This window comes from Gossypium hirsutum, chromosome D02 (genome assembly GCF_007990345.1).
Source record: "Gossypium hirsutum isolate 1008001.06 chromosome D02, Gossypium_hirsutum_v2.1, whole genome shotgun sequence".
NCBI classification, from domain to species: Eukaryota; Viridiplantae; Streptophyta; class Magnoliopsida; order Malvales; family Malvaceae; genus Gossypium; species Gossypium hirsutum.
The window spans coordinates 6,332,292-6,404,380 of record NC_053438.1 but is presented as its reverse complement, the minus strand read 5'-3'; the positions used below and the strand labels follow the sequence as shown (position 1 = coordinate 6,404,380).

General features: G+C 31.3%; 5 protein-coding genes and 1 pseudogene across 7 annotated transcripts; 1 reads left to right on the top strand and 5 right to left on the bottom strand.

Annotated features, from left to right (window-relative positions):
* Nucleotides 1-8,068: 8,068 nt before the first annotated feature.
* LOC107932114 (probable folate-biopterin transporter 9, chloroplastic) lies at nt 8,069-11,158 on the top strand. 2 transcript variants are annotated; one of them, XM_016864064.2, is made up of 2 exons: nt 8,069-8,928; nt 9,461-11,158. In XM_016864064.2, exons 1-2 carry the CDS (start codon nt 8,448-8,450, stop codon nt 10,609-10,611), a joined length of 1,632 nt encoding a protein of 543 aa, XP_016719553.1. In that variant the 5' UTR covers nt 8,069-8,447; the 3' UTR covers nt 10,612-11,158. The 2 variants fall into 2 exon arrangements, with proteins under 2 accessions (XP_016719553.1, XP_040944119.1); XM_041088185.1 differs by having other exon boundaries at nt 8,075-8,928; nt 9,472-11,158.
* LOC107932113 (pentatricopeptide repeat-containing protein At3g12770) lies at nt 9,213-13,523 on the bottom strand. Its single transcript, XM_016864063.2, has 2 exons — nt 10,579-13,523; nt 9,213-10,486 (listed from the first exon to the last, which is right to left on the bottom strand). Exon 1 carries the CDS (start codon nt 13,270-13,272, stop codon nt 11,359-11,361), a length of 1,914 nt encoding a protein of 637 aa, XP_016719552.1. The 5' UTR covers nt 13,273-13,523; the 3' UTR covers nt 9,213-10,486; nt 10,579-11,358.
* A 7,445-nt stretch (nt 13,524-20,968) lies between these two features.
* On the bottom strand, nt 20,969-22,266 carry LOC107932140 (transcription factor MYB24). Its single transcript, XM_041088184.1, has 3 exons — nt 22,034-22,266; nt 21,814-21,943; nt 20,969-21,727 (listed from the first exon to the last, which is right to left on the bottom strand). Exons 1-3 carry the CDS (start codon nt 22,185-22,187, stop codon nt 21,172-21,174), a joined length of 840 nt encoding a protein of 279 aa, XP_040944118.1. The 5' UTR covers nt 22,188-22,266; the 3' UTR covers nt 20,969-21,171.
* Nucleotides 22,267-46,942: 24,676 nt separating this feature from the next.
* LOC107932104 (uncharacterized protein At2g29880-like) lies at nt 46,943-52,845 on the bottom strand. Of its 2 annotated transcripts, none has more exons than XM_016864051.2 (3): nt 52,523-52,845; nt 47,776-48,147; nt 46,943-47,700 (listed from the first exon to the last, which is right to left on the bottom strand). In XM_016864051.2, exons 2-3 carry the CDS (start codon nt 48,139-48,141, stop codon nt 47,260-47,262), a joined length of 807 nt encoding a protein of 268 aa, XP_016719540.1. In that variant the 5' UTR covers nt 48,142-48,147; nt 52,523-52,845; the 3' UTR covers nt 46,943-47,259. The 2 variants fall into 2 exon arrangements, with proteins under 2 accessions (XP_016719540.1, XP_040944117.1); XM_041088183.1 differs by having other exon boundaries at nt 47,776-48,125; nt 52,523-52,842.
* LOC107932129 (geranylgeranyl pyrophosphate synthase, chloroplastic-like) lies at nt 50,913-52,139 on the bottom strand (annotated as a pseudogene).
* Nucleotides 52,846-54,251: 1,406 nt separating the features above from the next.
* On the bottom strand, nt 54,252-57,239 carry LOC107932106 (MDIS1-interacting receptor like kinase 2). The gene is made up of 2 exons (XM_016864054.2): nt 54,758-57,239; nt 54,252-54,641 (listed from the first exon to the last, which is right to left on the bottom strand). The coding sequence occupies exons 1-2, from the start codon at nt 57,012-57,014 to the stop codon at nt 54,274-54,276; spliced, it is 2,625 nt and encodes an 874-aa protein (XP_016719543.1). The 5' UTR covers nt 57,015-57,239; the 3' UTR covers nt 54,252-54,273.
* Between the last annotated feature and the right edge of the window lie 14,850 nt (nt 57,240-72,089).

The following is a 72,089-nucleotide window of genomic DNA, read 5'->3' as shown; positions in this document are numbered from 1 at the left end:
CTAGACACGTGTCCTAAGGTCACTAACATGGAAGTTTGATTTAGCACTCTTGGTAGTGATGGTGATGTAATGTCCTAGGATAAGACATCTTAGAGCGACTAGTAATCAATTACTCTAGCTCTCCACGTGGTTCCTACATGGTCTTAGCGGAGACATCTTGTTTTGAAGTTTGCCAAGTTGAGGTTCACAAACTAGCTCTGGATTTCACAAATTAATTATGGGTCCACAGTGTCGTTGGATCCATTGGGAGACACGTGTCAAGCTCCTCTATGGGTATGCTGTGAGGTCCGTAAGGTTTGCTATTCAGGGTATAACAATTGCACCCTAGGCGAGGGAATGTTATAAAGTGATTTTTGCGATCTTGCTGGACATATTCATAGTAATATGTTGGAGATTTACATATTGGATAAAAATTATTTTGTGAAGGGATATTCTTGAACTTTTGAAATTTGAAATTTGAAACTTGAATTTTGAATTTTGAGTGATTGAAATTTGCAAGTGTGATGAACTTATGGCAGGAAAAATTTTGTATGTATATTTAATGATGACATTTATAGAAATGCGCGATATGTGGCGGTGTATTTATTGGGTTCCTAATGAAACTGTCGTCACTATTACTGTTTACATACACCTGTTGGGATCTGATTGAGGCGTCTTTTTGTGTATAAGTAACAATGTGCGCGTGATAACATACTTAATAAGTTTTGAAATAGTTGAAAGGTCTCGTTTTAACTTATAAGTAGGCATAAGAGTTTGGGATTTTATCATAATATATTTATACTTTTCTAATTTCTATAGTTTGCCTCTTCTATCATTGTTCCTATAGCTGATATAACTTCCTTTCTCGTCTATTTATCTAGTACAATTGTTATTTATAGGTCTGTATCGTCTCTATTTTCTCTATACTATTCTTAATTTTATTTTACCCTAATTCAAACATGGCTCCAAGATCGATTAGTGTTTCAATTGAGAGTGAAGAGTTTGTATATTCTACATCATTAGAGGAGATACGAAAATTGTTATCATGTAGGGGGATTACTTGTTTTAATAATTTCAAGTACAAATTTGAGATTAAGGAGGGGAAACACCGACTGAGTGAGATGGAAAACCATAAGAAGGAGAATAGTTGGTTTCTACTACCTCTATATGTATTTGAAATAGGTTTTCACTTATCTCTACATCCATTTTTTGTCGAAATGTTGAATTCCTATAGATTGGCCCTTGGGCAGTTGATAGGTTCTTCTTAGTGGATCTTGATAGTGTATTTTTGTATTGTCACTTACATGGAGATGAAGCCTTTGTAAACATTTTCAATGGATATATAGAGTAACCTCTGTTAGTGAGACAAATCAAAAGGGATTCATGATGTTTACTACTCAAAGGGAAAAGAAAGCCATCATTGATGATACTGCTAGTAATTTGTGTTTGATGAGGGACAAATACATCAAGATTGAACAAATTTGTGGCGGAACTTTCCTTTCCCTTTAGCTTGGGTGAGACCTTCAACTAAAAGGAGTACTTGGGATCCTCGTTCATTGAGCGAAGTAGAGGAAGCTCAGTTGAAATGGTTGCAAACAAGTTTGCCTATAAGATACGAGCAAGTTCATAACTTGAGAAATGTGAGACAATTTTGTTTGATGGAAAATAGCATTAAAATGTTTGATGATGCAGACTTCAATACTCTTAACGAAAATCAACTTGCTGGGGTGAAGCCATGCATTGAAGCTTGGCCATATGGGGATGAAAATGTAATGACAAAGATTCTTTTGGGGTTATTCGAAGAGCCTAAGGATTGAATGTCTTCATATGCTCTTTGTCTCGAGCGAAAATGGGACAATAGAAGTAATAAAGGAGAAAGTAGTGGTACTTCTACGAAAGTTTATAAGGCTCCAATGGCTGCAAAAGTTACAGAATAAGTCAAAAGTTGTGAAGGTTTCTGAGAACGTTGAAGTAGTTAGAATTATTGACATTACTAAAGATCTTTTTGAAGAAAGTGAGGGACCTAGTTTCCTTGGAAAAAATTCTAAAATGTATCATCTTGTATTAGCACCATTTTCAACTCAAGGGGTTTAAAGGATATTACATTTCTCCCTCCCTTAAAAGAAATATTGTCCTCGAAATTTATATAACTCGAATAACTGTAGATATTTATCTCTCCCACATTATGATATCTCCAGAACACTTTTACTAAAGAAATTTCCTTATTTCTCAATTCATTTACTTTTTAAGTTAGGATTCGAACTAGTTCTTCCTCAATAGCCAATCTGATAAAATTTCAATAACTTCCAGTGAAATCACATGTAATGAATCATATCAGTATATTCTCAACATTGACACATGAAAGTTATTACAGGTATTATAAAGCTTAATCTCGTTTTCCTTTCTTTCCAAATGGACGATTCTCTTTTTCCTCAGGGTGTTTTCAAAAGTATTTTCTCTTTCAAAGTTACTTATCCTTCTATTCCTGATCATTTAAATATTTTCAAATTTTCATTTAATAGTTCTCACTTGCTTTATCAAAATTTTCCAATGCTTGTACGACTTTAAACTTCATTAATCGCAATATTTTTCTTTTTTACTCTTTTTTATGTAGCCATCTTAGAACTAATTCAATTTTTTTAATTATAAGCTCTCTTTCTCTTATTTATTCTTTTTCCTCGACAACATATTATCATTATTTCACTTTCAAATTCTTTATCTTCACTTGTAACTAAATTACTTACATTATTTTTAGTTATTCCTTTGAACAATTTTTTTTTGTCTTTTCTTTTATAAAAGAAAACATCGATCGACCAAAGATACCTAAGCTCATAATATATTAAAGAACCTTTGGGTTGCTACAGTTATCCTCTAGAATCCATTGGCCCAGTAGCTGCCAATAAACTCGTTTAGGTAACTTATCGTAGTTTGCCTCTTTCACATTATAGTTTTTTTTAGCTTCCAACTTTCACTTCAATTGTTTCCTTTACCACTTAAGAATTCACTAACTTCAAACATTTCCAATCTTCTAGATTTATTATGTTCTCGATTTCTTCATTTAAGAACTTTTCTTTTCTCTTATTTTCTTATTAATGTTGAATATTAACTTGACTAATATATTTATTTCTTTTTATACCTCTCTCTTCAAAACTCATTCTCTAATTTTTATAATTGAATCAACATACTATTCTATTATGTTTCTTATACTTCTACTATTGTAAAATATTCGAATGATGTGCAAGTGTATACAATCGTCAACAAGTAATAAAGTAGTAAGTAAAAAATATTGTATCCACAAGGACTGCATAGGCGAAAATTGTGAAATTTATTACTTGACAAGTTGGTGATTAAAAATAATTAAAAGTGATTTTAGTTGACTAATTAACCTAAATAAATTACCGAGTATGATAAAAATAAATGAAAATGTAAACACAAAATAATAAGCAACAATTTACAAGTTTTAATTACTATGATATGAATAAGTTAGATTAATTGCGTTCTTTAACTTAGAACTATTAAAACAATGTTAATGAAGTTACGGAAGAAAACCATGGCAATTAAGCTATTTATTAACCCAATATGAATAAGTTATGAAGCCATCCCATTTAATTATTAAATTTCTCTAGCATTTTTCTATATTCAATCAACTTTACAATTTCATAAGCAAACATCATAAAAAAGTTATGCAAGGTAACAATATTATTTAATATTATTACTAATTCAATCATTAAATGATCAAACATGCACCATTCAAATATTGTGTCAATTAATTGCAATCTTGTTTGGATTAAATAAATAATTCAATTGCTTCCCTACATTTACAATGCATGAGTAGCATGTCCATGTTTTTATTTGAATGAATAAGCAACCAATGCACATAACATCATTAACAGAATAATAACAATCTAAGATAAGAGAATGAAATCAATCTAACATCAACAAATTTAAGCCAGTTTAATTAAATTGAAAGCATGAAAATATTTAGCAATCATGTTCACCAATTTAGAACAAAATAAAAAGATTAAAGGGAAAGAAACTAGAAGACAAATCCGGTGTTTCTCCGTAGCACAATTTGTGTTTCCTTTCTTCCTTCCTTTTATTTTGCTCGTTTCCATAATTGCTCCTTAAGGTGCCGAAATTTTCTACTCAAAAGTACTTCTGAAATGCTCCTCTCAAACTCTTGTGTTACTCTCTCAAATGGGAAGTGAAAGAATGGGAAATGGGAGAAGAGATGATGAGTGATGGATAAGTGAAATGAGTGAATAGCTAAACCCTATTTTTACTTGTTGAGGCAATATATTTTTAGCAAATGGAAGTCTTGAATTTCTCTGACCATGTGGCCAACCCTTGCTTTAAGGAAAATGAGTGGACTGCTTTGAAATAAGTTGAATGAGTTGTTTACTTCATGCTTAATTTAAGGGATAGAAAGCTTGAATTGTGGAGGGAAGGTGGATGGTTACTTGAGGGATTTTATTTGCTTATTTTTCATGTTTACCAAGTCTTTTGATGATGGTTTGGGCACCTTTATAGATGGTTGGGCCTTTTCCACCCTAGTGGACGATTTGAGCTTCTTCCTCCTTAGCAGACTATCCATTTTTGCTAACCCAATTCTTGAGTTGGGTAAAAAATGTTGTCAAAGTCCAATAAGCCTATTTGGGGAGTCCAAAGGTGACAATACATCAGCCTATTTCTGTATGGCTTATGCCATAAAAATGCTATAGCATTGAACATCAATAAGTGAGCTTCAAGACTGCCTTTCCTTCCAGTGTACCAACCATCTTCGAAACTGCAAAAGTTATGTGTTTCAACATATAAAATGATCAAAATAACAAATTTATCTTAGTATCATCCAAAAAGACAAGACTATAACAAAAACTCCAAAATTTTTTATCAACCACTTAAAATTTGCATGAATTATTAGTCTAGAAGAGTTGAAGATAACTCTATATTCTAGAGTTATCATCTACCATCTCTTCTATTTTCAAAATACTAACATTACAATATGTCAAAATTTTCATTCGTAGGCTCAAATTTTCTAAATTTTCATTCATATATGTATGGCTCTATGTACTTATTCTCTTTTACATTCTCTGGTCTCTAACTTGTACCTTGTCTTAACTTTTACTCACTTGAATCTATTTCTGCATTTTCTTCTATTTCAAATTCTATATCTTCATCAGGAAAATTCTCTATATTCAATTTCAAATTCTTTTCAAATTCATATCCTGCAATTCAATTCAAAAATTCTTCAGGGTCTTCTTCATCTTCCACCTTTATAATGGGTATAGAATCTATAAATTTCCTCAATAATTTCCTAATAAGTAATTTATCCATCAATGGTGTGTCAAAAGTATTTTGCTTCCTAAATAGTTTTCGCGAACCTACACTTAGTCTTGCCATTTTCTTTGCTCCATAAAAGATCATGTACTTCACATAACGTATAACTAAATTCCAATAGGTTTGCGGTATCAATGTGTTCCAAAGTTGATCCAAAATCATTTGTTGTTCATGTTCTACTAATGTCCCTTTGAAGGTCAAGTATTGTACTGTATTCTTTCTAATAAGTTCTGTAACATCCCAAAAATCGGGTTAGAAGAAATTGAGTTTTGAAACCAAGAGTGACCATCCCTTGATTTGAGTTTAGACTTTGGAAATTTTTTATAAGTAAATTGGTTTGGTTTAGTGGTTAAGTGTTCTAGTTATGTGTGTGAGGTTCTAGGTTCAAATCTTATTTCTTGAAATTTTGCTAATCTTTGGACATGTGGATTATAAGTTAAATTTAGTCAATTGATGACAAGAATGAGCCTGCTAGTTAATGGTTAAGCTTTTATGTACCTTGTGTTCAAGTCCTTATGAAAGCAATAGGGAATGTTTTATTTTTGAATTCCTTAACCTCCTGAGGGGGATGACATTTGTTTTGTTTTTCTTTTTTACTTTCCATTTTTGTTGCTACCATTCATCTGTTCTTTCTTTATTTTCTTCGTTTTGATTATTCTCTTCAAACTACCTTCCTTTTTGCTATGTTATGCCAAATTGATCCTGTACGGGGTCGAACTTCTCCTTTCTAGTTCAATTCGTTTTCGGTAAGTTCGATTTAAAGTTTGTGTCGAAAGTTCTTCAACATAACTTCAGCCTCGGACGCTAATCTTAATATTTTGAGTGCGAATACGTTGTCTGGTTTGTCTTTGTAATGTCGTTATAGAGACACGAATTCATCCTTATTGCTTCTGCGTCGAATCTGTATCAAGCTCATTTCTTAAATTTATTTTTAAAAATTTGATTTAATCCATGTTATTTTTAAAGTAAGTGGCCTCAAAAGAGTAGCTTTCAAAAGTAATTGACTACAAGTCCAATTTAATAGATAATAGGAGAACTAAACCTAATAAAGTTGGCATTTAATTGAGGTGTTATGCCGAATGCAGAGAGAGAGAGTATAAATTAAAAAAATAGATGCTTTTGTCTTTGCCTTATTACTCGTTTTAACAAAATACAAAGAAGGACAATTATAGTAACTATTATTTATCTGATATTTAATTTTGCATTAACCATTTCAAAAACCCACTTTAAAAAAGTTGAAGTTTTATCTTAATTTTGGGCTTTGCTTAAACCATCGGGAGCCATACACTTTTATTATTCTAAGATCCGACTTCCCCTTGCTTTTTTCTATTTTATTATAGACTTTTACCTTATTTTCATAAATAATGTTAGGTATATTCGCGAAGGAACCTAATCATATATATGGCGTGAGATATATGACCCCAACAGAAATGAAGAGAAAATCCAAAAGCAAAACAGTAGTCACAAGAATGTTTTTATTTATGGTGTTCGTCGTAATCGATCCGTTATTCGGTTGAGACTAATCCAATCCATTTTATTTTAGTAAATCATATAGTTCGTCTGTATGGGTACACGCCTAATGGGTTGCACCACCATGCAGGCGAACTCATATTGAGGAAACACGTATTGACCCTAAAATAAGATACGTGTTAGTATGCATGAGAACTTATTTAATTCTAGTACATCAAAACAAGAGACTGTGCTTTATAAATAGGGAAATTGACCTTTTGAGACACTCAACATTTCAAAATAATTTATAACTGCAAATATAATCATAAATATAGTACAAGTAATAAATAATTCATGTATGATCAATTAAAATTAGAATAAATTTAATACTATACACAATAAATTAAAAATTACAATATATTCGAATTTAAATTAAAGTAGATTTGAAATTAAACTCAAAATAATTTAAGATAGAACCCACATATTACATTTATATATAATAAGACTCGAATTTAAATACTCAAAATAATCAAAACTTCAGCCTATGCGAAGATTGCCGAAACTTGATTAACATAGTATCTAATAAATTTATATCTATTTTGTATTGGTTCACTATAAATATAAATTAATAAAACATATATTTTAGTTAACATCAATTTTGAGTTTGATTTTTATAATATATATTTTTTTTTACATTCGCTTATGTACCATGTGCATTTTTTGTACGATCAAAGTATTTTTTATGTTCGTTTTACGATTTATGAAAATTAATCTTTTTGAAGTTTATAGTTATCCCTTTCAACAATTTCATATTGCATAATATAAAACTAAAACGGGTTAATTGCACCAACTTCACAAACTATGATTTATATTTTAAATTTATTTTCAAATTTTAAAATATTTGAATTGAGTCTTCAAAATATTAATATCATTTCATTCAATTTATTTTATCATGAAACTATTATGCTAGCTTGAATCTGGCGTGAAAACTAATAAAAAACGTGAATCACATTTTAAACATATGTATACTTATTTGACATGTAATACATAAACTTTAATGACATTATCATTTTTCTAATTCCGCAAACTTAACTATCCATGGAACATATGCACACTTATAAAGATTGATTAACATATTCTAAATATGCTTTATGCCATACTTTAAGGATCTAATAAAAATATTTTAAAATTTGAGAACAATTGAAACCAACGGTTCATAGGAATCTCCAAACAAAAATGGTAGATGTGTTGACATACCATTGATTGATTAGGTCAGCATTTTCATAAGGATTTTGATTTGACCCCATGAATCCAAGATTGATGATCCTATAAAAGGCAAAATCCCATTGGGACCCCTCCAAAAATCCCTCCTGGAAACCAACAAACAAGAAATCAAGTTAAACAAAATGCTGGAAACGTCTCCATTTCTCTCCTTGATTCTCTCAAGTATTCCACCAAGTAATGTTTAATGTTTAATGTATATATAATATTATATATTATAAACCCTTGTCTAGAACTTTCTTTCTCTTCAAACACTCTAGGATTTATATCCTTTTCTTCTTCTCAGAGCAACATATCTTCAACTTGTTGGAATGTGGGATTTATAGTATACTTTTTTTTTCCTGTTGAGGTTCCATTTGTTTGCAATCTTTGGGCAAAGCCGTACCAAAAACCCAAAAACTATGATTTACCCAGTGATTTCCACTAAAAACCCAATATTTTTAACCGGTTCAAAGATCCCAAGAAACCAGGAGAGATGCTCAAAGTTATCAAGCTTTCAGTCAAGATCAATATTCAGGTCTTTCCACCATCAAAATCCTGGTATAAAACCCAAGACCCAATTTTTAAACCCTGTTATAGGAACCAACCTTGGTGAGGTTTCTGTCAGGAAGGGCAAAAAAAAGAAGGAAAGTTTATGGCAACAAGGCGTTCAAGAAATGTTGGGTTTGTGTGGGTTGGGATATTGGGTTCAGGGTTTTAGGTGTTTCCCATGGTTGGCTTTGAATTTCCACATGGCTTATAACCTTAACTTAAACCCTTCAACATTGCAGCTTGTGCAGAACTCTGGCAACCTACCCATGGTAGCGAAGCCTCTGTTTGGAATTCTCTCAGATGCTCTCTATATTGGGGGTGCTCATAGGATACCTTATATTTGCATTGGAGGTCAGTTAATATGCTCTTCTCTTTCTTTTTGACTCAATTTGAAATGTTTATGCTTGTTGTGATATTGTGTTTCCATTAATGCAAACTTTGGTGCTTGTCATGGTCTTGAATGGATTTGCAGATTAACTGTTGGTATTTTGTTCTTTTATTCCTTCCTTTGTCTTGTTTCAAGTTCTTACCACTTTTTCTTTATATTTTTCCATTACTATGCATTTGATTCTGTTTTTTTGTTCTATTTCCTTATATTCCAAACATTCATTTCCATATTCCATTGCAGTAGGCAATAAAACTCAAAAAAGTAGTATTACCATTTCATATACCTAGGTCAGATTCTATCCATTACATTTCAATGCACTCTTCATCATCGTTTACATATTCGGGATTCATCCATGAAATGCAGAAGTCATACTTGAAAGCAATGATTATACATTAGATAACTAACTGCTTGAGCATTCTAACATCTTAAATTCGAGAAGTTTTCAGTTAGTTGATTGAAAAACCGATCAAACCTTACTAAGAATCCAACTTTCAGTACTTCTGCAGGTCCTGTCTTGGGGTCAATTGGCTTTGTTTCCAGTTGCAGGGCAAGCGCTTCCTGCTCTCATGGCATGTGTTCTTCTCAGTAATACAGGAGCAGCTGTTACAGAAGTCGCAAAGGATGCTCTTATTACAGAGTATGGCCAGAAACACCGAATTACTGGACTCCAGTCTTATGCCTTCATGGCTTTAGCTGCTGGCGGGATCCTGGGGAACTTACTAGGTGGATATTTCTTAGTCAGATTACCACCCAGGATGATGTTCCTCATTTTTTCGGTTCTATTATCTATTCAGCTTCTAGTTTCTTTATCTGCCAGTGAAGAATGTCTTGGCTTAGCTCGATCTTTGGGTCCCGTTCCAACTGGACAGTCAGTTTCAGAAAATATCAGAAAGCAGCTATCTGATCTTATGATTGCCATCAGTGAAGACAGCATATTCCGACCTTTAACTTGGATTGTAGCTTCCATTGCTATGGTTCCTATTCTGTCAGGCTCAATCTTTTGTTATCAAACTCAATGTCTGCATCTTAATCCTTCAGTTATTGGAATGTCGAGAGTGATTGGCCAGTTGATACTTCTTTCTTTGACTGTGCTTTATAACCATTATTGGAAACAAATTCCCATGAGGAAGTTGATCGGTGTTGTACAGATTTTGTACGCATCTTCCCTTCTTCTTGACCTTGCTTTGGTAAGAGAGATCAATCTTAGTATTGGAATTCCTAATGAAGTGTTTGCCCTTTGTTTTTCGGGTTTAGCAGAAACTCTTGCACAATTTAAGATCCTTCCTTTCTCGGTGCTACTTGCAACTTTGTGTCCTCGGGGTTGCGAAGGATCCCTTACTTCTTTCTTGGCATCAGCATTGTGCCTATCATCGATTTTTAGTGGATTTTGGGGAGTTGGGTTGGCTGCTATGCTTGGAATAAGATCCAATGATTACTCCAACTTGCCTGTAGGAATTTTGATACAGTTCCTTGCAGCACTATTGCCTTTAGGATGGATTCATCATGTTCCTATGTCTCAACCTGTTGAGAAGAAAAGAAAGAAAGGTATGAGTAAAAGAAACCGAAAAACCAGAAGGATTGGAAGAGTTGTGGTTGGTTCAGTTTTTGCTTACCGCCGAGAAAGAGAATCTGATGCACAGAAGTAGAGAAGCTATTCAACTTGGCTGTGACTTGTGAGAACTTCTTATGAACATATGAGCTGAAAAATGAAAAATGCCAGATAGTTGAAGTCCCATATTTTATTGAATTGATGCCACCTTCTGTGAATCAGTTCTATCTCAAGTTCCCTTTCGGTGTCAGGCTGCCATCATTGAGCGGGGGTCATCAGCACTATGAACCCAGTAGTTTTTTGACATACAATTAGCTCTTTTGCTTTTGACCATTGCATTTACTTATTCTCTCCAAGATTTACTATTCCATAATCAGTTATGCATTACCAAGTTCAGATATCTGGAAACCCCGTATCAAAGAGAGGTGATGAAAGTGGTGTGAGTGCAATCAGATTATATGTATTGTCTTGGAGGTTAAGGTGTACACATCGGATTAGGTTCACCACAGATTTGGCATGAACTTGTAAAAGCAACTGCATCCTGTGCAGATGAAATGAATTTGTAACAGAGTTTTGAATGGTTTATGTTGTTTGCACTGTAAGAAAGAGCCTAGTTTGAGAAAAATGAGTATAAGCTTCTCTTACTTTTGATTGTTTTAAGGACATCGTCTACCATCCTATAAGATTACCCTCCAGTGGGAACGAAACTTATGCAGAGTAGCAATAGAAAATGGATGATAAATATCAACACTGTAGAACAATATGCCATATAACCAACCTGAAACAGTTAGTTTTCTTATAACTCATTTGTGATGGCTCCACCGGCCAGTGTTCTCTTCGATTATTAACTAGTGATCGGTATCAACTCTTCAGAATCAATAGGGTAACCAGCTCCCTTCATTATAAGGATGAGGCCATCAAGTATCTCATAAATCAAAGTGGAATGAGGATGTGCCTTATCAGCCACATAAAAGCAATGAGTCTTGCCATTGATGTTAATCCAGCTACACCCAGGTGCCTTCTTCAAACCCTTTTCCTTCATCATTTTCCTCAATCCTGCCACAGCATCCCATCTTTTAGAAGAAGCATGTAAATTCGAAAGTGAGACATAATTCGAAGGGTTTTTGGGTTCTAAATGAATGAGAAACCTATGAGCAAGTTCTTGCATCTCAATATTCCCATGCATTACAGAAGCATTAACAAGAGCACCCCAAACACTAGGCCCAGGTTCAACAGGCATGGTTCGGATAAAATCTAATGCTTGATCAAGCTGTCCGGATCGACCGAGCATGTCGACAACACAAGCACATATCTCAACCGTTGGTTTAATCCCATATTCATTTTTTATTGTGTTATAAAGACTAAGACCTTCATTTACCAACCCCGACCTACAGCAAGCAGAAAGCACCCCTACCACCGTTATCATATCTGGTTTATTCCCAAGCAAAAGCATCTGGTTATAAAGACTTATGGCTTCTTCACCCTTTCCATGTAATCCATATCCAAAGATCATTGAACTCCAAGATATAGCATCTTTACCGAACGAACCTCCATCGAAAACTTGTCTAGCACTATTCAAGCTCCCACATTTAGAATACATATCAATCAATGCATTACGCAAAGCTACATCACAGGTCAGTTCTTTTCTAGTTGCATAACCATGAATCTGTTTCCCAGCCCTTAAACCAGCATAAGAGCCACAAGCAGGGAGAACACTCACTAGAGACACTTTATTGGGTTCTATTCCATCTTTCAACTGCATTTCCTGAAAAAGAACCAATGCTTCCTCAAAATCTCCATTTTCAATGTAACCATTGATCATTGCAGTCCAAGCATAAACATTTCTAGACCCCATTCTATCAAAAACATTTCTACCCGTTGAAACTTTACCGCTTTTTGAATACATATCGATCAGACAACAACCTAAATGAACATCTGAACCAAAACACGAATCCAATTCATTCTTCAGAGTATAACAATGGAGTTCCCTCCCATAATTACATCCCCACGTACACCCACCACTACTCAAAGGCAAAAGACTCGAAACTGTGAATCCATCGAGTTGCATGCCATGAAATTGCATGCTTTTAACAACTTCCCACAAATCCTTCACCGATCTCCAATCCCCTGAATTTGAATACCCCGAAATCAACGCATTCCAAGACCCCACATTCCTTTCACGCATTTCGTCGAACACTTTCTTCATCGCCTCAAACTCTCCACATTTCCCGTACATTGAAATCAAAGAATTGGAAACAACGATATCCACCACAAATCCAGTTTTTACACTTTGACAATGAACCAATTTCCCCACTACCAAGTCCCTGATTTCGCCAGCAACTTTCGAAATCGTTGCCAACGTAAAATCATCAGGCTTTACATTAAGACAATCCATTTTACAGAACAAATCAAAAGCTTCAGCATACGAGTAACTTTTTAGATACCCATTGATCATTGAGTTCCAAAGATAAACATTCTTGTCTTGAACCGAATCAAAAACGGCTTTTGACTGAGTTAGGTGCCCAAAAAGGGCGTATAAAGAGAGGAGCTTTGAGGCTAAAAACGGGTTCTGAGTGAACCCAAGTAAGAAGACTCGAGCGTGGGCTTGCTTGGTGAATTGGAGACATTGATGGGTAGAGGAGAGATCAAGGAAATGGAGGAGATTGAAAGGCGAGTCGAAGACAGAGGCAGATGTGTGATAACGGCTGGCTTTCAAAGCGAATAGTAGGTAGCGGGTAAGGGGGAAGCAGAAGGTCATTCGGATTTGAAATTTGGCGGTGATAATAATGATGAACGATGTTTCATCGGATTGAAAACCAGCTATTCAAATCTGAAGATATTTAATATGTTCATGAGGGGTATACATACATTCATGGTAAACTCGTGTTGCCTGCAGAAATTATAAAATTCATAAACTTGGTTAAACTAGTTAAATGTTACTAAATCACCAGTAAATTTTACGTTTTAGTAATTTAATTTGAAAAAAAAAATAAAAAAATAGTTACTAAATTATTTGAAAGTTTTTATTTAAGTTATCCGGCTATTAAAAATTATGTTGTATAGTTTTTTTGTTTGCATCGCCTGCACCAATCAAAAAATTTTTTTTCTCTTTTCTTTTATGGTTTAGTTTTCTTTTTCATGAAACAACTTTAAATGTCATGAATCTATTAACTAAAATCTAAATAGCTTTCCTCTTTGATCTCCGAAATTGACCGTCAGATCAACTTTGAATATTAATATTTTTTGTCAATTGTACATATTATTTTATTGGTATAATAACAAATTTAGCTTTCAATGCTTACACATTTTATCAATTCGGTCTTGATTAAACTTGATCATGAATCGAGCCACCCACCTAGGCCCGAAGGCCCGTCTGAAAAGTGGGAGGGCTTGGGCAAAAAATAAGGCCCATTTTTTAAACAAGTAGGCCTCGAGTAGAATTTTTTGGCTTAGGCCCGACCCAAATCACATAGCTTAGACAAAAAATATTTTCAATTTTTAGAAAATATTTATTTTAATATTTTTAATATATTTGATGCATTATATTTTTTAAAATTTGTTTTTATATAAAGTAAATTTTAAAAATTTATTATGGTCAAGCCGGGTCAAACTCGGGTTTAACATTTTTAATACGAATCGAGCTTGAGTAAAATTTTAGACCTATTTTTAGGTCGGACTCGAGCCTAGAAAGCAGATCTAAAATTCTATATCAGTCCTACCCATGATCAGGTCTAATATTAGTTTAACAAATTTAACTTGTAACATTTACATATATATATATATAAAATTTAGCCTACATTATTTATATATTCTATCAATATATGATTGAATTTATTAGTATATCTCTAAAAATATGTATTATTTACAGAAAACATAAGCATTACCACTATAATTAAATTTGACATGAGTTGGAGTCTTTTGGTTTGATCTTACTCAAAAGTGCATTGAAGCCAATGCGTCTCCCCAAAAGCGTAATGATCACTGTCTTCATGCTCTTATCCATTAGTTCATGAATCCCATCTATATTCTCAATGATAACATCACCCTCCTTAAGAACTAAGTCATCATCCTCAACAACTCTTCCAGCCTGCTCACCCGTCAACATATCCTTAAACAGAAACCCTTTGCTCCTCAGTATCCTCCATCATTGGATCATCCTCCCGCCTTCTCACCTTCTTAGAGGCCACCGGCAAAAGGAAATCAATGTTGGACGCCGTGTGTTTTATAATCCCGTGTATTCAAATAATCAAAATTTATTAAAATTATATTTATGTCAAACTATGATTTTATTAATAATAATTAAATCATTTTTTAATTAATTAATATTAATTTTATAATGATACTATACAAATATTACTTTAAAACATTTTCACAATCTTTGGTCTTGTGTATATATTTAATAATTTTATAATGATAAAAGGGCAACACAACCTCCCTACTTTTTGTCTCATAACCAGGGTTAAAATTTGGAGCTGCAATGAGTTTGGAGTCTCCAAATGAGCTTTAATGTTGGTGTTCTAAACACTAAAATATATAACGAAAGTATTATTCCTCAATATTCCATCATACTGAAATAATTGGTGATTTAGGGAGCCTAAATTGAAGTTCATAGATTGTGTTTGTTGATGGGGTGTTGCTGGTTCTGTGCACTCAAAATTGGATTTGGAAATCATCATCAAAAGAAGATATCCAATTCCTTTACCACATCACTTCTACATTAATTTATTCAATCATTTTAATGTTTAACTTTTCTTAAAATGCATCAGACCATACCTTATTTTATTCTTGTTAACTTACAATCGATTCTTTTGTTTATATTATTTGATTTTTTAAATGCATATATAATTATTATATGCTATTTTTTACACATATTTAGTAGGTATAATGCAATGGAGAATATTAAAGACTATTACATTTAATTATGTTTTACTTTCAAAACTTATGGAGTGTTTCAAGACTTCAAATTTCGGTTTTATTCCGTTAATTTGGTTAACTTTCAAGACAAATGAACATTATCAATGTATTTTTTTGATATATTTTATACTTGTTTTAACAAAAAAAACATATAAATTTCGATTAACTGTTAAAGAATTATACAATTTAATTAATTTAGTTAATACTAATTCGATTCGATTAACCGTTCGAACACTCCGAACTGGTGGTATCGATGGAGTTACATTCATGATAGTCAATTCTACTCTAATATTGGCCGAAATGCTCCGTTCCGGTGATCAAATTATCAATAGGTGACGGAGTTGATTTAGACTTAATCTTCAAACTTTATAAACTTAACTTTACATTAGACCTTAACCCTAAAAAGAATATTGTAACATGACAAACATTATGATGTTTGCAATGCAAGTTAAAGAGAGAGAGAGAGAGAGAATCAAACTTCAAATCTTGGCATGGGATTATTGATTGAAATAAAATGATAAAATAAGAAAGGGGCACGTTGTTAATATACTTTATACTTCCAACTTTAAGATAGAAAAAGAAAGGAGGGGGAAATGGAGGGGAGACAATGCTAACCACTAAAGCAAAGCACGGATTGTACTGCTTGCTAAAGGTTTCCGTATTCATATGCTTTTGCTTTCCATTTTCTTTTTCTTTTGGTTTTGAGATTGACAACTTTGGTTGTTCCATAATAGTACTAGCTTTGATTACATTTAAAATTGAGTTAAAAGGTAAGATTTCTAAATAGGATAAGCTTGTTTTAACATTATTTTTTATATCTATAAAATTTGAATTCGGGATATTATTTAAGAAATATTGAATTTCTTATCGCTTAATTTAACAAGCGTGTTGATGTATGCTTTTGTTTTTTTTTAAAGAGAAGTTCATTAATTCATTTAATGAATGAGATCATACAATTCAAGAGGAAAAATAATAAATACCCGTTGTAGGCGGTGAAGGACAAGCTCCATCAACACAACAAAGGCTTCAGCCTCAGTATCAATAGAACATTATGGCATGTTGACAATTGGCTCTGTCATAACTCAAGTATAACATATCTGGAGTGATTACAAGGATTATAATAAGAAAATCAACCCATGATGGTCCAAAGCGGCGGGCATAAACTGACAAAAGAATCGAGCATCCACCAAACTAAAGAGGACGACGATAGAACTAACCTTAAAATCACTTGCAAAAGCAATACTACATGCATAAGTAAGATTAAAAAGTGTACTACAAGAGTAGACAAAAACTTTTAAAAGTAAAGACTTATTAAACAATGAAAAAATAAACAAAAAAACATATAAAACTTAAGACAACATAGGTCCAAACCGACTTATGAAATCATTTATTATTTTGAAATACTCTCAAAGCAGAAACATATTAAGAAGTCAACAAAGAGTCACCCACTTTCTAAAAGAAATTATTGATGGTCGGTGGTGTTTTAGCGATAATAGGCATCATCATTTGTCCATCACAACTTGTAAAGACAACAAAGATACACACAAAATAGATCTGCAAATTGAAAAGAGAAAATGCACATGGAGTGAATGAGAAGAAGAAAGAAAAAGAGGGTTGATGAGCAAGAGAAAAAGGCAGGCAGTAGCTAGCCCGGAGGCTAGCACTGCTGCTGGGCCCAAGAAAATATAAGAAGCAAACAACTTGGAAAAAAAAAGAAAATTTTTAAAGGTTTTTATATGCTTCTGTTTTTAATCTTTTATTTTTTAATGATTGGTAATGAAATTTTTGTGTTCTAATTTAAACACTCCTCTCTTTTTTCGCTCAAAAAGGCACTTAAGACAGATTTTGGTTTGTTGGTTAAGGTAGAGGTCTTAAGTTATTAAGTATTTAGGTTAAAGTTCTACTGTGCGTAATTATGATGTGTGGATATTCATCTCACCACTTGTGTATGCCATGTGTAGATTCAGTCTAATTCTCTACTTGTTGTGCTTTGTACTGATTTAATTCAATATTATATAATTGATCAGGCTTAAATTTGTATTTATTTTGTACTTGTAAATATATTGTATTTGTAATAATAGAACTCTAAAAGAATTTGCTTAATTATTCCATACTTATTAATCTTTCTAATAAGGATTTTTTATTTTTATTTTTATAAGAAGTGAATTTAATTGCAATACTCTTTGATTATACACTTTATGCCTTGATTTGATCCCCATTCATAATTCAATTACCCTGTAATTTCAAATTAGTAAGACAGAGATAAGAATGAAGTCAAGAAATTGTAATAAAATTTTAAAAAAATTGGGATCAAAGTTGAAACTTTGTGTTAAAATTACACATAGAATTAATTATTTGTAATAATTGAAAATGAATTTTTTTTGTTTAACTAAGAGATTAGAAGAGATTTGTTATACACCAATGATCACCAACTCAAAACTCGGATAAGATCTGGGTTGTCTACCCGCAACTCGACCAGGCCTCACTAGATGGATATGTGCAAGGCATACAACAAAATGACAACCAAGGGAACTTGCGATATTAGCTCGCACGAGCCAATGGGTGTTTGCGATCCCAACTCGCATATACCTCAGGAGTTTGCATGTAGGGGGTTGCGAGGTCTAGCAGGCGACCCAAAATTGTATACGTGTTCAACATGCTCGGGGCCTACTCAGAATGTCAGTCTTATGAATAGCGAGGTCAAATCATGAACAGTAATAATATGTATAAATATTTGGATGTTTCCTTTAACGAAACATACAGAAAATTACTCAACAACACTAAATTAAATTATTAAATTTTAAAAACATTAAAATTAGGACTAAATTAAATTATTAAATTAAAAGAAATTAAAAATAGAATTGAAGACCCAAATCGCCTACCCGCGTGTGGCTTAGACCTGTCCATGGCCCGGGCCGGGCCGGTTTCAGGCTGGGCCCACAAAAAATTTTCAGCCTGTTTACTAGGCCCGGCCCGAAATATGGGCCTGAGATTTTGCCCAGACCCGGCCCGAAGAAAAAATATGAGGCCCGAGCTCGGCCTGGCCCGGCCCGTTTTTAATTAAAATTAAAATTAAAATTAGTTTTTTTTAATAAAATTAAAACTAATTGTTATTAAAATTAATTGTTAGTAAAATTATCAAATTATTAATTGTTAATTGTACTAATTGTTGTAATAAAATCTAACATTTGATTAGTAAATTTATCAAATTATTAATTGTATTAATTGTATTAATTGTTGTAATAAAATCTAACATTTGATTAGTAAATTTATCAAATTATTAATTGTATTAATTGTATTAATTGTTGTAACAAAATCTAACATTTGATTAGTAAAACAAACTTGATGTTTTATTATTATTATTTTGTAACACTAGTCAAGGAAATGAAAGTAAATAAACTTAAAATAAAAAATTATTATATTTTAAAAATAAAAAATATATATATTTAATATTTTTCGGGCCGGGCCGGGCCAGGCCCGGGCCAAAAAAATCTTGCCCGAGGCCCGGCCCATTTTTTAAACGGGCCTAAAATTTTGCCCAAGCCTATATTTCGGGCCTATATTTTTACACAAACCCTCCCATATTTTGGGCGGGCCGTCGGGCCGGGCCGGGCCGCCCGGCGCATAGACAGGTCTAGTGTGGCTTCACCTCTAAAAAATGTTATTTATGTATTAGAAGTGGAATTTATAAATGTGAATTACAATTGAAAATGAATTCCTTTTTTATTCGGATATATGTTAGATTAAAAACTCATGTCTCATTTTTTTTAAATATATTTAAAATTGATTTATGAAGCTTAAAATTTCAGTTATAATTTAGTGAAATTATTTTTTTTACAAAATAAAAAACTATTATACCTATATTCGACGAGTTTACCTCATGTCTTGTTGACCTCGTTCAATTCCACATGTTGGAATCTTCTTGCGAGCTAAAAATACCTGAGGCCAAGACATCCGAGCTCAAAACTTTACAAGCCCATGATCTCACAAGGTTAACACCCCACGAGCTCACACAATAGGGCCACACTATTAACAGGGACAAAAAACTAGATATCCATGCTTCACATATATACGTTGTCTTAACATGGCAACCTATACCTACAAGAACAAGACATAAGTAAGTCGATTTAATTTCAAGGAGTATAAGACTAATATGAAGATGACACATAGTGTTTGAGGGAAGGACATGAAGCACCCCGTTCAAGACCCATAAACATCAGAACTACTAACTCTCTTCCCCCTTTATCATATTCCCAATATCTTTCTTCTTCCCTTCAAACTCCAATTTCTTGATAAAATTTAGACTCCAATCATTTTCACCCAAAGTTCGCCACCCACCAAATGAACCGTCATTAATCACTACATCCCAACTTTATATCGGCAAAACCCTAACTGATAAATTTTTTTAAAAAAATCTTTATTTTTAACGAAAGAAAATGAAAAATGATATTCAATTTTACATATCTATAAAAAGAATTAGTGTATTGGTTTTGTCCCATTCAATTAATCCTTTTTAAGTCAATATGAAGTCTTAAATTAAGTACATTTTATCTTGAATTAGGTGGATTAAGATTAACCTATCTATTTACTAGCTATAAGTATATAATAGACACACTACCATAGCATGGATCCAAGGAAAATGACAAATCTATATATTATATATAAGAACTACATATTTTTTTTCTAACATATGACAAAAGGAAATCACAAAAAGATAACATAGGAGATTAATGCAATCAAGAGAGAATCAAGTTCTAATCTTTATCATTTTATTTACTAATAATAAATAAATATATTTTAAGACACCCACTTTGTTTCCAAGTTACTTCCCAACCTTTTGTTTTCATTGTGACATAAGATTCAACCATACACCTCAACATATTTAATAAATTCACATGATTTGTGGTTAAAGATTCCACTATTTGTTTCATTTATTCATAATATTATTTTCAAGAAATAATTAATATTTCTAATCTCATCTTTTATTCTCCAAATTTTAAATTTTATTTCTATGTTAAGAAATAATTTTTTTGGCACTAATTCTATGCTTGCCTTAAAAGAAAAATGAATTTTTTTTTAAAAAAGGAGAGAATAATTAAAAAGAAATTATTTAATGTTGAAGAATTTGTCGAATTTCGACAACGAAGACAAAACATAAGTGTGGTAAAAGGATTCTAGAAGTGATGTGTTGTGCTCATCGTGACTTGAGTTTTAACTTTTAGATTCTTTTTAAGTTTATAATAATTTTTTTTGTCTTAAAATAATTAAAAAGATTTGTATTTTGATGTGCCAAATGATTTTTAAGTTTAAGATTATAAAATCTATTAACTTAATCTCCTCTCTCTGTCTCAAAATAATAATAAAAAAAAGTGTCATAATGTCATCTCAATCTTCTTTTGTTTACATATAAGTCCTCTCAGAGTTATTTATTTTTTTAAAATCCTTAATATTTTGTAATTATATTAAGTCCCGAGTAAATCCAGAATCTAACCAAGTAAAATTAGATTATTTTATTGATAGATTATATTACAATTATTCTTTCTTAACAAGACATTTTCACACCTTGATCATCAATCTAAGGCTCACTCCCTTTAATGGCCTTCTCATTTGATGATTACTTGAAAAGACTAACACTAGTAGGAATTAGTTTAGAGGGCGGCGTTCTAATTTTGACAAATACTACCAACTTTTTCCCGACGAATTTTTCGTCGCTAAAAAGTTTTGTTTTTAACTAAAAGAAAATTTAACTGAAAGGGGTAGCTAGATTGTGAAAGCTAACTTTGCTTGTTGCACCAAAATTCCCATTGATATCATCCAAATTCCATAACCCATCCCACAGAACATCGACCTCGTTGGAAGTATCGCTGCCGGAACCCGAAACGTTACCGTCAAATTCCATCATAGGATAGAACAAGCCTGCTTGTTGTTGTTCTACGGTTGTGTTGGGGTATGGAACAGCAGTCGCCATTTCTTGTCTTAACTGTGGCACATATGGAAGTACTGATGATTTATGTTCAGTTTCATCAAGCAAAGACATGATCCTTTTCATGTCCAACTGATTCAACTGTAACTGTTGTTCATGTTGCTCTTGTTGTTGTTGAAGTTGCAGTTGCTGTTGTTGTTGTTGGAGGAGTTGTTGCTGTTGGAATTGTTGTCTTTTCAGCAAACGAGCTTTGGATTTATGATCAGAAGTGTTATTATCTGATGGAAGCTTGTTTTGTTTCTTGAAATGGGTCCTCCAATAATTCTTGATCTCATTATCAGTTCTTCCCGGCAAGCTTCTCGCAATCGTCGACCACCTACAAATCAAGATCATGAGCATCGAATACGAATATATTCCCAATTTTCAGACCAAAAAGTTCCATGTTTGAGATCATATTTTTACCTGTTTCCCCACCTTGCATGTAACTCGATAATAATACTCTCTTCATGTGGGGTTATTTGTCCCCTTTTAAGGTCTGGCCTTAAATAATTCACCCACCTCAACCTACAACTCTTCCCATTCCTTTTCAACCCTGAAAAAACACAACAACAACAACATACTTTAAATGTTAAGACTCGAACATTAAACTTACGAAATGTCGCATTTCCAAGTGTTCGCTTACCAGCAAGCCTAGCAACAGAGTTCCATCTGCCTTCACCATGTAACTTAACATATTCAATAAGGAGTTTATCTTCTTCAGCAGTCCAAGGACCTTTTCTCCAACCTTCTTCAATGAAACCCCAACCTAAGTGACCAGCCATCATTGCCCAAGACATGACCAACAACAAAAAAGGCTTAAAACACACTTTGATATTTAATGCTTTTTGAAACTTTAAAGTGCTTTTTTAGAGCAAATTGTTTGTGGCATTTGAGGTTTAGTGTGTCATGTATTTATATGTGAAGTAAAGGAGAGATCTATCAGTCACTTTCTAAACCATCCCTTGTCTCTTTTCTCTTTGTTTTTAGATTAAGATACTGTCATATCATTTGTTAAATTACCAATGTAACCTTAAAATTAGGGATAAATTGATATTTAATCCTTGAATTTGGTAACTTTTTTCACTTCGGTCTTTGAACTTTTTTTCACACACTCGTCTTGAAACTTGACCAGTTCCTCTTGATTTGATCATTAAATTTGAATTCCGTTGAAGTATTATGATATCGTTACCAAATAATTTTTTTATAATTTCTTTATGATTTTGTTTTCTTAGATTATGTATTTATAATAGAAGTTGAGATATTATATATATATATATAAACTTGATTACAATGAAATTATCCAAAGGACATTAAAGTCAATATCAATGAATTGTAAGAAAAAATTGGGAATGTCAAGACATTGGGTGACATTATCCAATTAGCATACATTTGTTTGATGCCAAAAAGAGACAAAAGAAAATTTAAGGAAAAGGAGAAAAAAAAAAAGAATCTCATACCTTTCTGCCAAGTATAATCTTGGGTTTATACAAAATCATTATAAATTTTTATATATTATTAACCATATTATTACCAAGTATAAATTTTATACCTTAATATTATTTATGTAATAGTATTTTTTTTATAAAAAATGTGTGTATTTTATTTTCTAATAGCTTTTAAAAAGGCATAATTGAAATAAAAAAATATATATTATAAAAAGTGGGTGGATGATTATTTTAATTTTGATGTGTAATGAAAATTGAACAGGTGTTGGATTTGCTTACATGTTAAAGTGATTGTTGGTCCAAATAATCTTTCATTAAATCATGATTTTTTTAATTAATAAATATTGTTGGATTCCATATTGGGTATTGGGGACATTAAAATATTCAAACAGTTTTTGGTGATGGTTTTGTTTTAGATCGTCACCATTGACAGGTGGTCTTGTTCTAGATATATGTCTTCAAAGACAAAGTTTGATTACGCCCCTTGAGTGCATGCAAATTCCATCTTCCTTCCGATCATATATGTTTTCTTTTAAAATAATATCCGAAACTACTTGTAATCTTTTTTCAATCATAAGAGAATGTATTATTAACACATTTAAACTAAAAGAATTAAATTTAAAATCTAAAATTAATAAAAAAAATAAAAATCAAACTAAATTATCGTAAACACTTCGAAAAACATAAAAAAAGTTGAATCAAATCAAACAAAACTCAATCTCGAATTCAAACCCCGACAACCTATCCCTCCAATCCGATTTCATAACATCTTTTGACTCAAAAGGCAACAATAAAAATAAATGAGAGAATTTTGTTGTAATCCAATTTTCATATTTGCAAATTTAATATTTGGATGCCATGTGCGGGATTTTCTCGGGAGACAAACAAGGTGTAGTGATATAGAAAATCTGTACACCCACTTGTCACTCTAATCTGTGTTTTGTATTTAATTAATCCAAAATTAAACACTAATAATCCGTGTCTTGTACGGATTTTCGCACTAAAGAAAAAGGAAAAGAATAGTAGGGTTTAAAAGCTGAAAGACTTGACTGACTACTTGTACTGCTTAAACTTTTGTTTAACAGCTAAGCATGTGAGCTTTATTATTATTTTAATTACTAACTAAATAATTTGTGTTTAGTAAAGGGCATAGAAGTGTAACATTATTATATACTTCATTTGCATTGCTAATTTTTTTGAGTTTGTTTTTCCTAAATAACACCACTTGTTACCACCATTAAAAAGATACGAGTTTAAGTGTGTTTAAACACATTTAAAAGTTATTATTTGAAATTAAAATTATATATTTAATTTTTTTATTAATCAAAGTTAAAAATTGGGTTTTCTTTTTTTAGATACTAATGAAGGATACAATAATTTTAACTTTATTTTGTGAAATTAAAGAATTTTTTTTAATATTTTAAAAGTAATGTGTTGTCTAACTCTTTTGGTGATAATTATTTCATGTCTTTTCAGAGAAGATAAATAAGATTAGGATTAGAGGTTTAGAGATGTTGTGGGTCTTCTTAACCAAACATTAATTAAATTATTCCTCCTTTGGTTCCTTTTCTTAATTGGAAGGGGAAATTTTTCGCACGCTTTTTTCTAGAAACGTTAGGGAAATTAATTCAATCAAATTATAACTCATCACACTTCGTATTGCGTTGATTATTTGTTTAGGTTAAAATATGGAGTAAAAATTTAAAGGTTAAAATATAATTTAAGTCCCTATACATTTTATACATTTGAAATTTAGTCTTCTTGTTTTGTTTTTCAAGAATTTCGTTCTTCTTCTTTTCAAATTTTTAAATTCACGTTCAGTTGCTATCACTGTTAAAACTCATTAGTTAAATTTAATGACGTGACATTTTAAAATTTTAAAAGAAATTACTTAGTAGTGATGTAATAAAATATTTATGTTGAAAATGCTTATGAGATTATTTTTCTTAAAAACACACATTTGAGCTCATCATGATAGAATAAATTTTTGTTGTTGGAATAGTGTTCTTAAAAAATGGCTACAGCATTGTAATTGAATGTTAATTATTTAGGCTAATTAATGACATTATAAAAGTAGAAGGAGCTAGTAAATTAAGTAAAAAAATAAAGCATATGGATTTAATCCAAGTTTTAGCATGGTATAAGGGCCAAAATTGAAATTTGATCATTGTCTTGTAATGTTAAAAAAGTAATAACATTTAAATTATACATAACCACGTAACATTTTAATCGAAAATTGAAATATATTAACTATTTAGACTAACTAATAACATTGTGAAGATCTATGATCAAATTATATTAGAAATTAAAGTCAAATGATTAAATTTCAAATTTACGTATAAGAGAAAAATTAAAACTAAAATTAAACCATTTTTATAAAATGAAAAAAAGAAGAAGAAAAGGAGCATGGATGGTGTCCACGAGTCAATATATATAGGTTTAAGTATAATAGAAAGACTAAACCTGAAATTAAACCATTTTTGTAAAATGCAAAAAAAAAAAAACAAAGGTGGGTGTCCATGTGTTAATAGGAGGAAGGTATTTTTAAATTTATTAATAAGGTATTGGTTTAATAGTAAAATTGAGGTTATGAGAATTTTTACATCTTCAAATTCAAGTTTTGCTTTATGTAAATCATATGTGAAATTTGTCTTTAGATTTTAGTGTGGATTAGATTGAATTAGATTTGAATATTAAAACGATTAGTTGTCTCAAGTTAAACTTGATGTTGGATTAAAATATTCCCTTTAATTATTTAAAATATTTTTATATCTGAAGTTAAATTCAGATTTTAACATCGAGCTATTAGTGTTCGACACAATTGCTAGGTCAGACCAAACGAATGATCCCCGATTCAAGCCAACAAGAACGGCATGAGAATGGGCTTTGGAGTCCATTCTCCGACCTAGAGAATCACTTTCAGTTATATGATAGCCTATCGTTGGGCTCAAAGGCCCATTTAGCAAGGCATGCAAGCCCACTTCTTGGGTATAGAAGCCCACCTTTGAGGACTAGGCCTAAAAGGCCTATTGACAAGTGTATACGAATGACACACCCCAAAATTTTTTAATCCGCGTTTTAAATGGTTGACCAAGTGAGATTAGTAATGACTTGTGTGTGAGCTAGTCGAATTCGTGAAGACTTGACTTGTTTCATTTTGGCGTATTTCACTTGCGGATTGTTTCACCAGGTTCTTCCATCTTGCGGATTCCTATTCCACATTTGGCGAGCTTTTACGTTTGCAAACCCGCCAATGGAAGGTTTAATCGTTGCAAAGATATTTTTTTGTTTTAGTATCCACAATAAGTGGGACATATACAATATGCGTGTCAAGTTTTATATAGGAAACATGTCATTTTCCATGATACTTAGAGAGCCTCGATGATTGTGTATGATTAATGGAATTGTGTGTGCATGCAATATGATTAGGAAAATGACATTGCAGAAGAAACCTAGAGTGTTCTTCATTACTTGAAAAAGGAACCAGTTATTCAATTTGATTAGCAACTAACCTTTCCAAGCCAATTTCCGGTAAATTCTTGAGTCCTGCTTTAGTTTAATATTAGGGAATGTGAGAGTAGTTGGAATCGTTTATATAGATTTTTATTGGAAGTTTTGGAGTGAAGGAAACTTTCTTCTGGTTAATTGGTTGTATGTTACCGATTCTTATTTTTACGATTAAGTTACGATTATTTTTGTATTTAATAGAATGTTTATTTTATTTAGCTAAAGAAACAGGAGAAAGCCCTAGTGTAAAAGGGAAAGAACCCGTAGAGTAGACAAAGCTTTTCTTGGTAATCTCTGGTGAGTTCCTCTCACTTATGCTTCTAATAAATTCCAACTAGCTCAATAAAAATTTTGTCTTTCAAGTATGTTAGTATTTTTTTTAAAATTAGTTGTGCATGGGTGTATTAATAAACTGGAAGAAATGATAATTGATTGAATGTGCATGAATGATTAAAAATGGACACTCTTGGAGCACAAGCTCCGTATCTGAAATGGTGGAATGGGGGAAATAGAGGAAACTAATGAGATGTGAATGTGATGGGAGAGATGTATGAAGAATATGAAATGATATGTGATTTGCCTCCGATATGGCATGTAAATACAAATCGTGGTTGGTGAATTCTTTGACCTTGTGGGGAAACACAAGTGTTCGAATTAATGAGAAGGATTTCCGTAGGTTTGGTTGGATAAATGAATACTGGCTCTATGGAGTAATACCATGAATATGAAACCGTAGCTCTTCCGAGCGTGGAATAGGTCAGAAGCTAACTCAAGGAAGGGGTCCATGAATTGTTCTATGCAAAGCATATATGTAGTCTATAAAGTTCTTGCACGTGAATAGTACTTAATTAGAATGGGTATCCACGTGACATGTACTTAACTGTGATAAGTATTCCACATGTGAATTAACTTTGGTTATGCTTTGAAATTTTCCTGTGATTTGTAAATAGGTATAGCTAACATTCACATGTAAACTGAAGTTAATGGTGACTTATACTTAGAAGTGGACAATATTTGCCAATGAATAGTGACTGACTTGTGATATTTATTTGCCAATAGGTTGTACGCAATTATAATGATGCATCCATGTGTAAGTTGTTTGGTAATATCAAATGTTTTAATTATTTAGCTTGATTTTCGTTTCCTTGAAACCTTAATAAAAAGGTTATTAATTTTCCTTTGAACTCACTAAGTTTATTTTGAACTTACCTAGTTTCCTCTACCATTTCAGGTTTTGTAAAGCACCACGGACTCTTGTAAGGAACTCAGCCAGACTGCATACTTGTCTGTGAGCCATTCATTGTTTAGTTTATAACATGTATATCAATTAGGTGGCTTGTAGTCTCAGTCTCTTTTGTTTGAATGATGTATAAAGTGAACCTGAGATTTCCTTCATATAGCAGTTTGTATAAATTAAAATATGGCACTTTGTCAAAATTTTAACTTTTTTGTTATAAACATTTTTCGGCATACTCTTATCTTACCATGGAAAGGTGTTATATAATCTATAATACGCCAATCGGCATTGTAAAATTGGTTTACTAATTCTTATTGAATGGCTAAGTACAGAAAACTTTATTTTTAATTTTACATAACTATTTCTATTTTTCGGTAATATCTTCATTTGCCGATTGATCCGCTGAATTGGGGTGTTACAACGAACATCGCCTACACCTCTTTCAAATGATTAAATGAGATACATGCATCAAATGTACACCTTTCCCTTATCCATTTACGAAGAGGCATGAAGCCAACAACTTGCACAAATTGGCAGGTTGCTTGGCAACAGATGATAACATGTATAGAGAACCCCCGAACAATCATGACATCTATAACGCCCTCAACTTGACTCGATTTCACTAGATCTAGATATTAGGTTTTACTTCGCATAGCTTAAAAAAATTTCAAGATAGACAACTTGAATTTATGACATTAAACATATTTCTTAACATTTTATAAAAAAAATGTCACTATTAAAGGAACAAATAGAAGTATTTAAAAATTAAAATAAAATATTACATCAAATTGGTCACAACTTAATACAACACAAGGTTTATAAAAATAGTCTTTAAGGCATAATCCTACTAAATGTTAGTTTTCTTAAAATGTCGACTATATGGATAATATCCCAGATCGTCGTTTCCTCGGTATACCCCTAGCTTGTCCCTCTTGGAAAACTCACTTATACAACAATACCTGAAACATAAACATAACATTTGTAAGTTCAGAGGAACTTAGTGAGATGAGAATGCAATTTACCTTTATACTTTTCATGTTGAACTCTTCCTCCTGATTATTTAAATTTACTAAATTTGTCTTTAGCTGATACCCTTACATCATTGAACACACACATATATATCTATGCGCCACTTACCATACTCAATAAATCATCCTTAAGCTAACTCATTGGTTAAATTCAAACCTTACCAGACAATACTACCTCTTCTTCTCTATTTAGACAACTTAGATAATTTATATCAAAATAATTGTTCACAACACTATTCATTGGAGGATACTTACACCTTTAGTGGATACCCACGCTATGTTGAATACCAACAGTATACCAACCAGATCATTTTTTATTTCAATACCCAACCCAACTCATACGGTTAATTAACTAATAGATCATTCAGAAGTATTCTTCCCACTCTTGTTACAAAGCATAACAATACTCAAGTTAGCAGATAATGTAAATACCATATAATTCTAGAATTGAAGCTTTGTACTAAACAAATATGGTGAATACCAACAACTTAGATTTCCCAATCCCATATAACACAAACGAGTTCAGACTGATAGACACTTGTATATCTCTTATAACTAAGAGCACATCCATATTCTAATCTGATAGATGACCACGGTGAATAACCTCTCTGAACACACAAATTCATTCGACTACTTCATGAAACTATTCAAACTAAAATAACTTCAAATGTATCATATCATTATCCGAGACTTATCTATTAGAGAACTTCTCCAAATTTATCTAGAACCTACCACAAGGGAGATACAAAATTCACCACATAAACTTAGCAGAGTACGCCACAAAGGCCCAACAGAATATGCCACAAAGACGACATATAGGGTACATCACAAAGGCCAAACATAAGTACGCCACAAAGGCCAAACAAAATACACCACACAGGCCAAATAGAATGCGCCATAAATGCATTACTAAAAATGCCACAAAGGCTCTATTTGGATGCCATCAAGGCACTCCAAGTGAACTGCCGTGTTTGCAATATGGATTTGCATAAACTCACAATCGCATGAGGTTTGCCCATCATCGCTTCGAAACACACAAAAACCCTAGTCGATAAATGCGGTTCATTTGCCATTTCCAGAATATGCCATGACCATGGTCTTTCTTTAGATCATTCGTACCGAAATTCGTGTTGACTGTCCCAACGACTTCATCGAATACCACCGTGATGTCAAAAACTCACATCACAAATATCTCATCACTTAGTTACACCCCCACTTCTCCAATACTTTCTATCATGCTTCACAACATATATCATATGCACACAATCATGAAACCTATACTCATTTTCCTAATCAAATTGTAATTCCTTACATATTGTCCACACATCAACACAATCATGCATATACATACAGTTATTTCATAGAATCATATACATCCATACACACAACACATGACATACCTATAGATAGTATACGAAGATCCCATCTATACATTCAGTAGTTAATCAAGTACCCAAGCATTACTACCGAAGTATCAACCATAATAATAAATTTATAATGACTTGTAGTAGTCGAGTCTAAGGACTCTCATGAGACTCACCTTACTATAGGTCATAATTCTCAATTCTAAACGTCTTTCACGAATCAACAACATCAACTGCTTAAAAGAATATGGATCCTCCATTAAAACCCATTTATAGATAGATTGGTAACATCTCATTTACAGATAACCCCCATACATGACCTCTTAATTATAACTTACTGCCTATATACTTCATAGTATCCTTACTTTTAACATGCAAAGTTATCAGACTTACCAGGAGATGGAACATCGTCTACTTATTTCCAAAATTCTTAGATTTTAGTTTAAATGAAGAAAGATGACATTAAAAAGAACGAAAGAGAAATCTTGAAGGAAGAAGAAAACTTCTCAACGAACCCTTCTTATATATATAACTAGTTTTCCATTAGAGAAACTTAACAAGTGTCACTTGAATTCATAATTTGTCCTTCTTAGTAACCTATAGATTCCGAGAAAACATAAATGAGGATTTTGAACGAATATTTTTTGACTAGCTAATCCAATTAACTCCCAACCAGATCTCTGTACAAACCTAACAATGACAATACTTAGACAAACTAGGCATACTATAAATATTTGGCAATAACTCATACCTTAAATACCCTTTTTTGCTAACACATCCCTTTTTCTTTAAATAGCAGAATACCTGAAACATAATATTTACTTACTTACACGACAATTATTATATGCTCACTCTTATCCTCCAAAAGAAACAATTGGACAGATTATACTTTGCCAAACAAATTATTTCACTAGTACACACCTAAGCCTTGGATCTGCTAGACTTGGGGTGTGAAAACATCCTTTAACGTCACAATCTCATCACACAACACATCCTATTTTATTCTATTCTTAAGAGTCTTTCTCTCTAAAACACATGCACGAACACGTATTCTCTATGTGTGTGTGTGTCTGTGTGCCCTTGATTCTAATCCCTCCACCAACAAAAGCCACTATCTAAGAGGTTAAAACATTGTTCGAGGGTTTACTATTTCACCATATTTGCTACATAAGCATACTACTGATCTCCATAACTTGTTTATTTTTCACTCATTTTACTTATCTTTGTTTAATAGTTGACTTAACTGTCGATGTGCGCCTCAAAGGAAAACCTCCGATGCCCTCTCATGTTTGTCTCCTCTGTATTAGTGTTCAAGGGATAATTGTCACAAGATAGCCATAAAAGGAGATCTTTTCCCTTTATCCTTGCCTCCATCACTTGTCTGAGACCCTTTCCAGGGATGTTAGTCATTCCACTGTGTTGTCCTTAACATTGTTGTTTGTCTAAGGCCCTCTTCACCAAAATAAGATTGCTCCTTTACTCCATCATTCGCTCGAGACCTTATTCACAAAGATAAGGTCCTCATCATCAAAAGTGTCATTCCTTAATGCCATCATCATCATCCGTTTAAGACTCCCCTCACTGACAAAGGTCATTCTTTAACCTATTTCCTTTGAGATCACTCGTCTAAGGACCTCCCTACAAAGGAAGGATATACCTAGGCACCACACAAAACTGAGCGCTTATCCTAAACCATCACTTTCCAAGGACTATCTCCACCTCACAAAGCCAAAGTAATCATCAAGAAGGAAGAGAGTTCCTCTCTTCACTTCCATCAGTTACATTTGCACGTCTTCACCATCACTTTCCTCGTCGTTGGTGCACATTGTCAATGAACCCTCATCGTTACAGACAACAAACTTTCTTATTCACAATATTAATTATAAAAAATTATATGCACATTAATAGAAATTATTTTTAAAATATTTTTCTTGAGTCATTTCATTGAAAAGTTTTTTTATGGAATACTTTTGGTTGAGTCAGAAAATCACTAAGAGTGGAACCAATTATTAAATTATTTTGTAAGCTTTAAAGCTATTGGTTTTGATAAGATCACCATTGAGATTGTTCTTTTAAGAACTAAAAAAGAAATTGTACTTCAATTGGAATGTATATGATTCCCAGGAATTCCATATTATAGGATATTATCTACAACTCAATATTTCTTTTCATCAAATAATAATAGCTTTCCATCTTACGCCAATTAATATGATTCCCAACTTCGCTTCGGAATTCTTTTCATTACAAATAATTATTATAAACCATAATTTATTAATCATTAAATCTATACAATTTTTTATTTTTAAAATATAAATACAATTCCAATTTTATTAAATTAATTTTTAAATCATTATCAATTTTACATGATTTAATAAATTTCTTATCAAATATATAATTCTTACAATTTCTTTATATATAAATAAATAATAAATGTTACATTTAGTAATATTTTCCCAATTTCTTAGAGTTAGACCACTAAATATATGATACTTCATTAATTAAATCCTTTAAAATATTAGAATTTATTAAAGGGTTATAGTCACTTTTGGTTGCTTCAGATTACATTTTAGTCACTTATGTTTGAAATGTTATGTTTAGTTACTTACGCTATCATTTTGTTACGAAGTGGTCACTCTACCGTTAAGCTCTGTTACCTCCCTAACAGCGGTCCTACGTGGCAGTCCAAATGGGTTTTAAATACCAACTTGGATGTCCTACGTGGTAGTCCAATTTAAATTTATTTAATTAAAAACCTATTTTCATCCCAGAAACTGGACATTTAAGTTGACATTTAAAACCCATTTAGACTACTGCGTAGGACTGTCGTTAGAGAGGTAATAAAGTTTAACCGTAGAGTGACCACTTTGTAACAAAATGATAACGTAAGTGACTAAAATGTAACATTTAAGCTTTAAGCGGCTAAAATGTAATTTGAGACAAATAAAAGTGATTATTTTTGTAGTTAAAAAAATTAAGTTTAAACAACAAATTTAAATATATAAATCCCTAAAATAATATATAGAAATTTTGTCAAATATTTAAATTTTTATTATACATTTAATGACTATATATATTTATATAAATAAAAGCATAAATTGTCTTAGATTGTCTTAGGTATAAATTGTTTTAGGTCTAATTTTGGTTATGGTGCCCTTACTATGTATAAATTTTGGATTTAATCCATTTATTTTAATTTGACATAATTTAGTCTTTTAACTTCCATAATATCATTGGTTATTACAAATAATTAAAATCATTAACTATTCCAGTTAAAATGCTTGTGTATATAAATATTTTTTCTCAAAACACAAATTTTAACTCATCATGTTGAAATATATACTCTTTTGTGTGTTGGAAGGGTGTTCTTAAAAATATGATGTTATCATTCTAACTAGAATAGTTACTGATATTAACTATTTGGACTAATTAATAATATTATAAAAGTAAGGGAATCAAATTATGTCAGATTAAAGGGTAGAAACTAAATCTCTGACTTAAACATTGTAGAGAAACCAAAACTGAAAATTGACCATTATCTTATAATGATAAACTATTTGAACGAAACTATGTCAAATTAAAGTATATGGACTAAAACTAAAATATGAAGATAATAGAGACACCAAAAGTGAAAACAAACCGTTACCTTACAAAGACAAAAGATGGGATAGCTGTCGCAGCCTCCTCTCTCGGGGAGAGTTTTTATATAGAGGTATATATTTGGAGAAAAATTATTTTATTTGAATTATCATTTTATTTTGGATAATCTACACTCAAGGTCACTATATTATTAGTAAATTTATATTTTGAACACTCAACTTCAAAAAGTTATAAATTAGTCATTGAGCTATCCAAAAGTTTTCATTTAAGTCATTGGATTGTTAAAGGTTTTTTTTTTAGAAAAAAAGTTTCACTAGTAAGCTCCAAGCAACAATTCGACGATCGGTATTGATTCATCGTACTGGTCGGTGTTGGAGAGTACTCATCGATGAGTAGAAAATCACATCTTAGATTCAATTCAATTCAATTTGACGGTTGGTGTTGAAGATCGAAGAAGAAAACTATTTGAATTTTGGTTTGCAGATTTGTGACGTTCATAGTTGTTTCATGAAAGAAACTGAATTGTATAAGAGGAGGAGAAGAAAAGCTTTTGATTGGTGTAGGCAGTGTGAACAAAGAAGGCCATACAACAACAATTTTAACAACCCAATAACTTAAATAAAAACTTTTGAATAGTTCAATAACCATTTTTGTAACTTTTTGAAGTTGAGTGACCAAAATACAAATTTACTAATAGTTTAGTGACCTTGGGTGTAGTTTACCATTTTATTCTTATACTTGTGCATACATTATATTTAATTTGTAAATCTATTATATGTATTAGTATGGTTAATATATGGTAACATTATAGTTTAGTCCTTTCAAAAATAATAAAACTTTGATCTAGTCCTTCTAAAACTATAAAGAAATAAATCAATATAATAATAAAATTGCCTTTTTAACTCTTATAACAATATATAACTTAACCTCGACCCCTGCAGAAAAAGTTTCTAGCTTCCACTCTAGGACATTCTATGCTATTCAAGTCAAAAAAGGAGAATGAAGGTAATGAAGCTTGTGGTGATGTCGTAGCTGAGTAATAATAGGACTAGAGAGAAAAAGAAGAAGAAGAAGAAGAAGAGGTGAAGGGACTTATGTATTTCTTCAGGACATTTAGTTGTACTGAGGCTATCCTTTACCTGAGAGTGCAGACATCAAATTGTCTCTTACATTTGATTGGCTGGAGCAAGTTTCTTTAATTCGATGGGCTCTTATGATTTGCGTTCGAATACTAATATCGGGGAGTAACAGCTACTTGTAAAACTAATCGCTGCTCAAATGCTGTGTGCCAGCTAGTTGTTCATGTTCTTGAGCCATTAGTCTTTTCTGAATGTAAGTCTATTTTATTGGGTTACCAATATAATATAAAAAAAAAGTTTGAAATATTATAATATTTCAAATAGTACAATTAAACTAAAGTGTTGTTTTCCAATGAAAAAGATTTTATTTTTCAATCTTTTAGTAGTTTAGTGAGATGTCATTTGAAGTGTTTGTAATGAAATTGAAAAGACAACATTAAAATTATGCAAGTTCCATTTTGGACAAAAATAGAAATAATACTAGGATTAGAATGATTCTCAACATCTTAAAATTTATACGATAATATATTTATATATATATTTGGATTTAAAGATATTGCTTTGGCTTGTTATATGGATCGTTAATGGTGAAGTACAGCCAACATGATAATGGGATTACGAAGATTTTATGCCAAATTATTATTTTTATTTATTTAATTATCCTTTCAAATTAAAAAAAAAATTATAAAACCAAAGTTGTTTAGTATTGTGAGACAACATAATGAGTTGTCCTTTTCACCAAACAAGACATGTTCAAGGGAGGTTAACTTTCGGCCTCCTAAGTTTAACGTCATCGAATTAGGATAATTTAAAATAAATTAATGTATTTCTTTCTTTTAAATGTCTGAATTATAATAATAAGGTAAAACCCGAATAACAAACGTGACTAATACAAATCGAACCCTACAGCAGTGAAAATCCTTAACCATCAGGTCATCATATGTGGTTCAATTTTGTGTATATATATTTAAACCATAATCAAAGTTTCATGTTTATAATTATACTAAATTAAAATTCATGGATCAAATTGCACATTAAATCAAAGTTCATGTATAATTTTGAGATTTTTCATTTTAAAATATAGTTTGAGTTTGAGTTTTTATATTTAAATTCAGGTGTAGCTTTTTTTGATTCATTTTTAAATTTATAATATGTAATTTTATTTTATTTTATGTTATTTATAATTTATATAAATTAAATATTTTATATTATAATGTATGTTTAAAAAATCTATATTATTATAATGTGTTTGATTGAGTTAGTGTTACCCATTAACCGGGTCCTAACTTGGTTGTAAAATTACCAAAACTGCTTTCCTTTTACAAAGCAATGAATATTTATGATTTTTTTAATTTTTATATAAAATTCAAAAAAATTACATGGGATTTAAACTCAAAGCATCATAATATTCACTCCATTAATTTTACCATATTAACCAAAGTCATATTTAATATTTAAATCAATTTTAAAAAAATTATTACATAATTATGTCACAAAAATTGTGAGTGTGTCATAACCCATAATCTAGTTTATATTAAGTTGTTTATTTTAAAATTTAAAAAAAATAAATAATAATATAATTACTAAATAGTAAATAAAATAACATATTTAAAAATTTTAAATATGAGCATCTAAATGAGTTTTGGTCAACCATTTACGAATATAAATGGACATGAACAAAATTTTAGATTAGGTCGAGTTGGGTTTGAGTAAACATGATATCACACATGAGCTGATCAAACCAAACTTGATCCGACCATATCCATAAACAATTTGTTATTATGATTTGGTTCTAAAAAAAATCACAATTAATTAGCATTTAAAAGATTTTAACCGAATACAATAAAAAACCAAATAGATTAAAATCAAAAGTTATCGATTTAGTTCAATTGTATATTAAATATTGAACATATAGTTTCTCTTAGACCCTTTAATAGGAGGACAAATGTGCTTCAGCACATTCAAACTCATGTTCTCTTGTATAGATAATAATACCAGTGCCAATCAAATTAGGACTTAATCGACAAGTCCAAGGTAGATATAAATATTATAACCACGAAAAGTATATATAAATATTGGTAAAAGGTATTTACCAATCAAAGCTACTTGTTTAGCAGCCATATGAATAGTCCTCTTAAATTCCATATAATAATATGGTGAAAAATGACCTGTGAAACATAAAATTGGGTAATTTTGATGTTTCCACCAATATCACCAACCTTTTCTTCATCACAATTATTGGAAGGTTTAATTCTGTCTCCGGTCTTTGTATTATTGGGACTTTTGAAATTTAGTCATTCTACTTTGATTTTCAAAAATTTAGTCCCTCTATTTGTTTGTTATAAAAATTAAAACTCAATTGATAACATTTTTAATGGATTTCCATTAAATTTGAATAAGTGGCATTTTAAAAATCCAAAGATCTTATTTAAAAATTAAATCCCAATTAATAACATATATTCAAATTTATCAGAAGCAGGTTAACGATGTTATTGATTTAATTTTTAAATTAGAAATAGGAAGACTAAATTCTAAAGTTTTGAAAAGTATAGGGACTAAGGGCAGAACTAAACCTTATTTGTGAAGTTGCTTTTTTTCCCCTTTGTTATAAGACAAAAAAGAAGTTTCCACCATTTATTCACAATGCAAAGCAATTTTCTATTGTAATCTTTGAATTTAAATATTTGTCAAATATTCTATCATTAAATTTCAAATTTAAAAATAATTGTTGGCTAATTTGAAAAATGTTTGTTCAAAGGTAAACAAGTGTGATTTTCATGTCCTCTAGTATTATATATATATATATATATTAATTACTAGTTAGTTAGAATTAAGTAATTAACCTTTAATTGAATCAAAATTTCAAAAGATTAGAAACCTAATTTTCCTAGGATTAATTCATGGAAATAAAGATTCTCTTGTTCACAATGCTTAACAACTATGGATTAACTATTAAATTAAATTAATTGCGTTTGCAAAACAGTATTTAATTTTATTTAGGTAAAACACACTTGTAGTTTGGAAAATACCCATTTACATCATTAGTTTTGAAGAAATTCACATAAAATTTGTTGAGGATAGACCCGATTAAGCAATGAACAAGTAAAAATAGCAGAATAAATTGAGAAATTGAGCACACAAATTTAACGTGAAAAAACCTCTCTAAAGAGGATAAAAAAACCATGGGTAAAGATAATTTTATTATAATGGCAAAAGAATGAATAGTACAAAGATGAAGATAAAAAATAAAACCCCGAAACCCGAAAAAACAAAAAACCCGAAAAATGTAAGCATAAAATTCTCTAAAAGTGTTACGAGTTCTAATATCTAATGGGTGTATTTTCTAAGGTTGTAAAAGAGTCTTTATAGGCTAAATTTATAGGTCAAATAAAAAAAATCTAGATTAATCAGAGTTTGATTGAAACAAATAAACAAAGTTTAACTAAAAATTATTTCTCAAATTTGATTGGAATAGGAGTCATACTCAACAAAATTTTTTGACATCTATTAAAATTAAGGGCTAAAAAATTAAGTATGGAAAACTTAAGCATTGAATTTAAGTTATATAATCTGTTTGGTAAATTATTTAAACTTAAATACCAAATATAATTATATTGTTAGATAAATAATAATATAATCCTAAAAAATAAAATAAAAAGGATTGAATGCATTTAGACCTGATCATGTGTTGGGCCTCCCGATTTCAAAGCCCACCCGAAAAGTGGGAGGCTTTGGGCAAAAAAATATGCTAAAAAAATGGGCATGGGCAAAAAATAGGGCCCATTTAGAAAACAAGCAGGGTCTCGGGCAAGCTTTTTTTGGCCCGAGCCCAACCCAACTCGAATTTGCCAAAAAAATTGCTATTGTTTTGTTGTTGTTTTTCCATTGTTTTGCTTCCATTTCACTATTATATTGCTACTATTTTGTTGTTATTGTTTGGATATTGTATAACTTTTGTTTTATTGTTAATTTTGTTATTATTTAGAGGCAATTTGCTTGTTATGTTGCACCTATGTTAATGTTATTTAAGTATAAAGACCTTTTTTTAATATATATTCAATTTGTTGGGAATATTTATTTTAATATTTTTAGTGTATTTGATGTATTATATTTTTTAAATTTATTTTTATATAAAAATAATATATATTTTTAATATGGGTGAGTCGGGCAGGATTGGACTTGGGTTTTAGCTTTTTTATCTAGGCCAAGTTTGAAAAAAAAAATTAGACTCATTTTTTGGGTCGGGCTCGGGCCTATCAAATGAGCCTGAAATTTTGTTACAGCTTGGCCCAACCCATGATCACCTCTAAATGTATTCCTCATTAAGTAATATGTAAGTTCCTATCTACTTATTACTTTCCACATTTTCTGAGGAAAAAATTTATCTAATAGTTTTCATGGTGACTTATCAAACGTGTTTAAAAAAAATTACTAAAAATATTAATTTTCAATCAGATTACTCTTTTCAACACTTTATCAAACATGACTTAAGTAAATTTTAAATAAAAAGCTAATTATATATTTATTATTTGTCATGTATTCTATACGTACTTTATTCATTTTCTCCAATTTTAACTAAAAATAATAATAATAATAATTAGTTTAAAGTTATATTTATGTAGTACAAAATTAAATTCTAATTGATTTTGACTAAAATTAAATATTTAATTCAATTATATATTAATCTTAAATTTTTTAATTTAATTTAATTTAAAAATAATTAATTACCATTATTTAAGTCTTAATGAAAAATAAATTTATTAAAATATACAAGCAAAGAGATGTAAATATCTCAAATAGTATAATTTTAAAGAATGCTATATTATAGCATATCCATCATGTGGCAGAAGAAAATTTATACAATAAATTTATAGAAAAATCAAATAAAATTTTAAGTTGAAGGGGTGAAGTTAAAACATTGAAAATATATCTTCAGTTCAATTTTCATTATATATATTAAAAAAGATAAAAAAAATAAAAAATAAAAATACCTTAAAACATATTTATTACGTAATAAATAACGAGTATTTTTGGTAATTGTAAAATTAAGTTAGAACTCAATCAATGGATGACACTGTTATGTGTATGTATCTTAATCATGTAGTTAAAGATTTGATTCCTATTTATGAAAATAAAATAAATTTCATGATCAACTGTTTATCTTTTCGAAGAATTTCGATGGTTAAAATTTTTTTTGCTGCCACTAAAAAAGAATAGAAGAACAAAAATATCATATATTTGACTACTATGGTTAGTATTAATATAAAATAATAGACCGAAAGGAAAACACAAGTAATTAATTAGTTAGGTAAGGTATATTTGAGTAGGTGATTATCCACGCTCTGTAGGGCAAAATATCAGCAATTTGAACTGCAATTTTGATTTTAAATAATTAAAAGGGAAAGTGTTGAGTTACATCTAACATACAACCATGTAAAATAAGATGGAATGGTTTCCGGTCAACGTAAAATTACTCTCTTATTTCTGCAAAATGTTTTATTAAATTTTTTTTGTAAAATATTTTCATGCATGTCACTCCTCTTGGTTCAATTATAAATTTCAAAAAAGTTTATAATTTGATCTTTAACATCATAAAGATTTATTATTTATTATAATTTCATCTTAACATCATTTTGTAATCAATTCATTACTTAACATAAAACTCAAATGTATATTTGTTTCATTGAAAACAACTTCTATGAAATATTTTTAGGAAATCTGTCAAACAACAACAAATATTTTACACAGATTCATCCAAACACTAAAAAATATTAACTTTTCTAAAAAAAATTAATATTTTCTAGAAATTATTTCTCAAAAACCATTTTCAATAAAACAAACGGAGTCTTATATTGATTTTCTAATGTAAGGCTCGTAAATAATAATTTTGTTTATCTCTCCTTCACAGGTCAACATCAATGGGAGTTGACCTGAGTCAAGCCCCTCTAAATTAGGAAATAACACTTTTTTGTTTCTTTAAATTTTATAAAATTATAAGTTAGGAAATGATTAAATTTTAATTTAATTTTTTTAAAAATATAAGGATATAAGTTAATGCAATGATAAAATTATATTTTAGCTCCCATAAAAATACATAACTCAATTCGAATTCACCAAAAATAATTTCTAATTTCACCCCTACTCCTTGCTCTAGTCCGTTCGAAAGTTCATTTTACTATTCATAATAAATTTAAAATTATATCACTTTTCGTATATTTTATAATTAAATTTAAATAAATATTTTTTTATTATCGAATACAAATTCAAGCTGCATTTGTATGCGTTGAATGCATAAAATCTCTTACTAAATGTTTATAGTTATTTGGTATCTGAATTTGACATTCTTTTTAATTTGGTATTTAAGTTTTTTTTTTGTTTAATTTGATACTTAAACTTAGCACTTTTTCCTAATTTAATACCCAAGCTTTTTTTTTGTCCAATTTGGCAAACAATATGCTCCAATTTGCTTAACAAAAGAGATGTTGGAAATGAAAACAAGAGTTTTAAAATCCAAAATAAAACAATTTCATTATGTTAAATTAAAAACTAAACTAAACTAAAAGTAAGAACATTTAAAATACAAAATGAAATTTCATGTCATCTGTCACATATCAATTATATGTTGATTATTTTTACTACCTCATAAAAAAATAACGTTGTTAGAATATTGAAGTAATTTGTATATGTTTTACAAGTTTAGGTACCAAATTAGGAAAAATTTTCAAGTTTAGGTACCAAATTAGGGAAAAAAAAGAGACTCAAGTTTAGATACCAAATGCAAGCGGGTGATTGAAGCAGTTAGATCACTAGTTCTCGATTCAATCGACAACTTGTCCAGTTTGATTGAATAAACTATTAAAAATAGAAAAAAAAACTGATTTAACCAATTCGACTGTCAGTTTAATTGATCTAATTGAGAATCTATATTTTAATTAATATTCGGTCCAATTGATTTGATCTACCAATTCTATTAAACAATTATTTTTTATGATGTACGAACTGAGCTGTCAATAATGGCAGGTAAAAAGTACACGAGTAATTTGCTTAGGCGAATTTGGATTGAAAAAATGAGTCAAATTAACTCCCCTTTTTTGCATATTTTGACCATACCTGTCATTAATGGCCAGTGGTCCTGTGTCTCAATACTTTGGATTAAGGACCTAACTTTGATGTTGAACAATTTTTTCCCCATTTTTTTGTTTTGCATTTTCTCTTCAACGGTTCAAATTAATTTTTATTTTGATTTTTTGATTTTTTTAAAACTTGCAATTGAGGACAACCTAAATTTTGAAGCCTACAACATGTTTCTAGCATTTTATTTTGATGACTTAGGTGTTTGTTGAATGCACTATAAAAAAAAAGTATATGCTTGTAATTATTTAAAAGTTGATATCACTTATCAATTATGTTTCAATTTAATTGTAAAATTATTAAAAAAATATTATTTTTTATAAATCAATAAATATTAGTTTGAATATCTTTTTCTAAAGTTTTTCATCTATAATTTCAAATAATCTTCATAACATAAAAGCACATACTCCAACTATTCCAAAATATTCATTTAATACATATTATATACATCAATTCCCTTTTTCATTTCTCTTTAATTTAGTTGAAAAACTAGATAAAATAAAACCCAAACCCCCCATTTCATAATTAAATGTTGTTGAGTGTTTCCCTCTATCTTTCTCATATAGTGGTATCTGTATATTTATATGATATGAATATTATTTATTGACGTGACATGTTAGATAGGCTTCATGTATATAAACACGTATCCTATTCTAGACTCAACAAGTGTTTATAAGGTATTATGCACGTGTAACCTTGTAGAAGAGCAAACTAATCCTATAAGCTCATTACAATCCGACCCAAATCCATTCGAGCTTTAAACCGATAATAATAATTTTTCTAAATAAATTTATTAAATGTTTGTAAATAAATATCTCACAAGGAATTAAATTAGTAATTTGGAAGATGAAGTCATTAAAAACCAAAGTTGATCACATAGGAATTTGGGCACTACCCATTAAAAATCAAAAGAATGTTCCCTTTCCCTTGGACAAATTATGTCAATTGAGAAAGCTTTTAAAAATTTCCTAGAGATAAACTAAATTTAAATGTTTTTTTTTCATCCTAATCTAACTAATAAGTGCCTCATTCAACTTTGACCTTCAAAATATTAGTATTTCTTTCTTAAGCGAAATCATTTTTTAATCCCACACGAATGTACAAATATTTTGCTTTTGATTTAATCAATATGTAAATATTATGTTAATGTAACTTTTAATTTGTAAATCCGTTGTTTGTTTATATGATAATAGAACATCGATAATGGTAATGTATAGTAAAGAAAAGAAAGAAAAATAAAACATATAGATTTTATTTTTGGAAAAAAAAATTATGGGGCAGATGAGAAGAAATTTACTATGTCGAATTCGAATAATACAAGAGGAGAGATGACTGCGTCTATTTATAGGTTTGTAAAACCATATTCTAATCAAAGTCAAATAGAAGTAATGTGGTAAGGTTAAAACACCTTATTCTAATCAACATCAAATAGAGATAGTACACTTCTATACTCCGGCCCTCGGCCTTCGCCTTCGTTGATCTCCCGTCTTACCACTTGTATTTTATTTTAACAAGAATTTGAGTCACATATCTTTAACAATTTAAAGCATTTGAATTTTGCGTAAAAAGCTAGCTCAAGTGGTAGTATTTACACTTATTAGTACCTTATAAGGTATATAGTATATGTTCAATTCTAATCATACACGTTTTTTTTTTGACATAATACTTTAAGTACCCAAATCCCTCCTAATTCATAAATAGAAGGATAATTTATTTCAATACACTCGAACCCACGTCCTCCTACATCAATATCAATACCCATATCAATTGAACTAAAATTCGATAGACAATTACATTTAAATTTAATTACTAAAAAAACACATGCTCCTAATTTATTAATTAAAATTTGGGTTTTGGTGATATGGTTCAATGAGTCAACCTCGGGTCATTGAATCAATTCATCCTTCATTATTATAAGTTTCCCTTTCACATGCCTCCCACACGATTTGGGTAGGCAAATATTGCCATCATCCTTACAATTATCCACTTTAATCTTATTTTATTTTTATAAATTGTCTTCTTTTCTTTTTGCCCATTTTTTCTTTATATTTTTTTATTGAAATTAATGATCGACTTCCATGTTTGTTCAAAGGGTGAAATCAAGTCTTCCATTGATATGTTATGGATATTCATCTTTTTGTCTCTTTCTGTTAATTATTTTCAGGTCATCAAGCATTTTTAATTTTTTTAAAAATTTATTCAAGCACAACACTTAATTTCTTAATCTTCATTAATGAGTTCCAAATTTTATATTGTTATATTAGCTCATGTAATTAGGACAAAAAAACAAGTGCGAAGCTAAAAATTTTGTTTAAAAAGAATTGAAATAAAATTAGAAAATTTGGAAGGCTAAAATTGAAAAAATTGTATTAAAAATGTTTAAATTGAAACTTTTAATTTTGAGGAGAGGCTAAAAAACAAATTCCTCTTACCTTCGTTTGGCTATGCCCTTGAGCCTAGACCTGAACAAAAATATAGGATTTTGATAAAAATATAGGCCCAAAAATGGGCTTAAACAAAAAAATAAGACCCATTCCTCGGGTAAGACCTTTTTGGCTCAAGCCCAGCTCAAATTTACAAAAAAAATCTATTTTTTTATTACTGTTTTGATATTATTTTCTTATTATTTTCTCACAATTTTACTATCATTTCACTATTATGTTACTACTATTTTGTTGCTATTCTTTAGATATTGTATTACTCTCATTTTATTATTAATTTTGTTACTATTTTAAAGGTATTTGCTTGTTACGTTGCACCTATTTTAGTGTTATTTAAAATTTATTTTCAATTTATTGGGAACATTTATTTTAATGTTTTTAATATTTTTGATGTATTATATATATTTTAAAATAATATAATAAAATTTAATTTAATACAAATGTGCCGAGTCAGATCCTAATTTAATATTTTTATTCGGGTCGAATTTAAATAAAATTTTAAGCTTATTTTTCGAGCCTAAAATTTTAATTCGCACAAACGGACCGATTCACAATGCATAAAGATTATTACAATTCGCAAAACAATGGGTTTAAGTAAAGGGTGCTAGTTGCAAACTGGCCTAAGATACATAGCTTTTAGCCTGCTTTTCAACCTCCAACGTAAGAGGCAGGGTAGTATCACTAGGTACTTACAGCAAGGCCAACAAAATGACCCCTGCATAGTCTTACTAAGCCAACCAACAAAAACACAAAGGATTTAGCCGATTCCCTCACAACTCACGAGCAAAAAGATAGGTCCAAATCAACCTCTAAGTTAGGTATAAAAGCTAGATATCACTCTTGTTTTCATCATCTTCTCACATTATCATTACTCCGATGACATCTTCTTGTTTACTTTATTTTCTCCAAATCTTTATCAACTTAAGTATCGAAGAATGTCTCGAGCACAAATTCTAATGCTCATATAACTCATATATGTCTTATATATCTTCCGTTGATCTAAATTCAATCTTTAAGCTCAGTTGGCTTACATCTAACTTAATTCCTTACATATTCATGAAGGCATAAACATATGTTAATATTTTTTTTATTTGCTAAAAAATCATAATTTATTATTAAACTATTATATTATTGAAAGTATTTTTGAATTTGAATATCAAATTTATTAGATGTCGTCTTTTAAGAATAATTACATAAATAATTAAAAAAATATATAAGTTCAGTCTAATTCAAAGTTTTACCACTAGATTCTTTGCCACACACATTGGGGAAGCAAACTATCATGTCACGAAGAGACCTACCCTTTGAGAAAGCCTATGGTAGAACAGATAAAAACTCATATCATTTTCATCACTTTTCTTAATTTTAAAGTTTGCAATTCATGATTTAATGATTACTACCTAAAAAAAAGGTCCCATTCAAAAAAAAAAAAAACCTACATTGATGAATATAAAATAATATTTTTAAATAAAGGTTGATTGAATCTTAACTTGATTGACATTAATATTATTGCTAACGCGGGAGGATGTAGATTCAAGTGTAGTGAAGCTCATTGTATAAAAAAACAAATATGATAAGAACATATAATGAAATTAATGTTAAAAAAATTATTTTTAAATAATAATACAAGTTTTTAAGTCACCACTTAAATTGAACCAACTCAATTAGGATCAACATTAAATACAATATTTGTTCATATATATATTATTTTTAAAAATATCCAACATCTTATATTTTTGAAATAACAATAAATTTAATTAAAATAATTTAATTCAACTTAAACTCATCAATTAATTCATGCATAATTTTCATAAAATGTGACTCCAACTTTAGTGCTGTTTAGCAACTACACTATACAAGATATAGCTAGAATTTTAGTCTCACAACTTGTGTGGCTTTAGGTGAACTTCTTTATACTTTAAATTCGCTTAAATTAGTTTAACTCTCGAAAATAAGAATTATCAATGGAAATTTTTCAAGGCACCGAAAACAAAGTGGTAGCAACTAAAAAACAAAGAAACAACGAAAGAATAGAAAAATCACAAGAAAACAATAACACACCAAGGGCACGTTTGGTTCGCTGTAATGAAATAGAGGCGTAATAGTAATTCAATTGTTTGGTTGAATGGAATGGAATAGAGGCGTAATAGTATTCTTGTGTTTGGTTGAATGGAATGATGTTGTAATAGTATAAGGAAAAAAACTAAAATGACTAGAATACCCTTAGCAGAATTTTTTTAGGTAGATGATTATTGTTAATTTAGATTAAATTTTAATAAGATTATTAATATAAATAATAAATAATTTAATCATATTTTAACATAATTATTATTAAATATAATTTAATAAAAATATATAATTTAATAAAATTCTTAATATTAATATTCTTATATGAATTTACTAAAATCATAATATATAATACTATAAAATATAATTTAAAATAATTATTATTAAATATAATTTAATAAAAATATATAATTTAATAAAATTCTTAATATTAAATATTCTTATATGAATTTACTAAAATCATAATATATAATACTATAAAAATAATATATAATCTACTTTATTATTTTTAAACTGCAATACATATTTAATGTGCTAAAATATCATTAGTGAAACAAATAATTTAATTATTCTACAATAAAAAAATTAGCAGTAATAAATAACTTAAGAATTATATTTTGCATAAACATAATATTCATATATTAACAAAAGGTTACATGAAATTCATGAAATTCTATGTCATAATCCATATGTTATACAGTTTTACAACATCAAAAAGTTAGAACATTGTAATGACATACCATCCTAAATATTACAAATAGAAAAAGTTACAAAAATATTATCAACAGAACCATGATTTTTAATGGTCAGCAAGAAATCTTCTGACCTATTCCAACCGCACATTAGAAGGTAAACTAAAGAAAACGAGCATTTGAGTTGGATGATCTGGAATTTTGCTCAATGCTCGATAGCGCTCATCTACAGTTAAACCTTCTATTTCACATAAGGTTGGATATAAATTTGTAGCTTTTTCTTATATGATCTGGAATTCTTCTGACTTTTGTTGAACTACCACATCGAAGGCAATAATCCTACTGATTTGTTCGCCAATGGCCCGCATGTTTTCCGCCAATAAAGTGGCAGCATCATGATATGAAGAAGAAATATGATCAGTTGCATCAAAATTCTTTTTTTTCTTCTTTGAAGATGTGGAACCCCATTGGTTTCTATCTGGTTGCGGTTCTGTAGCAGAAACATCCATGTCATCCAAAGAGACATCAACTTCGCAGTCATAGAATTCATTTCTTTCTTCATTAATATCTGTAGTAGGTACATCCTGAACATTTATTTCTTCAATAACATCAGCGGCTGTTTGAGCATCTTTCCCAGTCGCTCGATCTCTTGCGTAGATGGCAGTAAGTTGGTCGTAGTAAGGGAAACTACGATGTCTGAATTGACCGGCTTTTTTATAACTCTATAAAAATGAGGAAATCATATTAGTTATAAGTTTGGTAAAAATAAGATAATAAATACTTGAAATAATTCTTACATTTAAATAAGAGTTCCAAACCGCATCTTTAGCAACAACGAGCTGCCTATGCTCATCCCAACCAAAACCGCTATTGTTTTGGCCATTAAGCATGTCATACACGATTGACCAATCCCTTTTTAGTAACATAATTCTCGATTCAATATTAGGTCTAGCCTTCAACATTGTATTAGGTAAAGCCTTTTCTAACATTTTTTCCAACTCGTTTAAATAACCGGCTTTGAACCCCGTATCAGCATTAAAGGTTCCAACATTGTGCAAGTCCACCATATAGGAAACCGATGCTACATCTTCTTCTGGAACCCATTTCCTTTTGGTTCCTTGAAAAGCTTGGGAAGAAACATTTGATTCTGAAACACTTGACATAATTATCTTAAGAAAAAAACAAATTAAAATTAAGTTTAATATCATGAATCAAAAGGTGAAAACTTTATAAAATTAAAATTAAGTTCAATATCATGAATCAAAAGATCAACACTTTATAAAATTATAACACATGATGAATGAAAATAAATTAAATTATAATTCAACAAGTTTAGTACAATATAAAAAACAATTCAAACACCACCAAATTTTCACAAACTAGATACATAAAATAACATAAACAAATTAACTCAAACTCATTTTGTCCCTAAACCTAACTAATTTCTAGATGCTTGTCATTCATCGAACATTTGGTTGGCTAGTTCCATCCTCCAAGTAGCCCATGCATCCGATGGATGAATATTTACGATATTCGGTTCATTGTCATCTACTACATTACTAGGTAATCCTTCTCTCACCTCCGCTTCGATAGGATCAATACTCATATGGGTTCGAATAAAATTATGGAGCAAACAACATGCAATAATGATTCTATTATGCACCCTTACAGGATAGAATGATGGACTCCTAAGTATTCCCCTCTAAGTTTTAATAACCCAAAGCATCTTTCAATAACATTACGTGCTGAGGCATGTTTCATATTAAAAAATTCTTGCGGAGTACTTGGCTGATAACCCTAATGCCACTCATTCAAATGATATCGTTGTCCTCTAAAAGGTGCAAGAAATCCCTCACAATTTGTGTATCCAGCATCATAGATAATAACAATATATAATTTTTTTTAAATGATTAATTCCCCAAAAAAAGTTTGATCTTAATGAATAAGTCAAAGTCCTTTAACTATCCACTTTACCATGAGGAACTTTTAGTCCATGTCTCCTACTAATGGCATCTCGAAGAATCTGTCCATCAGCAACAGAACCTTCCCAACTAGGAAGAACATAAACAAATTGCATATCAGGTGTACAAACACCTAGCATATTTGTTGCTATGTCACCTTTTCGCGCTCGAAATCTAGGTTTATCAACTGTTGGAACCTTAATCTTGATGTGGGTTCCATCAAGAGCACCTAAGCAATTCTATATCACATGTTATAAAACCTTGAGTTAGGATACTAAATTTAAATCTAAATCAACTAAATTATGTACAAGCTATATATAAAAATCAATCCAACACCTTAAACCATTTCCACCTTGTGTCTGAAGAATTAGCTGTAATTGGCTCTGCCTTTTTAAATAACACATCTTATAAGCGTATGACAGCATTTAAAACACTATGAAATGATCTACTAACAGTTTCCCCGGACCTATTAAAGTGATGCTTGATAACTCGATTTTTAAGGTGATGGGAAATGATATGTAAAAACATTGCCACTTGCTCATCAACAAGCATGTTCCTTGACGACTTCAATCCCGCTAACGTTTGTAACATCTCACATAGTTTAAAAAAGGCAAATCTATTCATCCTAACTTATTCAATATAGGTCTCGTCACTAGCATATATAAGCCTTTTCACATAATCTCGTTTTGCATAAAAATCTAAAATATAGGACCTAATCCTTGGTCTATAAGTATGTAGGCTATGGCTGACACCCAATATAAGTAAGAACCAACTCGCAATTCTACAAATTTGCAACCATATTGTCAATGTAATACTAATTCTTTTACGCCTCACACTTTGTGCAATTAAAGGCAGACGAGCCATTACTGCAAGATATTAAAGTGTTATATAGCTTCAGATCGTAGTAAAAGGTTCACATTTCTCCAATCATAATTTGAATAACAATAAAATTAAATTAAATAATTTAATTGCCAAAGAACTTATAGTGATTGTGTGAATACAATACGCTCAACTGTGGGTGGAGGAAGCAATTAAACAAGCCAAAGAAAAAGAGGAAACAATAACACACTATCAAAGAAAAATGAACAATTCAAATTTAGAATATTTACGAAGCAAAAAATAGAAATTAAAATTATCTTTGCAACTTGAAATTAATTTCTTTATCAAATTAGTTGTCATGATATAAAAGCACTTTAGGCCTCGATAATACAATCACAAATGGCATGCCTAGTCTATTAACCAAAACCTTATGTAGAAATATACTATCCCTGTGAGGTGAACAAATTTTGAAAATAGTCTACATCAATTTGCATAAATTCTTCGTCTTCAAAATCTTTGATCATGTTATTATGTTGATGCTTTGTAGGTATATGTATAATTGAGATAAAATTAAAATTTCATCTATATGTTGAATTAAAATTAAAATTATATTTATACAATTGCACCAAAATAAAATTTTTAAATTATATTCTACATCAAATTAAAATTTAATGTAATTTTAAGATTTATTAATTTGGAATTTTGTTGTTTCCATATTTATTATTAATATTCATCAGATTTAACCGACACGGATCATGTTCTAGCTTATATATGCATACAAGCCAGAAAATAACATTACCAGGTAATAAACATTTCAAAAATATATCCAATAAGTAATTTGAATATAACATTAGAGCAGTACAAGCTTTGTCCTGAAAATTTTCATTTCATTGAACTGCATCGATCAAGATGCATTTGTTAACTTGATAGTATCCTACAAATAAATGGGGAAGGATCAGCAGAGGCAGTGTTACAGCAGGCAATTTGTCACAAAATATGCCTAATATGTCCCTTGATAAACTAAAATCTGCAGTATCATACATAAGCCGTGGACAGTAATGAAAATTTTCCAAAGTCAAACACCCAATTCCATACAAGTATTCTTTATTGAGATCACCATACATGTAAGAACTCATAAGACCAACAATTGAGGAAGAACTAACAATTAATTCCCAATTTAATGGGAATTTTATATAATATAAATTATAGCAACAAAGAGAAAAATGATATTCTATCATTATCATCCTTGTAGAAGAATACATCCAACATTAGAACTATTTCTCCTGCTTCTTTCACAAAGCCTTTTGTGTCAAACATAACAAGAAGCATCAAATCAAGGCCTTTTCGTCAACCAACAAGAATAAGAATTATACAACAACAAAAACAAAAGAGTTAGTTTTGCCTGTAAGCTATGTAATTAGCCAAAGCAATCAAAGGGGCAGCTTTCTCAGAATCAAATCCTTGGAGCAACTCCAATGAATCACTTCTCAATTTCTCTGCAAACTCCTTTGACTTCTCTATTCCAATCAACTTTGGATAAGTGACTTTATCAGCCAACAAATCTTTTCCTGCAGTCTTCCCTAGTTCCTTAGATGATTTTGTCACATCAAGAATGTCATCCAAAACCTGAAACAAAAGCCCAATATACATTGCAAATTTCCTCAACCTTTCCACATCTTCATCACATCCACTCTAAGAATTGCCTCCAAAACTACAGCAGCTTCAAGCAAAGCAGCAGTTTTGTGAACATGAATGAATTCTAAATAATCCAACCCCACATCTGTTAGTCCCTCACTATTTATATCCATAACTTGACCAGTCACCAACCCTTCAGCCCCAATAGATTTAGCTAATTCTCCAATTGCCCTTACAATCCTACCAGGCGTAACACCGACTATAGAAACAGCTACATGTTCAAAAGCAAAATCTAAAAGAGCATCCCCAGCTAAGACATCGATATCCTCACCAAAAACTTTGTGATTAGTTGGTTTCCCTCTCCGAAGATCATCGTTGTCCATGCAAAGAAGATTATCGTGGATTAAAGACCGAACCAATGTAATCAGCTAAGCTTCAAGTGTCATTTTCCCTTATTTGGAAAACAAACAATCATAGCTGAATTGAAATTCTACATTACCTGAAGCCTCAACCTATAGTCTCTACCAATTTCTTAACTCATTCAACCTATGTTACTTAGATTCGTGTGTGAGAGTCAGATTGGGTATATTCTCAGGAGTATGCCCATTTCCCCCCCAAAGTTTTTCCATGTATTTGAATAGTCATTGAAGGATTATATCCCCATACCCATATACTGATATTTGTCGGATACAAATGCTTCTAACAAAATGAAGAATCTGAGCAACATAGAATCTAACAAAAACCATCTTTATTCTACTTGAAGACCAACAAGCATCAGTCGTAAGAGTTAGCTCTTTCCTAGCTACCTTCTAAATAGCCTTAACTTAGCAACGTAAACTTTGCCAAAAAGTTTTAATTGACAACAAAAGTATCAGTTTCATAAAAGAATAAAGGGAAACCAAAGTGCCTTATCAACAGAATCAATCAAACATGCAATAGAATAAACAAGTAATAGAACCATATTGAAAAAATTTTCATCTGTTCAATCGAACATGCAATAGAATCAGTCAAAGAAAAGTCGAATGAAAATCATAAGAAAGGAATCAAAATTAGGAGAACAAAAAACAAATATTCCAGATTTGAGCAAAAGCAAAACTAACATGTAAAATAAACAGGGAAAGAGTGCGACCTGCTAAAATAATGATGGTAACGACCTGTCTCTCAAAACTGAAGAGTTAGAAAATGGAGAAAAGAAAAACGAAATCGATTTTACAGAAAAAAAAGAAAAGAAAAACAGGAAAAGAGTGCGAGCATTTTTCGTTGTTAGAAGAAGAAGTAGAAATCAATGAAAGAAGAAGCAGAAATTACATCTGCAATATCGATGGAAGAAGAAGCAAAAATCGATGAGGGCAGAATATGGAATAGAAAATAAGAAACGGTAAGGAATCCCTAATCGGCGCTGAACGTGGGGAATGCCTATTACAGCCAATGGGCGTAATAGGGACGGAACTGATTCGGCCCGTAATAGCATTACAACCAACCAAACGCCCGTTTGGAGGTGGGCCCATAGAATAAGGGGAATGCATTCCTATTCCCCTAACCAAACAGCCCCCAAGTGTTTGAGCAAATGCTCTCAAAAGTATTTGATTACTTTGAATGGAATGATTACAAATGAAGGGGAATACCTCTATTTGTAGTTGAGCTCCCCCAAATCCAATTGTACAATTTAATTTACATTGACGGTCGAGATCAAAGTCAATTTACAATTGAGATTCTTAAGAGATTTACACAATATTCAAAGATTAGTTTCCATTTTTACCATGGCAACCCTAGTTTTCCTAAGTGTTTCACTAGGCTACCAAAGCTTCAAGTAGATGGGTTTCTTCACATGTTCCATGAATCAAGCTAGTTCAAGTGGGCCAAATGAGCCCCATTTAATCAATTGACCTCCATGGGGCACTTTGTGTGCATTCGTCATGAGCTTTGATCCTCGGCCCATGACACAAAGAGAAGGCCAAAAATTGTCAAATGAGTTTGAGATAAAATTTTAAAAATTTGAACGGGTTGAAGATAAAAATTTTATTCTAAAAAGGCTTAGATTATATTATTAATGTTTAGAAGGGGCCAAAATTATAAATTTTTCATTTATGCAAATAACTAAAAGAAGGGATAAATCTTAAAATTATACATGAATTATGATTTAATATGTGTAATTGTATACATGAAAATTTGATTTTGTGTAATTTTATACATGAAATTTTGATTTGATCCAATTCTTGTAAATTATTAACACAATTATTGATATAACATCATTTTATGTTTATATATTGTATACATAAATAATTATATTTATCCAATATAAGAATAAATTGATGTATTTTTTTAAATGTGTATGGTTAAATCAAAATTAATGTTTCAAGTATACATTTGAACCACAATTAAAGTTTCCTGTATATAATTATACCAAATTAAAGTTCATATATACAATTGTACATTAAATCAAATTTCATGTATAATTTTAAGATTTATTCCTAAAATTAATAAGAGAGGAATTACTAATTAAATTTTCGACCCTAACTTCATCCCTGTACACCCCGTTTGGATTAGATTTTTTAAATAAAAAATAAGAGAATTTACATTTTAATTTTTTAATAATAGGATTAAATCTCAAACTTTACCAAAATATAAGGATGGATCAAAGTTCAAGCAAAGACTAGCGCTAGTGAAGTGAAGGCCCAAACAAATAAGTAGGGAAGAGGCCTGCTTCAATCAGATTATCTGCTCTTGCTTAATATCAGGAAATATATATATATATATATATAAATAATTGTATTGCATTGCCTGTTTATTCAAATAGAAAAAGTTGTAATAAATGTTATTTGAATTATTCAAGTTGAAGCTAAATTATTTAATTTGAATAACTCGAATTATAAATTCATATTAAAGAATTTGATCAACGAGTAACTTTTCAAGTTTTATCATTTCTAATGGATCCGATAAGGTTGGTTTTCGAGTTAAAAGCTTTTGAGAAACTTGTTGCATGGTTGGTCGAGATTGCGGCTTGGTTTGCAGGCAGGAAAATGCTAACTTTATCGTGAAGACAACTTCCTCACCTACCGGGTCTTCAGGAGGCGGAAGCCGATGATCCAACAAGTCTTTTACTGTAAATCGATGGCCGATGATCGATTCCGGTAATGATAGAGACAATAAAAGATCTTCTGGATGCTTTCCCATTATCACTTCCAATGCTAACACCCCGTAGCTATAAACATCACATTTTTCATTTGCTTCTGTTCCGTAAGCTAGTTCTGTAAAGGAAAACATCCTTTTTTGTAACATTGCGTTGCGGTCACTATTTAAAACCCGGATTTTATCGATAGCTTGATGAACAAGAAATCAAAAACTAAGATGATAGAAGGTGTACCTGGAGCAGAATATCCAAAGGTGCCTGCAAATGAAATCAACTTAGATGAATCGGGGTTTAAAATCCTAGCGGTACCAAAATCCGAAACCCGAGCTTCGTATTCTGAATCCAACAAAATGTTGCTGCTCGAAATGTCTCGATGGATTACCGGAGGAAAACATTCATGATGCATATATGTTAAAGCATTTGCCACACCTTTAACAACTTGAATCCTCTTGTTCCAGTCCAATTGCTTTGCTTTTTCTTCACTTGCAAGCATCTTTGCCAAGCTTCCTCCTTCCAAATACTCATAAACCAGAAATGAGTACTTGGCATGAGAGCAAAAACCGCAAAGCTTCACGATGTTTCGATGCTTCACTTCAGTCAATGCATCGATTTCATTGCTGAAAGATTTCAGATTGGCCACGTCGTCGTCATCATCGATTTCATGAAGTTTCTTCACTGCAAAAACTTGTCCTGTAGGAAGCATAGCTTTATAAACACTTCCAGAGCCACCTCTTCCAATGCAATATTTTGGGTTGAAATCCTCTGTAGCTTGAATGAGGCTTTCATACATCAATTTCCCATCAAAACCCCATATCGTAACACAATTCTCCCTTTCTCCTGCTCCTTCTGGTTCAACCATATACCTTGCTCGGCTTGAGCGAGTAAAAAAAGTTCCTAAAATGATGGACAGAAGGATCAATGTACTTAAAATGGGGGCAATAATCGAAACCAGAACCATTTTGCTATATTTCCTCTTGGATTTTTTCATCATTGCATTGCAGCACAAGCCCTTGTTATGTTCAAATGCTTTTGCTGGTGCATTTCTGAAGGCTTTGCTGTTGGGGAGAGGGCCTGCCAACATATTATATGATACATCAACAGCTGTCAAACTCGACATCGTGTCGAAAGTGTTTGGAATATAGCCAGAGAACTGATTGTGGGAAAGATTTAAGGTCTCCAGGCTGCTCAAATATCCAAGTTCTGATGGCAATTCTCCTGTAAGCAAGTTATGACTCAGATCAAGATCCTGCAGAGAATGTAAACGACCAATTTGGGATGGAACCATTGCGGTTAACTTGTTATTGCTCAAATTCAAGTACAATAGTTTCGAACATTGTCCGAATTCTTCTGGAACCAAACCACTTAACCTGTTAACTGCAAGGTTAAGGTGTGCTAATTCAGACAAAAATCTAAACTCTGTAGGAACATTGCCTGAAAGTTGATTGTCATTCAACTCGAGATTGAACAATAATTTCAAACCACCAAGCTCGTTTTGGATCTTCCCCACTAGTTGATTGTAAGATAAGTCAAGAATCTCTAACTTGGTTGCATTAGCAAGCTCAGAAGGTATTGAACCAGCAATATTATTGTGTGAAACCTTGAAGCTTTTCAGATTCTGATTCGAGCCCCAGTTCGGCGAAATCTCACCGAAGAACTTATTGTAACTCAGATCAATATAGTTCAGCATAGGGTATACACCAAAATCTTCTGATATGTTCCCTGTCAATTCATTCTCTTCGAAACGAACTCGAACAAGTCTGCTGCAGTTCTTCAAATCTTTAGGAACAGGACCTATAAACCGATTCGTATGCACCGACAATCGTTCGAGCAAACCGCCACTACATATAGAATCCGGTAAGTAACCGGATAATCTATTATTTCCCATTAGCAATATCTTCATAGATGTAAGGTTGGTTATTTCAGCTGGAAGTGAACCACTGAGGTTGTTCATTGGCAATTTAAGATCAACAAGTGATGCAATCAATCCTATTTCTTTAGGAATGTTGCCTGATAAATGATTAAGTGACAAATGCAACCCTTTGAGCTTGGTCAAGTTACCAATGGCGGAAGGGATTGAGCCAGAAAAGTGATTAGCATTAACATAAAGTATTTTCAAGTTAGCTAACATCCCAATGGATTTCGGGATAACCCCATACAAGGAATTGTTACTAAGATCTAAAGTAACAAGTTCAGGGAAAGAGACGAAATCCAAACCTTGAAGCATACCTTTTAATCCCATGCTTGTGAGGTTGATATGGATGATGTTAACAAATCCATCATCACAGATGATCCCAACCCATTTTTCACAAGGTGAAAATGAACTGTTTGAAGAAATATCCCATGAAAAAAGTGATGCAGATGATGGGTTTTCAAGGCTGTTTTTCCATTTGAGAAGAGCTTCAATTTGTCCTCCATTTTCATCACCATCTGCAAAAGAAGTAAACACAGCTACAACAATGATAAATAACAAAACTTTGAGCTCAAATTCCATTGATCATATGGTTTTGTTTTTTCTTTTCATCACAAATGTTTGTATCCATGTTGGCCTGATTTTTGTACAGGCTTAAGTCAACTCCTTTGAATCTACATTGAATAAAAAAAAGACTATAACACAAAAAGAAATGAACAGATCAATTTAAATTTTTGAAAAAGACAGAATTTGGTTAGAAATATGAGAAGGACTTGACTAAAGAGTCTTGTTTTCATCCAAGTATTCTTTTCCTTTTTTCTAAGATGAGTGTTGGCCGGGCCTTTATTTAATTCATACTTTTACATCTAAAATAAAGTTGATTAGGTGAGCCATGAAAGGGACTTTAGTAAGGAATCTTTTGTCTCTTTGATAAACTTTCTACTAGTTAATATATTAACAAATATCATGGACTGGTAGTAAGAAATTCTATATTTCTTAAACAAAATCATGAATTTGAGTATATGTTTTCGACTTTAAATTTAATTAGATTTAGTGTAAGGTTTACTTATGTTTTCAGAATCAGATTGATAATTGAATCGATTAGGTCATCGGTTTGTCAATTCAACCGATTCTACTGTTTTGATCTAGACCTAATAATGGGTAGGTCACCCGCCTAGGCCTACCCGAACAATGGGAAGGTTTGGGCAAAACTATAGATTTGAAAAATGAGCTTGAATAAAAAAATATGACCTATTTTCTAAACGGGCCGAGCCTCAAGTAAGATTTTTTTAGCTTGAGTTGGCTCGGTCTGGGCCGAATCTGCCTAAAATTTTTTTTCTACTGTTGTTTTGCTGTCATTTTACTATTATATAGATACTATTTTATTGTTATTGTTTGGATATTGTATAACTCTTATTTTATTGCTAATTTTGCTACTATTTTAGAGCCATTTGCTTGCTAATTTGCAACTATCTTAATCTTATTTAAATATGAAGATTTTCTTAATGTATTTTCAATTTATTGGAAAATAATTATTTTAATGTTTTTAATATGTTTGATGTAATATCATTTTTGAATTTATTTTTATATAGAAAATAATGTAAAAATTTTTAATACAGATAGGCTAGGTTGGACTTGAATTTAGCATTTTTTATCTGGGCTAGGTTTGGGTAAAATTTTAGATCGATTTTTTAGATCGGGCCCAGATGATCAGACTGACTCATGATCAAGTCTACTTTAATCAGTCCGTTCAATTTAATTAAATAAATTATTAAAAATTAAAATTAAAAATATATTTAAAAAAATTTAGTTCCCTGAATCAATAAATCTAATAATTTTCTCTAAATTTATACTTAGATGAATTTCTAATCTAATTGATCTAACCAACCTTATAATAGATGTTATCTAAATCTCTACGCGTATAAAACAATTTTAAGCTATCAAATTAAAAGAAAAATGGTGAAATTGAATTGTGATATTTCATATTTCTAGAATATTTGAGCCTAATATTGTTTTTACTTTTCAAAGGAGAATATTTACTTTTAGTCAAAATTAAATTTTTTTATGAATAAAATTTTTAACGTTTAAGGGCATTTTTAATATATTAAATCTTATTATTTAAGGTTTAATTTTTATATATTATAGGCACTAATATATTATTTAGTATCTACTTTATTTCTTTAGTTTTTTTTTAATGTATAAATGTGCGGGTTCTCCTCTAAATTGATTTAAGATTAATCTTTTTAAATAGGGTTCAACTTTTAATTGAATTAAGTAATTTTTTTTGAGTTTGTCTAGTTGAAGGATACTATTTTATCATTTTAATTTAATTTGAATTTTTTTCAAATCAAGTCAAGTGAAATGAAATTTGAGTAAAGTCAAATCAAACAAATTTATTTGAATTAAATTTAAAATAATTAAGCTGGCATATTGAATCTTGTTGATAATATGACTAATTTTCATGATGAAGAACATAACTACCATATATATTTGAAAATTCCTTTAAAAAAAAGATAAAAAAGACAATTAATATGATAAATTTGATTTGATAATTTATTTGTTTGTTTAAGGCCTCAAATTGTTCATTTTGATTTTTTTTTATAAAATACAATTCGATTTTTTTCATAATCAATGTGATTGCATCCACCACAGGAGAATATGTCTCTTCATAATCAATGCCGGACCTTTGCGAAAATCCTTATGCTACAAGTCGTCCTTTATATCTTACGACTTCATTTTCTTTTTCATTTTATTTTTGCACAAATACCCATTTATATCCTACTAACTTTACACCTTTAGGTGTTTGGACTACAGGTTTAAAAACTTTATGTTTAGAAAGTGAATTTAATTATGCTTGAATTGCATATTTCCAATTTGGAAAATATTTTCTATTTTTACATTCCTTAATAGATTTAGGCTTAGGATCCTCATTTTCTTTTATTATTTCAATAGTAATATTATAAGCAAAATTGTTGTCGACAACTACATTTTTTTCCAATTCCATATTTTTCTCGTATTGACATAACTTATCGATATCTCTTTATTTTCATCATTTTCATTTTCACTTTTAGGTACTTGAATCTCTTTTTGAGTTTTATAATTAGTTATGTCATGGGTCTCTTCAGGAACCCCCACCTCCATTATATGACCATATTGAATGTTTGTTCTTTTTCTTTTACAAGGATTTTTATCTTTGGAACCAACCGGTCTTCCACGCTTCAAGTATGAATTACTTTCTCTTGCACTAACAGTTTGCCCAATTAGGGCATGAATTCGTATTGGAGCATTTTCAGCTGGTATGTGAGATTTAATGAATCTGGCAGTTAATTTATAAAATGAATTATCTGTTGAACTTCTGGTTCATATTGCTTTGTACGAGGATCTTAGACATTGATAATTCATTTCAAGTACTTATTTGTAACAACTTGATTTTGGGCCTAGTAGGAACAGTGGTTTCGAGACCACAGAAAAATTTATTCTTATTATATTTTTATGGTCAAAATTTCACAAAATTATTTCGTGAAAATTTTGTTCGAAAATTTCGACGTTTGAGCACTCAATTTAGTAAAAAGGACTAAATTGTAAAAAGTGTAAAAATTGAGTTCTACATGTTAGAAGTGTCTAATTGTTATGAAATTCTAAATTGGAGATCCTTACATGGTAATTAGACCATTGGTTAAGTTGGTGGACAAAAATGGACATGGTTAGGCATGTTTCCAAAGTTTTTCATTAAGGGCAATTTAGTTATTTAGTAATTAAAATGAATTAAAAACAAAATTAAAAGCAAATTTTTGTCCATCTTCAAGCTAGGGGCCGAAATTTGCATGGAGAAACCATGGAAAGGGTTTTTAAAGCATCCAAGCTCGATTGTAAGTCCGTTCTAGCCCCGTTTTTAATGATTTTCACGTTTTTGAAATCCTTGTAACATGATTTATTTATTTCTACCATTTATTTGAGATATGATGAAGGTCTAGGTTTTGACCCTTGTTAGAAATTTGTGTATTTTTATGGTTAATGGTAGATTATGCATGTTTATGGTTAAAGAAATAACTTTTACTAAGTGATTTTCGGTGAAAATGCATAAAAGGACTAGTTTGTAAAAAGATAGTAAAATGTGTGTAAGTGTGTGAATAAGTGAAAATTGTGGACTGCTATAGTTATGAAAATGGTTAGGCTAGGCATAAAATTCAAAGAAATTGAATAAAATTATTTTACGAGCCTAGGGGTAAAATTGTAATTTTATGAAACTTTAAGGGCAAAAATGTAATTTTGAAAAAGTGTGATTTTTGGACTAAATTGAATAATGTGAGTGTTAAATAAGTTAAATGTGTTATTATAAATCAAGAAAGATGATAAATTGACTTTGATCAGTGACAAAGAAAAATGAGAAACAGTGAAATTATGAAATAGTACATTTAGCAACAAAATAGTTTGGACATCAATAGTTGTGTGACTTTGAAAAATTGCCAAAAATGGTGGAAATTAAATTAGAGGCTAAATAATATATGAAATTAAATATGAATGAGTCTATTTTCACATAAAAGAGACAGAGCAAGTAAAAGAGTTTTATATTATGAGATATCTGAATTTTAGTGAGATAGGGCCAAAATGATTCCGAAATCCCCTGTTCTGATATTTTGAAAATCATTAAGAATTGTAAAAAAATAATTATGGGCTAAACTTTATATGTTTAGAATCCTGAATGAATCTATTTTCAAAAAAAAAAACAAACGAGAATATTATCCGAATTCTGTACAATGAGATAATTAATTTTTAGTGAAGAGGAGTCGGAACTATCAAGTAGTGAAACAAGGGAAACTTTAAAGAATAAAATGTACTTATTGGATAAGCCAAAAATTATGAAAATTTTATGGTAAAAAGATATGTGAGTCTAGTTTTGGGTAAAATTAACGGATCTTAGTTTGGAGCTCTGTAGCTTGAGATATAAATAAATTAGTGATTTTGACCCGGATAGACAGCTTGAATTTACATATAGGAAAATAGTGAAAGAATGGATAATGTTGTTTAAATGTGTTATACACATTAAGGATGTGGAATGGAGATGAGGAGGAGGAAAACTGGAAAATATATTATTATAATTGATTATAATTGGTCATATGCTCGATTATAATTGATAAATGATGAAATAGAAATGATGCTTATATTTGTGCATTATTGGTCATGGTTTAAGTTCATGTGAGAAAATAAAGTTTCATAGTATATGTGTATGGTATATTGGGTATATGATTTGGCATGAAGTAATGTCATGAATGGTTTATGAATTAACACATGTCGGTAAGTTACGTGTAAATAATAGCAATATATTTTTATAAATTGTGAATTATATTTGATATGTGAATTAATATTGAATGTGGAAAGAAATTGTTCATGAATTATTAAAGTGATAAAGTGTTTAAAATAAAGTGTTAAGTGTAAATTCCCGGTTGAACTTAGGAATAAAAGTGGATACAAGTGACATGTCACTGGAGACCAGTGTTACAGTGTTACTGTGAGTCCCAGGTGCTGGGTGATCTAGCATGTGTTGCAGATACCTGACTGCTTGTATGAGCAGGCCCGTGGACATTTCCAGTGTTATTGATCTGTGGTAGCTTCAGCTACATTTCAGTGGTAGCTACGGCTACATATCAGTGGTAGCTTCGGCTACATATCAGTGTAGCACTTATGTGCTAATTCTCTACGTATTCGTGTATATTCTGAATGTTCAACGGGATTAATAATGAGTTAAAATGAATATGAAATGTGGTGTACATGCTTAGGTTTTGGTCAAGTTGTGGCTCAATTATGCCATGTTAAACTTATATTTATGTATTGTATTGATATGTTTATGTTTTGTGTAATATGCATAGGAACGGGTGTGGAAAGGTAATGAAATAATAAGTTCATACTTGAAGGGTAAAATGACGAAAAAGGGGATGATGAGTTGAATTGATGTTGTTATTTAAACTAGAGTGATTTTTTTTTTGCAAAAATGAGAATTTCATAAATGTTTTAATGAATGATATAATCGATATACTTTGAGTTAAATGGTAAATACATATTAGTATTGAACTTAATGACATTGAATTGTAAGTGAATTAAATGGAAATTGCTAGTGATATGATTTAAATTGTGAGCATGAGAAATTGCGAATTGAATGAAATGAAAATGAAGCATTGAATTGCATGAGTATGTATTGGGTCTCATAGGCCCTATTTATTATGATTATAATATTTTGAGGATATATTGTGAAGAGTTATAAAAGCATGTTAATAATTTTGAAAGTTTTAATTTAGATGAAATTTTGTAACTCGGTTAAATACGTTTACAAGTGCATGTGTTTTGGTAATGCTTCGTACCCTATTTCGGTGTTGGATACGGGTAAGGGGTGTTATATTTAGTTGTATTAGAGCTACGGTTTAGTCGGTTCTCGGACTAACATAGCGTATGTGAGTCTAGCTATAAATGTCGTATTACTACTCGTGATAGCATGATATCCGGTAATGCCGTATTACTTCCAACCGAGTTGTTTCCAAAAATGTTGAAAAGTTTATATTGAGGTGATTGAAATGTGTTTATGATGAAACAAAACTTAGAAAAGTATGAATAGAAGTTCATGATAAGTATGTGTTAATGCATGAAATGAGATAACTATAAGTTGAGATGATAAGTATCTGTTGCACACGGCCTACCACACAGCTAGGCACAAGTCCGTGTGGCGTCGACAGACCAGATTTTTGGCTTTCACTGTAACACCCTAAACCCAGCCTAGACGTTATGGCCGAATCTGGCGTGTCACATTGAAGTGTCGTTTGCAAATTTGTCTTGTTGGAAAAAAAATGTTTCTAAGCTTAAAACCTCTTTAGTATTATTTAACAATCATCTAGTTAAAACGTTTGCCTTATTATCTTCTACTGTTATAATAGTTGTTTTTAAAACGCGGAAGCATTTGAAAACTCCAATCGTTTAAAGTTCGTGACTTTGAAAACAATTATTATTTTGAAAATTCATCTTCCCTAAACTAGCAATTTAAAGTACATAAGAAAAAATCCAATTAAAAATTTAAACTAACTTAAAAGGCTCGTATTACAGGAACAAACCCAACACAAACTTTAAATTTAAATAAAAACTAGTAATAAACAGCTGCAATAGTATGGCCACCTCTGAGTCCTTCACAGCACCAAATCGCCTATGGCCGATGATTTCCTGTAAGTAAATAAAAGAAAGGGTAAGTTTACGAAAACTCAGTGTGTAATCCCCTATCAGTCATTCAGTATACAGCATGTAGTAACAGTCTGGGCCTGAGCCCTATTCAGTGACAGTACAGTTTGGGCCTTAGCCTAATACAGTAACAGTGTGGGCCTTAGCCCAATACAAAATCAGTGTGGGTCTTTGCCCAATACAGTAACAATGCAGTGCAATAATGCAACCCATCCCAATCCAGCCAACACACCACTCCGTACCACCAACACACCATGTGGGGATAAAATCTACCCACCCAGCCAACACACCAATATCGCAGCAAAGCTACCAGTAATAGCATCGCAACAAAGCTGCCAGTATCAATATCACAGTAAAGTTGCCAGTAACAGTATATGTGGCAAAGCCACCAGTAGGTCCACAGTCGTCTTGGGTGACTCGTGCGACCTTAACAGTACAATACACTTCCTCCAAATATAACAATCCAACCCCACATATTATCATACGTGTATGCAAAATGTCATGCTCAATCATAGTCACACATATCATAGAGCAAATCAGTCATACATAACATAAGGTCATAATAGTCATTTTATCTCCTAGGGGTATAATAGTTATTTTACCTTATGGGGGTATTTCGATCATTTTATCCTAGGGGGTATTTCAGTTATTTTACCCTATGGGGGTATTTCAGTCATTTTACCCTATGGGGGTATTTCGATCATTTTACCCTATGGGGGTATTTCTGTCATTTTACCTTATGGGGGGTATTTCGATCATTCTATCTTATAGGGGTATTTTAGTCATTTTACTCTATGGGGGTATTTTGGTTATTCTACCCGATAAGGGTATTTCAATCATTTTATTTTATTGAGGGTATTTCAGTTATTTTACCCTATGAGGGTATTTTGGTCATTTTACCATACGGTGGTATTTCGATCATTTTACCCTACAGGGGTATTTCAATTATTTTATCCTGTAAGGGTATTTTGGTCATTTATCGACCTCTCGAAAGGTCTGCAGTCGCCTAGAGCGACTCAGGTAATCAAAATCGTCATAACAGTGTAAATGGGCCCAAGGCCCATTACTTGGCCCAAGTGGGCCTACATGCTTGTGAAGCTCGTTCAACCTAGATTTCACCACGGCTATGAGATCTACATAGCCCAGTCCAGTATTTGCCACAAATAGTGGATTTCATCCGTGTGGAGACTACAAGCCCATTGAGCCCACAAGACCCATTTCAGCCCAACGTGGCCCATTACGGCCTAAGCCCATGAAAATTCTCATGGAGGCCTCTACAGTCATGCACCATGTTTCGTGGGCTCGGATTACCCCACGAGTGTTCGTACGCTCATATGGCCTCGAACGCCGTCATTTTTGGCTTTTCAATTTTTACCGATTTGTAGTTAAGGGGGTATGATTACACACATTTCTCGGTATTTCACTGATATCATAGAATGTTGTTACACACCTGATGCGGTTTGATACCGAAACACTCCCGAGACCAACATAACCTAAATTTGATCAATTAAAACTCCAATCAGTCACTCAATTAACACCTATTCGCAACCCCAACGAGACGAGCAACCTTTAACAACAACAAGAGTCATTACCTTCGACTAAACATTTGCGATTCCACACACGACGACTCCATTGTGCAAGAACTCTAGTCACTTAATATTCTCCTAACACAAGACAACCCCTTTAGTAACGATTACCAGAACCTAAATTTCAATAACGTTAACTAAACTTACCAGAACACACACCATGAACACAACCAGCAATCGAGCCACACCGAACTGAAAAGTGCCAAAGACGAAAGAGAGGAAAAGAGAACAAAAATCAGCAAAAAAATTGACAGGGGATTGGGAGAATTGAAACGTCTAAAATTTTGGAAAAGAACTAAAAAGAAAATAAAAATCCCAATTAATTTTCTACTATTATCACTCCACAACAACCTCCCCAAATCCCAATATTCTCTCCTCAAATCTCTCTCTATATCCCTCCTCAATTCTCTCTATGACTAGTTCAAACTCCATTTAGCAATATTTTAATCCAACTCCACTACGTAGACAGCTCAAGCAGCAAAATAAATACTCCATTGCGCAACCCAGGACTTGAACCTTAGACCTCACAGTTACACAACACGCCACATTGCCATTAGACCACAAGCTATTTTTGTGTCATATTTTAACCACAATAATTTAAGAAACTACTATCTAGATCCAATGATTTTATGCACTTAAAATAAAAATTTTGCATAAGCCAAGGCTTGAACCCTTGACTTCTCAGACACTTCCAAACACTCCTAAATCACTTAACCATTGAAGAAAATATTCTTTTATGTCATTTCCTTGCACAACAAAGTATTTATGTGCAGTTCCTAACTGTTCCGTTACTCAAAACCTATTTCTTCTAGGCCTAAAATTCGGGGTGTTACAATTCACCCCTTTTTAAAGAAATTTCATCCTCGAAATTTCCAATTATCAGATCAGTTGCATAAAACAGACTCCACCACTACGCTTCCACTGCGCACTTTAGATCCAAGTTAGGTATATGGCCAAACGACGAGGACCCAACTCAAGCACCTCTACGGCCTCTACCATGGCCTCTTATACCTCATCCGTGTGTATCTCTTATACTTATATCAAATAACGTATTATCTGATTACAAAATTTTATGTACCAGTTTGTAATTCTAGTAATTATTAGTAGATGTATTATGAAAAGCAGTAATCAGAGTTTTGTTTTCGCAATCAAGGTTTCCCTACAGTTTTCAGTTTCCTACAGTCTCAGTTTACTCTACCTAATGAGTTTCAGTACAGTCCTACTATCTATAGTAGTCTTTCAGTGTATTTCAGTTTAAGCAGTCTACAGTATAAAAAACTTACGGATCAGCGCTGGAGACTCGGTGTGCCACACTTGTAAACCTTCCAAAACACTTCAAGAACAATTTTTTAGAAATTCTAAATATTTTCAAAACCCATTTAATAGCCGAGTTTTGTAATTTGGCTCTGATACCACTAAATGTAGCGCCCTAAACCCGACCAAGACGTTATGACCGAATTTGGCGTGTCACACTGAAGTGTCGTTTATAAATTTATCTTGTTGGGAAAAAAACGTTTCTAAGCTTAAAACCTCTTTCGTATTATTTAACAATCATCTAGTTAGAACGTTTGCTTATTATTTGCTACTGTTATAATAGTTGTTTTTAAAACGTGAAAGCATTTGAAAACTCCAATCGTTTAAAGTTCGTAACTTTGAAAATAATTATTATTTTGAAAATTCGTCTTCCCTAAACTAGCAATTTAAATTAAATAAGCAAAAGCCCAATTAAAAACTTAAACTAACTTAAAAGGCCCTTATTACATGAACAAACCCAACACAAACTTTAAATTTAAATAAAAACTAGTAATAAATAGCTGCAGTAGTGTGGCCACATTCGAGTCCCTCACAGCACAAAATCGCTTATGGCCGAAGATTTCCTGTAAGTAAATAAAAGAAAGGGTGAGTTTACGAAAACTCAGTGTGTAATCCCCTATCAGTCATTCAGTAAACAGCATGCAGTAATAGTCTAGGCCTAAGCCCTATTCAGTGGCAGTACAGTGTAGGCCTTAGCCCAATATAGTAACAGTGTGGGCTTTAGCCCAATACAGAATCAATGTGGGCCTTAGCCCAATACAGTAGCAGTGCAGTGCAGTAATGTAACCCATCCCAATCCAGCCAACACACCATGTGGGATAAAATCAACCCAACCCCATGCAACAGCTAACACACAAATATTGCAGCAAAGCTACCAGTAATAGCATCGCAGCAGAGCTGCCAGTATCAGTATCGCAGCAAAGCTACCAGTAACAGTATATGTGGTAAAACCACCAGTAGGTCTACAATCGTCTTGGGTGACCCGTGCGACCTTAACAATATAGTACACTTCCTCCAAATATAACAACCCAACCACATGCAACATGTCGTGACATAATATCATACGTGTATGCAAAATGTCATGCTCAATCATAATCATACATATCATAGAGCAAATTAGTCATACATAACATAAGGCCATAACAGTCATTTTATCTCCTAGAAGTATAACAATCATTTTACTCTATGGGGGTATTTCAGTCATTTTACCTTATGGGGATATTTCGATCATTCTACCTTATGAGGGTATTTCGGTCATTCTACCTTATGGGGGTATTTCGGTCATTTTACCTTATGGAGGTATTTCAGTCATTTTATTTTATGGGGTATTTCGATTATTTTACCCTATAGGGGTATTTCGGTTATTTTACCCTATTGGGGTATTTCAGTCATTCTACACTATGAGGGTATTTTGGTCATTTTACCCTATAGGGGTATTTTGGTCATTTTACCTTATGGGGGTATTTCAGTTATTTTACCCTACGGGGTTATTTTAGTCAATTTACCCTATGGGGGTATTTCGATCATTTATCGACCTCTCAAAAGGTCTACAGTCGCCTAAAGCGACTCAGGTAATCTAAATGGTCATAACAGTGTAAATGGGCCCAAGGCCTATTAGTCGGCCCAAGTGGGCCCACACGCTCGTGCAGCCCGTTCAGCCCAGATTTTGTCACGGCTATGAGACCTAGATAGCCTAGTCCAGTATTTGCCACAAATAGTGGATTTCATCTGTGTGGGGCTCACAAGCCCATTGAGCTAACACGACCCATTTCAGCCCAACGTGACCCATTACGGCCTAAGCCCATGAAAATGTTCATGGGGGCCTCTACAGTCAAGCACCATGTTTTGTGGGCTCGGATTACCCCACGAGCTTTTGTACGCTCATGTGGCCTCAAACGCTGTCATTTTTGGCTTTTCAATTTTTACCGATTTACAGTTAATGGGGTGTGATTACACACACTTCTCGGTATTTCACTAATATTGTTTATAGAGTGTTGTTACACACCTGAAGCGGTTTGATGCCGAAACACTCCCGAGACCAGAAGAACCTAAATTTGATCAATTAAAACTCCAATCAGTCACTCAATTAACTCTTATTCGCAACCCCAGCGAGACGAGCAACCTTTAACAACAACAAAAGTCCTTACCTTTGACTAAACATTGGTGATTCCACACACAACGAGTTCATTAGGCAAGAACTCTAGTCACTTAATCTTCTCCTAAGACAAGACAACCCCTTTAGTAACGATTACTAGAACCTAAATTTCAATCATGTTAATTAAACTTACCAGAACACACACCAAGAACACCAATAGCAATCGAGCCACACCGAACCGGAAAGTGACAAAGACGAAAGAGAGGAAAAGATAACAAAAAATCAGCAAAAAGAAAATCGATAGGGGATTAGGAAAATTGAAACGTCTAAAATTTTAGAAAAGAATTGAAAATAAAATAAAAATATCAATTGATAACCCCCAAATCCCTTAATTTTCTACTATTATCACTCCACAACAACAACCTCCCCAAATCCCAATATTCTCTCCTCAAATCTCTCCAAATATCCCTCCTCAATTCTCTCTATGACCAGTTCAAGCTCCATTTAGCAGTATTTCAATCCAACTCTACTACCTACACAGCTCAAGCAGCAAAATAAATACTCCATTACACAACCTAGGACTTGAACCTCAGACCTCACAATTACACAACACACCACCTTGCCACTAAACCACAAGCTATTCTTGTGTTATATTTTAACCACAATAATTTAAGAACCTACTATCTAGATCCAAGGATTTTATTCACTTAAAATAAAAATTTTGCATAAGCCAAGGCTTGAACGCCTGACTTCTCAGACACTTCCAAACACTCCTAAATCACTTAACCACTGAAGCAGACTGTAATGGTCTGGATTTTCAGTGGTGTCGGAATGGTGATTCGAGTTTACTAAATCTGACAAATGAGTAGAAAATATTATTAATTTAGTGAGAATAAGTAAATGTGAAGTTGGAAAAATTTTTTAAATAGTGAATAGTGTAGTACGAATAAATATTAAAATAATTAAAATGAAAAACGAGGTGTCGAGACCTCAAAGATTTTAAACTGAGCCATAAGTATTTTTAGAAATATTTTGAGTGTCATTGAGTTGGTATTAAAGTTTCGTTAGAAAATTTTAACGTTTGGATAGTCAATTAACTAAAAAGGACTAAATTGAAAATAGTGTAAAATTGGTTAAATTGTGATTAAATAGCTTAAGTGATTAAAAAGGAGGGATTTAAAAGGCAATTAGGCCCAAACTATATGGGCTGGACGGTTGGGCAAGAAAAATCTAGAAAAGTGATGTAATAAGGGTAAAATTGGAAATTTTGTAAAAGTTAACAAATAAAAATCTCAATTAAAAGAGTTTCTAGGCAATTCTTCATAATTATCAGCCAAAAAACGCCATTGAAGAGTCCCTCCAAGCTGGTTTTTTATATATTTGAATCATGTAAGTTTAATTCTTGATTATTTCTTCTAATTTTTGTGGTTTTGATACTTTTACAATTAGGTCCAACTAATTGTTTCATTAGTTATTGATCTTATGGCTGATTTTGAAAGTTACCATTTATGAGTACTGAATTTTTATGATGAATAAACATGAAATTGAATATTTTATTTTGTTATATGATGATTCTATTAAAGTAATTTTGATAGAAGTTGATTTTAGGGACCTAATTGTGAAAAAGTTGGGAATTAGGGTTTGGTGTTGCGGTTTTGAATATGAAAGGCTATGTAGTAGTCTAAAATAGTTGGAAAAGGTGTTAATTGAGAAAAATTAGATCAATTGAGGGGTTAATTGAGTAGGGACCAAATTGTAAAAATTGTAAAGTTTGGGGTAAAAGTGTAATTTCGAGAATTTAAGGGCAGAAACTGTGAAATGAATTAGAATTGAATTATATGCTGATGAATGAATAAATTTTTATTTTAGATCGAGAACCCGAAGCAAGCCGAGGAAAAGAAAAAGTAGTTGATTAGTCTTTAAACTTTTACAAATTCTGCAAATCGACCCAGGTAAGTTCATATGGCTGAAATTTAATGATTAAATGTTAATTTCATGAATTATATGATGTATGATGAAATGTATTTAGCATTGAAATGAGAGTAAAATAAAAATGCGAAAATCGAATAAATGATCAAATTAAGCGGAACGCCGGATTTGAGTACTTCTGATCAAGAGATAAAGTGATAAGTGGTAGCTTTAGCTACACTTATCTGATCAAGAGACAAAGTGATAAGTGGTAACTTTAGCTACACTTATCTGATCAAGTGAAAAAGTGATAAGTGCTACATTTATCTGATCAAGCGAAAAAGTGATAAGTGCTACACTTATCTGATCAAGTGACAAAGTGATAAGTGGTAGCTTAGCTACACTTATTTGATCAGGGACATAAGACCATAGTTATACTATGGCGAAGTGAAAGTGAAGTACTCAATTTTCCGTAACTGTTCCTTAATTTTGATCAAGAATGGTCAGTGACAAATGGGCCCAAAGGAATTATGGTAAAAGAATAAGTAGTAGTGAGTTCATACCAAGGAACTCACCAAAGATTGTGGTTGACAGGTAAACTTAGTAATGGTGTATATTATATAAGTGTACAAATGTTTGGTAAGATTTATGTTTTATGCCTATGAACTTACTAAGCTTTTCTATAAGCTTACGTGTGTGTGTTTATTGTTTTTGTAGATTAACGTATTTATACATTCGGAGGATCGGATCTACATCAAGAATCACACTATCCAGATATACTCCGGTAGATTATGTTAAGCAACTTTTTGGATTTATATGGCATGTATAGGGAATTGAAGTAAAAAGCAATAGAATGAATGACTAAGTATGCAAAGTAAATTTGAATGTGATGGTTGTGTTAGACATTGAAAAATACATGTTTTTAGTTTGAAATGGTTCACTTCATTAGTATTCAAGTGAAGTAGTGGAAATACTGAAATTGGTTGTGATTTGAAATTGCAGGGAAGGTTAGGTAATTATAAAAGGGCTATATTGAATTTTAAAAAAAAATTCAATGGAATAGTTTTTGGACAGCAGCATCGATGTAACTTTGAAAAATCACTAAAAATAGTGGAAATAGAATTAGAAGTTGAGTGAGATATGAAATTAAAGCTGAATGAGTCTAATTTCACATGAAAGAAGTAGAGTAAGCAAAATAATTATATACTTTTAGATATTTTAATTTTAGTGAAACAGGGAAAAAATGTTTTTGAAGTCCCCTGTTCTAACTTTAGAAATTCATTAAAAATTGTACAGAAGGAATTATGAGTTATAATTTATATGTATAAATTCCTTAATGAGTCTATTTTTTTATTCACCAATCGAAGTATTCTCTCGTTTTCATTACACACCCGGTTCATTTTTTTATGTGAAAGCAATCCAGAGACAACCAGAACCTAAAAGCAGCATTCCAATGCCCAATTTTAGATACAGATTTACGAACTCAAACAAAATTTATCTAAAACAAAGCCTCACATTAACTTCCAGTGCATTCAC

What these genes read in the sequence shown, in the direction of transcription:
- LOC107932114 (XM_016864064.2), top strand. Translation starts at nt 8,448, where the DNA reads ATGATTTACCCAGTGATTTCCACTAAAAACCCAATATTTTTAACCGGT. An exon ending in ACCTTATATTTGCATTGGAG is followed by an intron (nt 8,929 to 9,460) that starts GTCAGTTAATAT and finishes TCCAACTTTCAG; the next exon opens with TACTTCTGCAGGTCCTGTCT.
- LOC107932113 (XM_016864063.2), bottom strand. Translation starts at nt 13,272, where the DNA reads ATGACCTTCTGCTTCCCCCTTACCCGCTACCTACTATTCGCTTTGAAA.
- LOC107932140 (XM_041088184.1), bottom strand. Translation starts at nt 22,187, where the DNA reads ATGTCTTGGGCAATGATGGCTGGTCACTTAGGTTGGGGTTTCATTGAA. An exon ending in CTCTGTTGCTAGGCTTGCTG is followed by an intron (nt 21,944 to 22,033) that starts GTAAGCGAACAC and finishes GTGTTTTTTCAG; the next exon opens with GGTTGAAAAGGAATGGGAAG. An exon ending in CATGCAAGGTGGGGAAACAG is followed by an intron (nt 21,728 to 21,813) that starts GTAAAAATATGA and finishes CTTGATTTGTAG; the next exon opens with GTGGTCGACGATTGCGAGAA.
- LOC107932104 (XM_016864051.2), bottom strand. Translation starts at nt 48,141, where the DNA reads ATGTCAAGTGTTTCAGAATCAAATGTTTCTTCCCAAGCTTTTCAAGGA. An exon ending in TTTGGAACTCTTATTTAAAT is followed by an intron (nt 47,701 to 47,775) that starts GTAAGAATTATT and finishes TCATTTTTATAG; the next exon opens with AGTTATAAAAAAGCCGGTCA.
- LOC107932106 (XM_016864054.2), bottom strand. Translation starts at nt 57,014, where the DNA reads ATGGAATTTGAGCTCAAAGTTTTGTTATTTATCATTGTTGTAGCTGTG. An exon ending in CTTTGGATATTCTGCTCCAG is followed by an intron (nt 54,642 to 54,757) that starts GTACACCTTCTA and finishes TTTCCTTTACAG; the next exon opens with AACTAGCTTACGGAACAGAA.